This window comes from Prosopis cineraria, unplaced genomic scaffold, assembly GCF_029017545.1.
Source record: "Prosopis cineraria cultivar Desert tree isolate PC_DT_omini unplaced genomic scaffold, ASM2901754v1 PC2, whole genome shotgun sequence".
Taxonomy (NCBI): Eukaryota; Viridiplantae; Streptophyta; class Magnoliopsida; order Fabales; family Fabaceae; genus Prosopis; species Prosopis cineraria.
Window position 1 is genome coordinate 8,045,401 of NW_026555333.1, and position 72,089 is coordinate 8,117,489.

At 32.4% G+C, this 72,089-nt stretch overlaps 5 protein-coding genes and 1 long non-coding RNA gene across 10 annotated transcripts in view; 5 read left to right on the forward strand and 1 right to left on the reverse strand.

Annotated features, from left to right (window-relative positions):
• Positions 1-11,615: 11,615 nt before the first annotated feature.
• On the forward strand, positions 11,616-13,482 carry LOC129303700 (WRKY transcription factor 18-like). The gene is made up of 4 exons (XM_054943178.1): positions 11,616-11,903; positions 12,013-12,369; positions 12,806-12,922; positions 13,050-13,482. The coding sequence occupies exons 1-4, from the start codon at positions 11,832-11,834 to the stop codon at positions 13,305-13,307; spliced, it is 804 nt and encodes a 267-aa protein (XP_054799153.1). The 5' UTR covers positions 11,616-11,831; the 3' UTR covers positions 13,308-13,482.
• An 8,858-nt stretch (positions 13,483-22,340) lies between these two features.
• Positions 22,341-23,913, forward strand: LOC129304098 (probable WRKY transcription factor 60). The gene is made up of 4 exons (XM_054943745.1): positions 22,341-22,408; positions 22,574-22,828; positions 22,914-23,030; positions 23,397-23,913. Exons 1-4 carry the CDS (start codon positions 22,397-22,399, stop codon positions 23,727-23,729), a joined length of 717 nt encoding a protein of 238 aa, XP_054799720.1. The 5' UTR covers positions 22,341-22,396; the 3' UTR covers positions 23,730-23,913.
• A 122-nt stretch (positions 23,914-24,035) lies between these two features.
• LOC129302115 (formin-like protein 6) lies at positions 24,036-43,473 on the reverse strand. The gene is given in 21 exon segments (XM_054940792.1): positions 24,036-24,682; positions 24,978-25,044; positions 25,135-25,203; positions 30,229-30,272; positions 30,275-30,344; positions 30,439-30,473; positions 30,476-30,509; positions 35,473-35,567; positions 35,829-35,910; positions 35,996-36,046; positions 36,149-36,229; positions 36,725-36,766; positions 36,891-36,989; positions 38,802-38,873; positions 39,368-39,497; positions 39,588-39,742; positions 39,745-40,936; positions 40,978-41,303; positions 41,844-42,170; positions 42,271-42,492; positions 43,291-43,473. Coding segments are annotated over 21 exon segments (3,528 nt in total). The 5' UTR covers positions 43,441-43,473; the 3' UTR covers positions 24,036-24,497.
• Positions 43,474-49,829: 6,356 nt separating this feature from the next.
• On the forward strand, positions 49,830-53,094 carry LOC129303966 (protein POLAR LOCALIZATION DURING ASYMMETRIC DIVISION AND REDISTRIBUTION-like). 2 transcript variants are annotated; one of them, XM_054943566.1, is made up of 4 exons: positions 49,830-50,306; positions 50,898-51,337; positions 51,846-51,905; positions 52,241-53,094. In XM_054943566.1, the coding sequence occupies exons 1-4, from the start codon at positions 49,910-49,912 to the stop codon at positions 52,571-52,573; spliced, it is 1,230 nt and encodes a 409-aa protein (XP_054799541.1). In that variant the 5' UTR covers positions 49,830-49,909; the 3' UTR covers positions 52,574-53,094. The 2 variants fall into 2 exon arrangements, with proteins under 2 accessions (XP_054799541.1, XP_054799542.1); XM_054943567.1 differs by lacking the exon at positions 51,846-51,905 and having other exon boundaries at positions 49,831-50,306.
• Positions 53,095-53,830: 736 nt separating this feature from the next.
• Positions 53,831-56,661, forward strand: LOC129303196 (chorismate mutase 2). Of its 4 annotated transcripts, XM_054942330.1 has the most exons (7): positions 53,831-54,099; positions 54,172-54,304; positions 54,410-54,632; positions 55,263-55,349; positions 55,437-55,580; positions 55,801-55,893; positions 56,183-56,661. In XM_054942330.1, exons 3-7 carry the CDS (start codon positions 54,417-54,419, stop codon positions 56,420-56,422), a joined length of 780 nt encoding a protein of 259 aa, XP_054798305.1. In that variant the 5' UTR covers positions 53,831-54,099; positions 54,172-54,304; positions 54,410-54,416; the 3' UTR covers positions 56,423-56,661. The 4 variants fall into 4 exon arrangements, with proteins under 4 accessions (XP_054798305.1, XP_054798303.1, XP_054798301.1 ...); XM_054942328.1 differs by lacking the exon at positions 54,172-54,304 and having other exon boundaries at positions 53,834-54,099; XM_054942326.1 differs by lacking the exons at positions 53,831-54,099; positions 54,172-54,304 and having other exon boundaries at positions 54,311-54,632.
• Positions 56,662-72,073: 15,412 nt separating this feature from the next.
• The window catches only part of LOC129304220 (uncharacterized), a 1,118-nt gene continuing 1,102 nt past the window's right edge, over positions 72,074-72,089 (forward strand). Inside the window, exon 1 of the long non-coding RNA XR_008591627.1 lies at positions 72,074-72,089. This exon is cut by the window's right edge and continues 459 nt beyond it. This is a non-coding gene — a long non-coding RNA (uncharacterized LOC129304220).

The following is a 72,089-nucleotide window of genomic DNA, read 5'->3' on the forward strand; positions in this document are numbered from 1 at the left end:
GCAACAATAACATACAAGCTCAGCACAATATTAAGTTATTGTTTTTCTTCTTTGGTTGAAATATGTCAAGCTATTAACTTTTTTGAAAATAAAACAAAAAATAATGATATAAATAAAGTTATTAAATAGACAGATATAATAATAAATTATATTAATATAATTAATATATTATAAATAAAGATACAACCATGTCTTGCTTACTCTGTGTTATTAAAATTATTAATATAAAAAAATTTTAGTTTTAAATAATTAATAGCATATATTGAAATTATAATTAATCTAAGTATAAATTATATTAATAAAATTAATATATTTAATGTATATTTTTAAAATAAAAAATAATACATATGTATATATATCTGTATAATATTCAGGACAAGATAAGATGTCTCGAGAATAATTCCGTGTCCCATTCCATCCTAAACTCCTTTCTCATCTATTTTGATTATTTTTTAAGTTAAGACAAGACCTGTCTTAATATGATTAGAATAAAATTAAATTTATTAGAATAAATACAACTTGAACGCCTCTGCTTATGAATGTAGTTTTTTTATTCCTTTTGATTATTTTACTTGTTATCTTTATTTTTTTATTCAGTTATATTATAATCTTTTTCTGGTAATCAAAGGAGACCTTACATATTTATTTAATAAATGAACACTGAAAATACACGCGTCCAAACTTCTCTTTAAGTTGGGAGGGATGGGGGCCGCGTGTTCGAAAGTGGCGTCCTGACTAAAATTATCAAACTCACATGTTTCAATACATTCATAATAAGCATGCAAACTCAAATAGTAAATTCGGAGATGACTTTACTTTTATTAATATATAATTATTAAATTAAAATATAAAATATCATCGTAATTTAATTTAAAAATATTTTAAATATAAATTATTAAATTTAAATTTATTCATATTGATAGATTATAATACTCAACATAAAAAATTAAAATAAAGCAACTTATTTTTATTATTTTTTATTAATATTAATTTTTACCTTTTGAGTCTTATTTTTCTTTACATTGTGTCATATGACTTATATGAAATGGGCTTTACACAGTATATACCTAATTTACTTAACTCAATTAAAAATTGATAAGTTTAACAGATTGCATTTAGTTTGAATTTATGAGTAAGTTGACACAATTTTTTAAACTAAAAACTTAAAAACAATAAATTATGAGAGTCAACTTGCAAGTTTAATCAAGGTTCATCTAATCTAAATTTATAAATAAGTTAATATAATTTTTTAAGTTATAAACATAAAAATAATAAATTTAGAGTATCAACTCTAATACTGACGTTGATTTTCATATAAAACAACTCCACCCATCTGTTTTCATGGATGAAATGGAAAATAAAAATTAAATTCTGAATTTAAAATGTGAGTTTTTTAAAAAAATTTGTCAAACAAAATGAAAACTACATTTAATATATTAAAATGTTGATTATATTGTTAAATTTTCTATTAATTCAATGCACTAAAATACATTGCTTATATAAACAAGACTGTGATGGAAAAAAATGTTAATAAATGCTACTTCAAACTTTCAAAAAAAAAATCTACTAAAAATACTTATATTAAAAAATAGAGAGAGGCATTTTATTTTTTTGGGAAGTGAGAGATCTCTGCACTCATTTTTTGAGAAGTTAGATAATTTAATTCAAAAATTAGTTTAAATATTTAAGGAGTGTTAAATTCATTTCATTAAAATGTTTAAAGATAGTTTACTTCATTAATATAGGTTAAGTTATTTGGTTAAACATATTCAACAATTTATATATATATATATATATATATTTAATATCTATCTTCTAATTTATAGAGATTGGATTTCTTTCATCCCCATTGAGGAGGAGCTACATTAAAAAGGAAGAGTATGAATTCCCTCCTTTGCAAGTCTCACGGCAACCGTGACCACTAAAATGAGGAAACCCTTGCATATCTTTATTGAATACCTGAGTAAGTATTTCAACAATACTATTTACACATGTGGAAAGTAAAAACCACTCCAACTAAATTCTGTTAAATAACCATTGATCAGTTACAAACCAATTGTGATCCCTGTCAATGCTATCTTGATCTCAACGCGCGCTTTTGAATCCAAAAGCTCTTTTGTGCCGTATAGTATCCAAACATACTGCAAGGTTTGGCAAGTCCAAACCTCAGTTAGAGTGATAACCAAACTTGCCCAGTTCAAGTGATTGGAGACATCATTGATTTAAAAAAAGCATAAAAAAATAAAAAAGATGCAGGAGAAATCTGGCTTAGTTTTGGGCTTGAAAGAATCATCCTCAATAAACAGAATGGAAGATCGGGATAGGACCATTGATTAAATGGGCCTTTATTTCTTTGCCCAATAAAGGCCCAAATATAACGCTTGATACTTGGATCAAAATGATTAAGCAAATAGACGCGCATCATCAGTCGAAGCAGGGTTTGTATTCGGTACGGTGCAGTATTTTCCAAACAAACTTTCGTAATTAAGTCGACGTTTCAAACTGCAAGAACCTTAATCCAATGTTCGATTATGTTTTGGGAGAATGACAGAGAAATTTTAAAAGAATCAATTAATTCAATGTAGGTTTCAAGTGTTACATTTTAAGAATTTGTAAGTGTAATTCTCAATTTCACAATTTTGTTGTAAAGAATTTAGAATTTGTGTTATAAATTTTAACAAGGAAAACAATTTTATTTATTTTTTTAATCATGTTAAAATTTTAAAAATAAGTTATAAATTCGTTACAATAAAATTATAAAATTAAAAATTAAATTTATAAATTTTTGAAATTTGATAATTAGGACTTAAGGTTAAATTAATTGATCTTTTTAAAACTTTTATCTTCCTTATATTCTTATGATAAAATCGATAGTTAAAATGGGCTTTTACCAAACAAGTTTGTTCACTTAGTTTCTTATTAAAAAAAAAAAGTGTGATTGAATCTTCAACCGAACTAAATCTTGTTAATCTATTTTTTTTTTTTTGCCAGCAATAATTCTTCTTGTTAGGAAATCTAAGAAGAGAAGAATCTTGAGTTATAAACTACAATATTTCTTCAGTTAAAGATTACAAATCAAATCAACTCTTAATTTGGACGATGAAGAAACCCCAAATGTAAATACTAGTATGAGGTGAGGACTAAGTTAACATAAATACTTGCTAATCCAAAGTGGCACCTTATACATACACTATGGGGTCACTAACAAACTAAGTGGTCAATCCTACTCATACCCTAACATTCCAACACCTTCACTCTCTATTCCAGCAATATAATTAAACATGCTGTGGTGACACTGACACTGCCAATAAAAAAAAAAAACGTGACAATCGATGAGTGTGAAAGCACTGAAACGTGCAAGATAACATGAAAAATCAATGGGAAATTAAAGACCATGCCGCATTTACTGTGGAAAAGCTGAAAAACCTTCATTATCGATCATGTTTACAACATGAAGTTTCAATTTTGCTCATCTATGAATAATCTCCTTAGATTCTATATTTAATACTTATATCTCATTTTATAGATGTATCGCCTGCATCGATTGAACTTATTGTTATAAAGAAAAATAAGAAAAAAGATAGGTATAATATTATATTATATTATTTATATGCTCATTAAAAAAAACTTTATGCTCAAATGTACAGTATACATCTATATAGTATCATGTCAACAGCTTTGCAACTTGATCCCTGTAGAAGGTTTTGAACAGAAAACATGGACCGACTCAGCTAAATGAGCATGAATTTTTGTTTGGGCCCGGAAATGAAGGAGTGATTAGAATTTAGAACGGGCAAGATTTTTTCAAATGTTCGCAGCCAAGTGGGGTTGTGTCAAGTTGAATTCACAACAAACAAAAATGACATCGTGTTGCTCGTGGCTTGTTGCTGGCCTCGTGGATACTCTCACGCCCATCTAGATATAAATAATATAATGCTATGTTTCGATGTATATGAATTTAAATTTAAGTTAAATTTATTGTTTGGGTAATTACAAACATGTGGATATGATTTTACTTAAATCCAAATTCAAATCCTACGTTAATTTTTTTATAATTTCAAATCATTTCTAAACTCTTGTTATTTTAAATTTTAACAAAAGCTTTTATCTTTCTTCACGTTTGTTCGTCGATTTCACTACCTTCTCGACTTGGGCATAAATGCCTTTAGTAGACATCCATCAGAACTAGATAGCTAGTGTTGATTGGGATCGGACCATCAATGTCAAGCAAGGCTTGATGGCTGATGTTGACAGGGAACGCACTGTAGGTGCTAGCCAAGATCGAACAATCAATTGTGACCAAGATAGCACAAACAACACTAACCGGGATCAAACGGTCGGCAATGATGGGAATTGAATCGGCAGCTATGACTGGGACCAAACCATTAATGTCGATTGGTATTTGATCATTGGTAATGACTAGAATTGGATGGATGAAGATGATCAAGATTGCACGGCTAGAGCCGACTTAGACTAGACCTCTAGCGGCGATCAAGACCTGACCATCATCGTAGTTTGGGATCGATCTATGATCACCATCTTTAAGCTAACTCATGCCACCACCCTATCAATAACTTGAGTCCTCTGATAAAAATCTAACCTCCACATTATTACACAATGATAACAATCTTGATAAATTCACAGGCTATCAAGATAGCGTTGAAATCCTCCTAACTCGGGAACTTCACCCTAAAAAAAAAAAAAACTCACCAAGTCACAAACCTTAATCTAAGCCTTAATCTAATTAGCTTTTGACCGCATCCTCTCCAAATTCTTCACAAATGAATCCATGAACACTTTTCTCTCTAAAATCTTTACCACTAGAGTTTTCTTGAAGGATTTCAGAGAACGTTCTTTCTCTGATTCCTCCAATACAAAATTAGGACATTTCAAACATGACAAATTCACTTTAATTCCCTTCAATGGCTCCAAAGTATTGTCAAAACCAATACCCAAACATTCTCCTCTTAACCATAGACTCTTCATCCAACTCATCAAAATCATACCACGAATGAAAAACATTCTTCGTAACCACATCCTTGCACAACATCAGCCCCTTCTTCACCCCATTCTCCTCCATCCAAACCTATACTCATGGCATAGACGAGACATTGCTAGAGAAATCAGCACCTCCCTTATGAACCTTCTTCTGACTATGAGCCAATACCTCCTCCTCCGCCTGCGATGCTGCCACCATCAAAAACGGCGGCCCTCCAATAGAAACTCCACTCATCTCTCCAATTTAGCACTTTTGACGGTAAAAAAAAAAAAAAACTTTAATTCCTTTAAAACTGCATCAAGAGAGACTTTGTAATTAGCATTAACATTTACCAAGTAATATTTTTATTTTTTTGTCTAAAAGAGCACGCACAATAACCCCATCTCTAATCATATCATTATATTCTCAAAACACAACTGAGTATCACTTTTGACTAATCCACGTGCACGATCACTTTCACGAGCAGCCATAGTACATTTATTTTTGCACATGTTAGGTGAAGACTAATTGCACGCTTCGTGTACGAGAAATTATTTTCTAGAAAAAAAATACATTTAAAAATTCATGATATTTGTATATTTTTCATTTCTCTTTTAAAAATATTCTTTGTTACCAAACATTGCATAAGGCTATATTTATATATAGGTAGAAAAATAGAAAGAAAATATCAGAAGAAAAAACTTCCAAAAGTACTCCATCTATCCTCAATATAAAATAAAATTAATCAATCTCTTCCTTGTTAAGAAATAATAGTCATATCTTTAAAACTGTACTAATAATTATGATAAATTATTGTCCAGGAATTTAAATGAAAGTATATAAATAAGAGATAGAATAAAAAATATTAAATTATTGTCTAGGAATTTAAATGGAAGTATATAAATAAGAGATAGAATAAAAAAATATTAACTACTCTAACTTTCTATTTATTAATGACAACAAAAATTCAAACTTTATCTTATATTGAAGATTGAAGAGAGTAGTAAAAAAATTTATCTTTCCAAAAATTTTCCTTTCCCAAATATTTCCCCCATATTTTCCTCTTCAAATGAAGGGTATAGATGTTTTTTTTTTTTTGCATGTTTATCATAGGTAAGGTGCATACCCCTTTACCCCACCAACTATATCCTTTAAATATGATTTCTCATAACTAAAATCGTTATTATATGTTGATTTTTATTGATCAAAATTGCTTTTATGTGAATCGTTAATTTAATTTTCCACGACCTTTTTTTTTTTATAAATAGCCTATCACAGTTGGAAATTACTCCTATTAACAAATGATTGAAACTATATACCGTTCTCTAATTATGTCATGAAAATAATACATATATACTTGCCCTGGATTCCTATGTAGCAAATCAGACTTGATCATTGTCGAGTTAATTAAATTAATTTCTTCATCAGCATCGCTGGCATTGCGATCAGTCGAGTGATGAGTAGAAATCTCCCTAGTTTCCTTGACGTCGTCTCAGCAAATTAATTTTAGTGAAAAAAATGGCATTCTAATAATTGACTTCATTGTTCACAATATTGTTCTGAGCCTATATGCCTCTCTGCAATTGATCTGTTATACTTCAGTTGGGGTCTTTTTAAAATTTACATTAATTAGTAATAAACAATACACTTCACGATCAATAACGCGCGTGCGCGCACTTGTGCACTTTGCCTCCAGTGGTTGCTTCTCCCGATAGCCAAGAGATAAGGTATATTGACTTAAATTGACCTATTGAAAGTGGACCTTGCTGATGGCCTTCAGAGGACGAAACGGATCATTATAAACGACAAAGCATTAACAATGTAAAAAGCATACGGATCCACTGTGTTGGGTTCACCAAACGCAGGATGTGACCGGCCCGATTAGCGAGTATCACGTTGTACAGAATCTCATCAACAATTTATGCCCCTCTCTCGCTCGGTGTGTGTGGAAGAAATATCATCATCGCTAAAAACGAAAAACAAAAGAAGTATCATCATTAACAGCATCACATAAATTATGTAAGCAGAGTGACGCGGAGATAGCACCACTTATTACAAAATAAGTGGTAGTGCATGACTTGACTTACTCTCTGGAAGATTACAAAACTTTTTTGTTTTTCTTTTACATTGATTTTGTTAGATTTATAGTCTTCTTTCCCACTCACTTGCCCTATAGAAAAAAGCATGCAGATTGAGTACCTTTTAATTTTGGATTTAGACCCGACAAATTTAAATACCTATTACAATAATTAAATTTAATTGATATTTAAACTTATTGAGATATATTTTTATAAAAAATTAAAAATAATTTTCATGATCGGAACATTTTTCACATACAATGACTTCTCAAAAAATTTAAAATTTGGTGCTTTGTCAATTATTATATACGATAGAATTTTTAACAATCCTTCAATTAAATTGAATGGTTGTGCACACTAACCCAAATTTCAAACTTCATCAACTTTAATTGAGTAATATAATACTCATTGTGGTTTATCGAGTTGGGAACTTTCTTTAATTTGACATCTATGTTAATTAATATTTTTAAATTCAGACTAGACGTTGAACAAAACAAGTAAGCGGTTTTCTATTTTTATTTTTAATTAGTTCAGATCATCAAATGGACCAGTGATATGATAATTAAATAAAAATAATATTAAATATATATAAATAAATAAATATAAGAAACAAGCCTATAATATGTTACTAAAAATGAGATAATATGACCGTAAATTAAGAATATTATAAATATAATTTTATAACTTATCAAATATAAGTGAGTTTTGATTAAATTAAATATAGTTAGATTTGAAAGTATCTATATTTACATATATAATTATCAACATCTTTATAAAAAATAATTTCAAATCATACTTGAGATCATCTAAAAATTTAAATGTAAATTGTTCAAAAATAATGTTAGCTTTTAGTACGAATCTAATTTTTTATTTTTTTCTATTTTTTTTTAAATTTTTAAACTTTTTTAATGTTATATTTAAAATTGTTTGTTTTAGTTCTTCATTTAACTTTAATTTTTGGCTTAATAGCAGCTCAACTTCATTCCACTTCGGCTCAATCATTACAATGATTTTTTAGTTTAAACCGAACTATTGACGGCTACAATTGACGACCCGGTTTGATTTGGTTTTTTAAACAACGATGCTGATGACTAATAAGAAACAAGGAAGGGAAATGAGCAACACGTTATACACGTCCCACCTCCATAGTTACTTGCAAAAAAAAAAAAACTAAAAATGTAAAATTCAGGAAAATGAGAAAATGTTTCAGAAATTAACTATAACTGACCCCCGATCGGAGAATTCAGAAAGCAAGCGACAATCAAAACGACAGACAGATATTGATTAGTTGGAGGAATATTATTCTACTTTTCAAAGGCGTGTGGGAGGTGGAACGTAACTTGTGGAAAGAAAAATGGAGAAAAAACGACAATGGAGGTGACGTGAGGGTAATTAGGCCATGATGTCCTAATTAACACGAGTGGAAATTGCAGCACACGCATATTGCACGCGTACAAGTTAAACATGTATCTTTATATAATTGATGAATGATTAAGAATTGACAAGAAGTAATTCACGGGGCAACAGAAGTTATCATATAGCAATTTTGGTGGAAGTTTAATTTATCCTTGTTAAAGTTGACTTGAGCATGACTTGCATTATACAAATGACCACATGAACAAGATCAGTGTGAACGCTGATCCTCAGCTTAAGATTCCCTTTACGACAGCATCTGAAGCCCGTTTAATGGAGCTGCGAAAACACACGCTCGCGCAGGCGCACATATAAACCAAGGTATATGCATTAAAAAGATGAAAAAGATGATAATAAAATATGCCAATTATCCTAACCAAAGCTAGTTGAGTTAAGAGTAAGAGACTTCACAGAAATAGGTAATATGTGATTAAAATAAATAGATCCAGTCTCAAAACATACACCTTAATCTAATTTAATAATTTTTGAAATTTTTTATTACAATTCAGTTAAAAACTCTGAAGCGTGCGTCTGTCACCAATTAAATATCAAAATAATTTAAATTTACTAATCTACCCTCATGATCCATTTCTGAATTCCTCCGTCTCTTTTTCACGCCGCCTCCTTGCCTGACGAATGTGGAATCCCCTCGGTCACAAAACCACGAAGCTTCTCTGTCAGACTTTTCAGTTTTCATCTTTGCTTGTATTCTTCTTCTTTCTCTCTTTCTCTGTCCAAAACGGAACTTAATTTGTCCATATTCTTTCTCTGTTTTCGCTTCAATATATTTCTCATTCTACTTGGTATTGCTCACTTCTTCATCATAGATAATTAAATATTTCTAAACCCAAAAGGGGTTGATCTTGAGTATTTCAATTCATGCCATTTTCATGATCGGTTCTTTGTTCTGATGACAAAAAAGCATTAATTTCGAGTTTTGGGATAGACATGTAATCTGAATTTTATTAAATCAAACTGTTGTTCTTGTAGTTATACGAGACACTCATTTGTGAGTAGACTTAGGCCACTAACTACATCCAAATAATTTAATTACTTGTATAACATCTTTTTAATAACCCTAGTCTTAAAATAATTAGTTTTAGTAAAAAATGTTGATATTAACTTTTTAAATATTGACAAAATATTTGAGAATATTGACATATTAAGTTTAATTATTGGAAAAATTATATTTAAATTTCACACAAGAGAATTAATTACTACAAGCCCTGTTGACAACTAAACTGATAAGGCCATTGACAATACAATCTATTATTAATAGACCTTGTAGTAATTAATTTTTTTATATAAGATTTTAATGCAATTTGTCCTTAATTTTTTAAGATAACAATGATTATCACAAAAATTATCATTTGAGACCAATTCATAATGTTAAGGTTAGAGGATTGAAAAGATACTTTATAAAATTAAAAAACCAAATTAAAATTTTATACAAGTTAGATGACCAAATGTGAACATTTGCCATTTTTTTTTGTATTTATGTAATTATTTATGTGAAATTGAATTTTGAAAAAAAAAATTAAAGAATGCATGCTTGGTTCAAATATAACAAGATGAAATTTTACGTGGAGGAGGAAAAATTTGAAAAATTTACGTTTTTAGAAGATTTTTCTGGCATTGAATCATCATCAATGTACAGCAAATTCGGAGGAGTTCAAGTCAAGGTCTGTTCTGAGTCAATTTTCCTTTTAATCTTTTCAATTGCGCGTTACCATTTCTTTCCTTCCCCGCTCGGCCGCTGTACCTTCTCGAAGTGTTTTGAATTTTATTTAATTTATTTATTGCCGACTTCCTCTTCTTTCACGTTATTTGCTTGCCAGGAGTCTTTTGCTTACTTTTTTACTTATGTTCCAGTTACAAACAGGCTGCGTTTTTTTTTTTTTTAACTAATTGATAAACGGTGTTAAATTCGTAAGCTTTCCCCACATCTCTTCTTTTTCATCGGCACACACTTCCGTGATATATATTTTTCTATTTTTCTTCTTGCAAAGAAGGTTCTTGTAAGAAATCATGTACGAAATTTAAAAGAAATGAAACAAATGGAATATAGATATGAACAAAATAAAAATATTTGCTGGAGAATAGAAGTTTGATTTGAGTTTAAGTTTAAAAGCAAGAGGTAACCAATTCAAATTTTGAAAACCTAAAATACCTGTCTGTATTCGTCCAACTTACCACTAACTAGTTCTATTGAAAATGGGACCACCAGAAGTTCAAGTTGAAAAATGAATTTTCCAAGTAGGGATGATGAAGGATATAGAGTTAAAAGTAGCAGAGAGTGTATATATACGAATCTTCGGACTCAAATAGTCGAATCCAGGCTGATGACGAACCTTAGTATCAGTACTATTTAAAAGAAATTAACTGATCACACGCAGGTTAAAAACTCTGATTAATCATCAATACTGTCCAAACACAAAATTGACATAATTTAAAGTTGTATAACCTTTTGGCTGGCTATATGTCCAAGTCCAACAAAGGTTGTATAGCCTTTAATTAGTTCTAATTGAAGATTAGCACTGATCATCACTCTAGGAATTACCAAAGAGGAAGGAAGATGGTAGAATGTACGCAGATCCAAATAACGCGGAAAAAATGTGAACCAGAGATACAAGGACACGGAAAGGCAGCCACTCAGAAACGGGGATTCGGTGAGAAACCTCCAAAAGTCAATGAGATAATATTAAGAGTCAATATGGAGATCCAAAAATTAGCTCAACCTCTCGTCTTTCTATTTAATGCCATGTCCAACTTGACCTTGACATTTTCCTCACAATTCTTGTTCATCCCTCTCTCTGAATTGGATGAGCTGACATATCCTTTTGTCTCTTCCCATCACTTTTCCAATCCGCGTTACTTTATCAGAGTAGTACTCCGAAAAAGTTCGCCCTTAATTTGATTGGAACAAAAATGGGAAATAAAAGGATAATAGAAAGAGAAAATATAAAAAAAAATAGCAATTCTTTATGATTTTTGACAATTTTTTCTCATAATATTTTCTTTTTTATGTTTTTCCCTTAATTTTCTCTCAAACTAAGCATAATTACGCCAACAAAAAATTTATATAGATATATATAGACACATACAAACACCCATCCTAGAAACGACGACACAATCCAGCTCCTCAATTTCCTGCGACTTTCCTTCATCCCACCTAAATAAATGAAAATAACGATAACCGATGCCTCCCCTCTTCTGTCTATATTTTTCCTATATATATTTTTGTTCAAGAGATTTTCCTCATCTTTCACTTAAATCAACTGCTGCAAGGTTAGAAACCACTTTGTTAGGTGGCTTCAAGCCATTTCTTTCCCCTTCTTTTCCCTTGTTAACCAGAGTTTGCGATGGAACCAAGGTGCGAGAACACCTTTCTCAATCTCAACGTTAATCCTTCTCCGCATGCGGACGGTGTCCCGGTTCGTTCAAACCTAACCTCGAATATATCAATTTGTGTTCTCTGTTTGCATACAATGTTCTTCAATTTTTTTATTTGGTAAATGTTGGAAATTTAAATTGTTCGAGCAGCCTGAGGTTTTGATGATGGAAGAGTTGCATCGTTTAAATAGCGAGAAAAAGATGCTGACCGAGAAGCTTAGTCGCGTGAATAAGAGCTACAGTGCTTTGCAGAATCATTTTAACCAAGTTCTCAAGACCACGAATTCTCAATTAGATTTAAGTGTAGTACAATCAAGGAAGAGAAAGGCTGAAAACGAGAATTGTATTGCTACTAATAATATGTTTAGTTTTAGCGGCGCTTCCGAGTGCAGCACCAGCACTGAGGATTCATTCAGGAGGCCCAAGGACCCCAGTCCGATCAGCCACCCAATTTCTCCTAAGGTTTCAAAGGTTGTTGTGCGCACGCAGGCATCTGATCCCAGCTTAGTAAGTCTTTTCATCATGTGTGTGTGTGCGTGCGCGTGGACGCGCGCACTGCATCTTGTAAATATTCTATGTCTGAAGACCGTTCCGATGAGTTCTGGTTTCATCCTTTGGAGTGGTTGTAATTGAACCAAAATTGACCAAGAAAAACTAAGTTCTATCCAGTGATATATCATGAACACGAACGAATTGAGTGTGTCGATGATTCATTAATTATACCGATAGGCTTGTCATGGTCGTAGCAAACTGGTCAGCATCTGCATCATGCCAATTTCTCATCGTAAGAGTTGGTTAATTAACTGATGCCGTTAGCTTCAACAATATTAAAAAACACTTAAAAGGTTTAATGATTTATAATTTGCTGCATATATATTGTGCGGCCGATCTGCATGGGCAGTCGAGATGAATAATGATGGATCTGTTTTATTGGATATTGCAGTATGTGAGAGATGGATATCAGTGGAGGAAATATGGTCAGAAGGTCACGAGAGATAACGCCTCTCCTAGGGCTTACTTCAGGTGTTCCTTTGCCCCGAGCTGTCCGGTGAAGAAGAAGGTGGAGACCTGCTACATAACTCTCTTTTCTCTTCTCTTCTCGTGTCAATAATTACAGCTTTCATTATTTGACCATGATTGGTGAATAAATAAATAAGACATAATGATGATGATTAACACTCGATCAGGTGCAAAAAAGCGCGGAGGACCCGACGTTATTGGTGGCAACGTACGAAGGAGAGCACAACCATATTGTGCAGGGGGCTCAAAGTGAAGTCATGGATCCAATTCATCCCGCGAAATCGAGCACTGCGATTGCTGACCAGGATTTCATCCACCAGTTTTTGGCTCAGCAAATGGCTTCTTCTTTGGCAAGAGATCCCGATTTCACTTCAGCTCTTGCTGCTGCTATTTCAGGAAAAATTTTGGAGCGCACTGTTCCCTAGCTTAGCTAATGATTAGTAGTTCAGATCATCGTTTGCATTATTTATATGCACGGCGAGTTTTGGTTCTGTTGTTTTTGTATGTTCTTGGTGTAGTTAGGAATATGTATATACATGTGGCTAGTTTGCTGTTATATATATAGCCCAGACTCTATATGTATATATATAATTTGGTTTCTACGACTTCTACACAGTCATAAGAAGATATTTGAAAGCAAAGTACACATCCAGTTTAATCATAGGAGCAGGCATATACATGGACATGGTCAATGTCAACGCCTCAAAGGTTACTGTGGCAAGCTGCGTAGAATGACTGCAAATGGCCAAATAGCAGGGAGAATCGCCCTGCAAGCCCTAAAAAATAGAAAATTGCAGTTTGGGCTTAAAAAATTTTGAAAATACACTTCAGACCTAAGGGTCCTTATTGAATTTTTCTTGCTCGAAAGTATAATTTTATCTCTGTATGATTTAAAAACTCAAAACTTGCCCTAAACCCTCATCCATGAAGCATAATACAGTATTTATAAATTCTCAACACAATGTACATATGTATTTAGTTGATCTATAGGTTAATTAAAATATAAGTCATGCAATGTACATGAATATTTATGGATTCTCAACATAATATTAGAATAGTCACTCAAAGCATGTACAACATAATATTCATAGATGCATGACATAATAGTTATGGATTCTCAACGCATTATTCATAAGTATCTAGTTGATTCGTAGGTTAATTAAAATAATCACACAAAGCATGTACAATACAATATTCATGGGTGAACAACATGATGTTTATGGATTCTCAATATAATTTTCATAAATTCTTAATATAATGTCTATACATATCTAGTTGATTAATAGATTTAAAAAAATGTATATGTTATATAGACAATTTACAATATAAAGTTCATGAATATACAACATGGTGTTTATGAATTATCAACTAAATATCTATGCGTGTCAAGTTGATTAAGAGAAAAATTGTATTTTCTCCTCTAATAAAATTGCAACAAGGGCCATTAAGCCTGCAGTATATTATTGGAATTTTTTGAGCCTGCAGTATAATTTTCTCTATTTTTAGGCTTACAATGTGATTCTCCCCAAATAGGATACACATTTCAAAGCATCCTTAGTATTTCCCCTTATCACAATATTTGTTATTATTAATTAATTTATGGTTTACAGACAATGTTAGTTGAAAATTTATTTTCTTAAAAATGTTCACATCGTTTCATTTATGTCCTTAAGTTTTTCTAGTAGCTTGTGCATATGGAGCATTTAAAAATAACAAATAAAAAACATTAAGGGTATTATAAGTGGAAAAAAAACATAGAATATATCTAATGTCCTATATTTTGGATCAAGAGATGTTTCTAGAAAGCCACTTATATTGTGGTTTGGAGGGAACTTTAATCTCAAAATACCTTAGACTAATATAACTCCATTTTAATTAAACACGTTAAGAACATGAGTATAGGTGCATCTTCCGTTCTTACTATGTAGATATATTTTTTCAGTACATTCATATGAAATTTGGGACACAAGTTGTATTATATTAAGTTGAATATTCTTTGCCTTAATATTACTAGCCTTCGAAACAGCTTACCCGGTGCACTGACTATCAGAGCCAGTTCTATAAAAAAGGGAAAGGGAAGTGTTTCACTCATAGTTGTGTTTTTGAGTCGGGGTGGCCACTCCTGTAGTGTGTGGGTGGCTTAGGTCGGTTGTGAAATATCAACACAACTTAATTATATCACATCATATGTTTAAATATAAAAAAAATGATTGTGATTTATATTGAGAATATCTCCAGCCACTTATGATGAGATATTCTGAATTCAGGTTAGATTCAATTAAATCATCACGTGTAACTTTTTATATAGTTTAAACTAATTTAAACAAATATTAATCGATCTAATATAATTTAAATTAGTTAACTAGCGTCGTTAAATATTTCATCCCATCAAAGATGGACTCGAATTCCAAATAAATAGTGTGAATGATGATGTTGAAGACTCGATTTGGATATTTTAATATGTCACCGTGCTAAGCTTTTTCTCTCCAAAATATTCAATTTTTAATCCTAATCAATGAGAAGAAGCCATCGAACCCAGATAACTCCAACTGGAAGGTGGTCAGTTAGAAATTACTCCCCTAATCCTATTTATAAAATAAGGAGAGAGTGCGTTTACTTTAATCTTATTTATAGGATACCTCAATCATTAATTTATTATTATATTTATCTTTATCATTTGTCTTTATTAAAATTGAGAAGTTTATTAAATGTTACTCCTTCCATTCAAAAATATAAGCCATTTTTTGAGAATTTAGATATTAAAAAATATAATATATTTTTAGTCCATCGAGATCTAATAATTATTTTTTTAAAAAAAATGCTCATATTAATGAATGACTTTATATTTATTGTAAAGTATTTAATAGGGATAAATATAAAAAGATAGTGTTAATTTGAAAGTAAGTATCTACTTTATTGGGAGGTAAAATTCAGTTAAAATGCCTTATATTTTTAAATGAAAGGAGTATAATATTTGATTTTTAAAAGAAATATATTTAATAGGGATATAGTTAAAAACTTATTAAATTTTTAGATGAAATTAATAAGATTTAAAATTTTTTTAATTTTGATAAAAATATTAAAAACAATTTATAAACAAGATGGGATTAAGCAATTTGATAGATGAGAGAAGGGTCACGTATACATAGGAATTCAAATTAAGAATTGTGAGTAGGACGTAAGATTGATTCTTGTATGCTGTCTCTCAGTCGCAGTTACAAAGAATATGCCTACTCTGTCGTTAACATCAACACAAGTTTACAAACTCCAGTCCTGCTGGGGAAAGGATTTCTGACATCAAGACCTATTCAGAGGAAGGGAAAAATAAAAAGTAAATAGCAAGACGAGAAAATTAATAAAAAAATTAAAAACAATAATTTTTTATTATCTTTAAAAGCTTTTTTTTAGTTGTTCTTCTTTCCTTTCTTCCCCCGTGCAACTAATGATAATAATTAATGTTTTAAAAATCAAATCAAATTGATCAGTTAAATTAAAAATCAACTCTTGATCCAATTTGGTTCGCCCATCAAAACAAGACACAAGGTAACTGGTCAAAAATTAAAAAAATTAGTTGAAAGTCGGATTGATTCTCTTAAAAATAGGTCTGAATTAATTAAAATTTTAAAAAAATTAATTAAAACAAAGAACAGCAAAAAATTATTAATATTAATCATATAGTCATTAATAATATAATATTTTAACAAGCATTTATTAATATTTTTTAAAATATAAATATTCATATATTTTTTTATTTACTTATAATATATAAATTAAAAGTATATTAATTTAATATTAATCAATTGGACTACAGTTGAATTAATGAAGTATAAATCAATAGTTAGTTTGGTTAAATGATCGGATCGTTTTTTAAAATCTTGATAATAACAGTGATCGTGGCATGAAATATGTCAGTGTCAGGGGTAGCCACAGATTCACGTAAAAGGCGCCGTATGTATTGACCAAATTATTTGAAGGGTTCCACAATTATTTTTCTGCTTTCACACGATACCTACGGCTATATCATCTATGATCTGTCCCTACCATTTGTACAACAAAACAAACCGAATTAATACGTTCTTGGATCCCCAAAAGAGAACAAGAAAAACTTTCCACCGATACGTTACACGTGGATTCCACCTCTCTTCCGCTGCCAATTCTTTCTACCGCGCTTTCACTGTGCTCCCTCCGTGTTCATATATAAAATCTTTTTAATTAAATTTTACAAATCAATAAAAATATTAATTTTATTAAAATTATATAAAATTATAATTAATATTATGGTGGTGGTGGGTAAAAACACGCAACTAATATTATGATGGTAGATAAAGTATGTAATTATTTTTTAAGATTAATGTGTAATTTAAATTTTAAATTATAATTTTAGAAATAATTTAAATCCTAAACTTTTAAAAAAAGTATATTTTAAATTTTAAATAATTAAAGTTGAGGTAATTTTATTCTTACTATTAAATTTCAATAAAAGTTCATCAAATTTAATTAAAAAATTGCACTTTAAGCCTTAATTTGACAAACATTTTTTGAAAATTAACAATAAGGTAAAATTACACCAATTTTAATTGTTTAGGATTTAGAATGTATCCTTTTAAAATTTAAATTTTAAATCGTCCTTGGATCTATAATTTAAAGTCTAAATTATATTTTAACCCTTTTATATTTTTTTGAAAAATGTATTTTAATCAATAATAATTCAATAGTAATAAAAAAGTGTATTTTGAATATTATATCAATTCTTAAAATCATTTTGAAGAGTGTATAAGTTTATTGATTTGAATTGATTAATGAAAGTGAAAATTTATAAAACAGAATCAAATGTTTTTATGGTAAATAAAGAGATAGAGAAAAAATGTATGAAAAAAATTATTTTATATTTTTTCCTAACAAAAAATTATAATATTTTTTCATTGATATTATTATGAGATTCTATTATGCCAAAGAACAAATAAGAAAAAATATAAAAATGCGCTTATAGTGAAAGATTATATTATACTTTTATTGTTGTCATTAATAGCCTATCAAAACCTCACCTAGCAAGAATAAAAATAATTCACTCGATACTGTCTCATTTATACCTATCATAATCTCCACCAAAAAATTCTTTATTAATTATTACAATTTACAGCTTTCTTTTATATAGTTTCATCATCATTATTATCATTTATCTTTTTTTTATTCCTTCTTTTCATATCTTGAAAAATTTGTAATATAATCATGGGTTAATATATAATTTAAACCTTAAACTATAGGTTTAGAGGTGATTTGAGCCCTTAGTTTTTTTTAAAAAATATATTTGAACCCTAAGCAATTAAAGTTGAGGCAATTTCGCCCCTATCGTTAACTTTCAACAAATATCTATCAAATTAGGGCTTAAAGTGTAATTTTTCTCATATAAATTTGACAGATGTTTGTTGAAAGTTAACGGCAGGAAAAAAATTGCTCTAATTGTATTTGTTTAGGATTCATAATGTACCTTTTTAAAGTTTAGTATTTAAATCATCCTTGGATCTATAATTTAGGGTCTAAATTATATATTAATTTTAAAAAATAATCTTTTAAAAAACACCTTATAAATAGGGATGAAGAGAATAAGTCTTTAAATATTAATGGATAAATGTACATTTTTATCCTTAAAGTATTTTTTGAGGAGCATCTACCACCTTAAAGTTTTTGTTGGAATAATTTTGCTCTTAACGTTATCAAAATGAAGTATTTTTGCCCTTTCTGTTAAGTTTTTTAACGGTCAATGTTTGATGCCAGGATTGAAAATTTGACAAAAAGGGAAAAACTATTTTGTTTTGATAACGTTAAGGGTGAAGTTATTTTAACAAAAATATTAGGGTGTTGGGTGCTTCTCAAAAAATACTTTAGAGATAAAAATACACATTTACCCAATATTAATCATATTTTGTATTGATGATCATTCTAATAATTAATTCTGTTCATGACACATGTGGCATTTTCCCTGATCTGCTATGTGAAAACAAGATTAAATATGCCGGGGGTAAGCAACTCTTGTTATTTTGAAACCTTGGTCCAACTTGACTTGACTCAATATATTTGTATTATAACATTTTTTTCCTATTCAAATTCCATGCGAAATCTAACCTATATATATAATCAAGCAAGATTTGGCTCAAACAGCTAGCCTCAGTCAGCAGCTTAGGGAAAGAGTGCAGATCAGAGTCCGGGCATACTTCTCTTTCACGCGCTGGGAAACACAGATTAATTGTGAACTTGATTGGACTTTGAAAAACTCTGAAAAAGTTTTGGTTCATGTGGGTATCTCAGTCACTGCATAATTAATTTGGCTGTGATAATTGTTTTAAAGATAGATATACATTTTTATTTTTAAAATATTTTTTAAAAAGTACTTAGTATTATAATATTTTTATTAGAGTAATTTTATTTTTAACGTTGTCAAAACAAAATATTAAATATTTCATTTTGATGACGTTAAGAGCTAAATTACTCTAATAAAAATATGAAGATGCTAGATACCCTTTAAAAAATATTTTCAAGATAAAAATATATCTTTATTCTTATGTTAATGTACTCTTAAATTTGTAACTAAATATGTGCAGCCAATTATTGCTCAAATAAGATAATTAGCTTGAACTTTTTACGAGTTTTAACTTTTAATTTGAATGACATCGAGAGCTAATTTATTGGTTCCTGAAGTGGTCAGTTTTTTTACGGAACAATTACGTGCATGGGCTGGATTCGGCTGTTTATTGAAGTTTGGATGGCCCACTGTTACGTGTTTGACTTTCAGACTCAATTGACTTCGCCGCGGGTCCCACCCCTTCAGTCTTTAATACGAGGGGAACTCCTAATATTGATATTCATTCATAGTCGGTGAATATGAATTTTGTAAATACACAAGAAGTTCTTCTACCGGTGCTATCTTTACTAAGATATAGAAAAAATAATTATTTAATCTCTATAATTTTAACTTAATTATAATTTAATTATTATAATTTTGACTCAATTATAATTTAATTTATAAATTTTAACTTAATATAACTTAATTATTATACTTTTAAATTACCAAACTTATAAAATAGAGAAGCTATATGAGCAATTTTTTTTATTTTGGTTATAAGTATAAGATCACTGTCACTTTTGCCTCTTGTATTTATTTTTTTTTTCAAACTATCCTACCGATTATACACGTTAATGTTTGCAATCAATATAAGTAGTTTCCAGTATAAATGACATGAAAACGAGGCTCTTTTAAAAGAACTAACACAATTTCTCACAAAAGACTAATTTAATGAATTGTCTTAATCTGCGGAAATTAGTTATTTGGTTTCTACATTTAAGACGGAAGGGAATACTATTTAAACTCGTGTCCACAATTTAAGAAAACTATTAAATAGCCTAGACTGTAATAAAATTTGATGTTATTAGACTAAAATATCCTTAATAACAACAACAAATCATTATTGTTGTTGTTGAAAGAAATTGTCCAAGTAATTAAACTCGAGTGACAATATTTTAAAAAAGATGTTGTATGTATGCATTTTTGTTATACACACACACACACAATTCTTTAATGATGCAATTGGACACTAATTAAATTGGTCGTCGATCGCATCGGTCATCAACAACTCTTCCGTATCGGAGGCGTTCACATTTGGAAAAATTTGAGCATTTGCTCCATAATTGGCCTGTGGTACACGCATGGCTGTTAAATTAATGAGTAATTACCGCTTGCTTTCATTTTCCGTTTTAAACTTTGTTTCTATTTTCTCTCATGTCACAAAGCTGTTGGAAAACCTTGTTAATGTTACATTCACCTTCAAAGTCAAATTAAAATCCCCGAAAACAAAGCATCTAATCATCAATTAATTTAAAATTCAGAATCTCACCAAAATCAAGCACTGTTCATAAACATCATCACTTATCATATACGGCCCCACATTTTAGTCCTTTAGTATTTTTCTTTTTACCTATAAAAAAAAAAGAAGAGGAACTGCCTTTTTCAGTGAAAATGTTGCTGGAAGTGCAGATTCATCAATGAAAGTGCGGCATTTTGCGGTTCGTTGCGGCGCAAGTGTGTCCTGTATTTGGGTTTTTTTTTTTTTTTACTGCATGTCCAAAATCTCAATGGTTCATTTTATTTAATGATAAAAAAATTTATATCCCCACTTTCCAAATTATAAGATAATATGAGACAAAATTATACATATCAATAAAATACAATAATAATACTTTATAAAATTTTTTTTTTCAAAATTAGATTATAAACTTTCAAAAACCCTCCATACACACTTAATTATTACATTATAATATCATTTTAATTCTCCTTTTAATTAAAGAAAAATATTGGCCAAGCATAATTAATAAAAAAATTTCTCAGAGCATATTATATTGTGGAACAATAAAATTTTTTAAAAGTTGTCTTATAATTCGAGATGGAAGAAATATAAATTTACAAAATACTCTCTTTGATCTTATTTATAGAGCAGAGAGAAAATTTTTTTTGATCATATTTATAAGTCATGTCATAAATTTTTATTATAAATTTTTTTTACCCTCCATTAAATGTCAGAGAAAGAAAATATTTTATTGAAGTGTGTATATTTAATAGGGATAAAATTGAGAACTTAATTTTAAGATAGAGTTAATAAATTTTAAAATTTTTCTTGATATTGATAAAACATATTAAAAATAATTTATAAATGAGATCAAAGAAATAAAATGTTAAAATTTTAGACATTAGGAGACAGTAAAATACTGTCAAAATTTTTTAACAGTGCTACTCTTAAAAAAAAAAAGATCACTACCAACAGTTCTAGTAGAGATTACATGGTCATGAAATCGAAAGTTATACAATTTCAAGCATTACCAGGTTTAATTAGATAGTTCTCTTAAAAATATTTTTTTTTGTAATTAATAATTCATATAAATTTAAATTCGAGATTTTATATTTAAGTTATATTATATTGGACCGACATTTATTGATATATTACTATATGACACTAATACTAGTATATGCGCAACAGTATTAACTTTGTTGAATTTTCTTGCAACGGTAAAAAAATGCTGTAGCTGAGGACTTTTACGAAAGTGTCCAAGTCCATTAAATTTCTTTTCACTCCTCGGAAGACGTCGATGAATTACGATCGTCAGCTTGCGTCTTGCGATGACATCAGCCCTCCTGACGTTCGACCATGGACGCACGCGGGATTCTGTTCAAAGAAATAATTCTTATATATCCGCATAAACCTCCCTTTTCCAACACGTGGAGTTGAATCCAGAAGCCCCAGACCCTGATCAAGCTGTCTGATTCGCTCGGAAATAGTATTTCAAAAAAGTAGCCATCAAAAGAATTTCTCTCCTCTCTAGTCTCAGTCACCCCCACCTTCAACTACCCAATAATCCTATTATAAATAATCAACACCTCCTTCATTATTCCAGTCTTAATACACACTCAATACATATTCTTCTTCTTCTTCTTCTTCTTCTTCAAGCTCCCATTCAACTTCCCCCAATGGACGGAAAGGTAACTGTATATGTTTCTCTTTTCGTTTGCTTTGTTTAATCTGTTTCTGTACCTTCAATAACATCATTCCATCGGTGCTTTCATGCTCGATTCTTCTTAATTGTTATATATACTATATGGGTAGAACACTGAGAAATTCATGGGGGCATATATTTGTTTGTTCAGGAAGAAACGCTTCAATCAGGGTTGAAACGTCTGAGAGATGAGAATAACGCTCTGAGAATGATGCTTCAAGTTCTGACCAGCAAATACCAAAAGGTCCAGTGTCAACTTCAAGAAATGAGAGACACGGACTCGAATCAAAGCGTATTAGTGTCTGATTATTACGATACGAGTAATAAGAGACCAAGAATTGAGTTACCTATAGCACATAAGCCATTGCAAATCTTCGCTAGAACCCATCCCAAGGACAATAGTATGGTACGTCCGTGTAAATTATGAGTAAAAGCTCAGATTCTACCGTGGAGGTTGATATGTAATTTTGAAAATTCCTTTGGATGTATAGGTAGTAAGAGATGGATATCAGTGGAGGAAGTATGGCCAGAAGGTTACAAAAGACAATCCATCGCCTCGAGCTTACTTCAGATGTTCCATGTCTCCAAACTGCCCAGTCAAAAAGAAGGTATATATACTACACACGCATTAATCATATCAGCTCATGATCCGTTCTTCCAAATTTTATTGGTTGTTGTCACTCAAGGACATCTGGAACAAAGAACTAATCAAGAAATAAAATGCCAAAATAAGCCATTTTTCTGTTCTTTAAGGGCAACTAATTGGCTCGTGCCCATGATAAGCTCGCATGGTTCTTGCCCAGTTCATACATATCGTATGTGCTTTTTTTTTTTTTTTTTGGGTTTCTTCAACGTTGAACATCACATATATGTATATTATGAATTTGTCGGTGCGATGTGATGAAAGATTTGAAGATGAAAATGTGGTTTAATCAAGAGACTATATCCTCATGGCAATTACTCAATGAAAGTAGGTACAAAGAAGCGTAAAAGACAGGTCTATCCTTGTGGCGACTTATGAAGGAGAACACAACCATGGAACTGTTGATCCCAAAACTCCCCAAGGCTCAATTGCCGACGACAAAGAAGAGACCAAAATTAATGGTGTTGGGATTCCTAGGTGGTTTCTGACAGAAAGAAGACACACTGAAGATCTAAGCAACTTCAGAATTGATCAATTTGTGGGTTCTCTCGTTAAAGATCCCAACTTCACTGTATCGTTAGCCGAAGCAGTTGCTCGATCCATCACTACCCAACAACGCAAGCAACAAGACCTTGATCTTAATTTGAGTCTTGGTGAAGTGTAAAGAGAATGAATATTTAGAACGTAGTTAGGAAGTTGGTAGGTTCTCTTACAATTGAATTTTTAAACTTCAAGTAATCTGTATGCGATGCATATATAAACGGAAGTGTGCAATTTTCCTCTCTCTATACATGTCAATATCATTTCATGAATTGATAATAAGATAGAGACGAGAATGAAGGCGAAGGTCATTCGCAATCATAAGCAATCAACCTCTGAATCTTATTTAAGATTTTGATATCAGTCACCAAAGGGATGCCTTGGGGTAAAAATTGAAAAATTCGCGTGCTGCCCAACCTTGCACATCTACAAAGCAATTAATCGTCTTCTTCAAGGGATGGCCTTCAACTCATCAAAATTGCAAATGCTACGCTATCTACTTATCTGAATTAATTATCAACATTTACATCGCTATTACTCAGTACTCGCAAGAAACTAGCAGAGCAAAACTAAATCATATATACTTTGTACACCAAAATTGCTGACCATTATTTTACAAGTAGCTCACCAATTGAACTGAACTGCATAAATTCCTGCTTTTCTGCTGGACGAACAACGAATCAGACAGTGAAATGCATAGTAATCCGAAATTCTAGACTACCACAAACGGGTTTATGAAGAATTGCTTCTTACAATAAATCTCATCCTCAGCCATATACCACCAACGTTACAGTTCTTGCATGAGAGAATCAGTCATTCACGTCATCATCATTGTCCCCTCCAGAAGGGAATTTCATGAACTCAATGACAACTTGAGGCCTCTGATATATGATCACTTGATATCGCCACTCTCAATGGGGGAACTTATCATTTGTTCAGACTTCTTTTTAGGAGTTAACTTCAACTTCTCATTTTCCGCTTCCTTCATTGCTTTCTTTTTCTCTAATTCAAGCTGCTTGCAGTTATCTTCATGGGCTCGTTCAAACATTCTCACAAAGTTGAGTAGGGTGGATACAACTACAGAGAGAAATCCCCACTAAGAATGCTGTAGCAAGTTATTACTTCTTTTAAGGAAGGAATACAGACCATGCCTTTAGACTCCAGGTTTACAATGTCTCACTTCAGTCAGAAAGATTTAAAATGGCGTATATTTGCAACCAAAATAAGACAAATTCACAGGACATTGAGAAGCTAATGAATGGTGAATTCAAAACTTGAAGCAGTTCTTGATCCTTTTCGTATCTCTTTGTTCTGCTAAATCAACCTGGATAATACATAAACTAGCCAAAAGAAAATTACGCGTTGAGATTACCTTGTTCAAATGGGCAACGTGCAGGATCCTCCCCGAAGTATTGAGCTAATGCATCTGCGTTTCTACCCTGGTACATCCAGATTCAATCACGTGACTAGTCATTTCAGTGATTCATCGAGTAAGCTCAAAAGTATATGTTAAAGAAGTGAATCCATACCACATTTGAATAAAGTTGAGCCAAGGACCTCACTTTGGCTTCAGCGTCACTAAGAAATTCCTTTAAAATCTGAACATTATCAAGAAAATGTCTTCAAAAGGTATATCTAAGGAAAATAATATTAAGATGCATAAATGAAGAAGGCAATAATTCATTGGTTAAAAAAAAAAAGGGCTATATTCATATATGACAATTTAAAGGCAGTGAGTTGCCTGGTTTCAACTTTGCGATTGGAGAGCCAGCTTTTTCATTTTAATTCAAGGCACACTGAAATTGAATTGGACAATAGTAGATTATTCTGCCTCACAGGCTAAACAGTGTTCTAGGATATGTGTAGTGATAATACTATCGCAACCATCGATGTAATCTGAAGCTATAATCTTCAAGTTGACACTGTATCTAAAGGACAAACGACAAAAATGGCAATTTACTGATATATTAAGACAAGACGTTACTAATCACTTGGTCCTTTCAATATTAAGGTGAATCTTATGCCCTCTAAATTTAATGGATAGCCTTGGATGATATCAATAGAGGGGCATTCAGTCGTCAATGTATTAGGTAAGTTGTATTTCAAAAAAACAATCAGAGTAAATTGCTCTAACAACGCCCAAGGTTTGTTTGAATCATGCCAAATGCACCTCTCGTTTCAAAAATTCCCATATGGCTCTTTCTGACACACACATATTTGATTGTGCATAGATGTCCACTCATTAAAAGCAATTCTATTCAAGACACAATGGGACACTAAATGTAAGCACCTTTTCTAGCGAAAGTTCAGATCTTAGTTTGTTGCGTTGTAAGAAACTAATTCTTTTTGTTAAATCCAACCCTGTTAGTACACATACACATATTTGCACTAACATAAGATGGTGATGTTATTATTACAATCTATAAAGACAATTAAGTAGATGTTTAAGCTCCAAAATGAATTTATAATTTTATTCTTAAAACCATGCATTTGCATGGAGTTGAAAATAAGTCATGTTATTTATAACTTATGATCAATATTGAACAACTTACTACAGATATATTGGCATGGCACTAAAGACAACTAATCAATTCTATTTTTAGCAGATTTTTTTTTGGCCAACTATTTTTTTGGAAGAATTACATATTATGTAGAAAATAAACTTTCATTTAATAAATTAGAGGTGAGTTTGGTGTAATTTTTAAAATTCAAGGAGTATTAATTGCAATTTATCCAAACCTCAAGGGAGTTAATGTAATTTACTAAGAATATATTCACCCTTGTTGCATTGTCCTAGCCTCATCCTACCATAATTGATCAAGCTCCTGGAGTTGATAGAGGAGTGTTACAACGTTGATAGTAGTATAGTAACAAGTGTCAAAGGAGCCTGTTATAGAGGCCTGTTATGTCAGTTAAAAGCCGTAAGGGGCCATTTATAATGGCTAGTGTAAATATACGTTTGTATGTGCATTTGAGGAAAAGCAGAAACCAGAGTAGGAGTCATTTTCATTAGCAGCCATAAAAATATGATCAATGAGAGCTTCGATTATGATATAAAATTATTTTCTTATTTAATGCTGGACACTGCAGCTACAAAGGTCTTATCCAAACACGCAAGTGGGATGCCATTTCAAGTTCAAAACTTCGGCAAATATTTTGATCCATTACATTTCAGAAGAGTGTTGGAGCCTTAGAGCCCTAAATGAGGCTTAGACTATCTTCCTGTGATTGTAAATGAATATGGCATCACATATGTGGCCTAAGTATCCCATAACTCAGTCCCAGCCATAATGTTCCAATGTTTTTTACGCTACAAGCTTCTATTATAACATATCTGAACTAGAAACTTATAAAAAATTTAGGTTAGGTTAGCCCATTGAATGTTGATGAAATATAAGAATTGATATATTTTGAAGAAACCTCCTATAAGAAAAACCTAGGCTAATAGCTTATTATCATTGTATTTTGCTTGTATGAAGCCTATTTAGGAAGAAGTAAGTTACTTCTGTGTTATTTTAATACTTTTGCAAAGAAAGAAATCTAAGCATTTACTTTATCTAGCAAAGTTATTAAGGTTTTCTCGATAGGCAGGAAAGTTTAGTTTAAATAGATTAGACTTTGCTCTTGTGGCTGTTTGGATTTCAGTTGGGTATAATATATTATAAAAATAATTAATTAAATGGTAGATTTTAATTATAATTGATTATATTATAATGCAATCTATTTGGACATCCTTTTTCTAAAATTAATTTTAACAGAATTGAAGATGTTTGGATAATTTAATCAAAATCAATTTTAGCTATATAAATTATTATAAAGGGCATTGCTTTTCAAAATTAAATTATTAATATATTTGTATCTAATATTATTAAATTTGTTAAATTTTATTTAAGAAGTAAAATATATTATTTAAATTACATATCTAATTAATTGTAAAAATTTCAATTATATTAATATTAACAATTTAATTTACGTAAATAAATAACTTAATATATCTTAGTTTAAATAAATTTAATAGAAGAGAAAGATTTAATTCTTAAATACCAAACGTCAATTTTACAATAACTAATAAAAATGATTAATATATAAATTGATAATGATATTATGGATATAAGCCATATCTAACGAAGATGTTAAGTCCTGTATTAAAATTTTGACAACATAAAAAATGTAATAATGTCACAAATGATGCAAAACATCTCTCTCTCTCTCTGTGGACTTTTGCAATAATCTTTGTCATGATTCTAAATTTTAAGTTAATTTTTTTCTACTAATTAATATTTTATTTGAATTAGTTTTATAGTAAGTGTTGAGTGAAGGGTGATGATTGACAGAACTTATGCTAATAACTTTTTTGAGAATATAAATTTGAATGTTATTAAGGAAAAAAAAAAGAGAAGAGAATTTAATTTTATTTTTATTAAATTATATATTTTCTTTATAATTTTTTTGGGTCTTTCATTGTAATTTTTCCTAATATTTTTTGATAGCTTTTCTGCAAAAGCTTGGATTGGCAGCTTTTAGAAAAAATTATTTTTTCTCTCAAAAATGGATTAACCCAAAAACTTGGTGTTTAGGCAATTGAAGCAAAAACTAATTTTTTTTTCCCTCAAAAATTGATTAACATGCTTATCCAAACACACACCTTGTAATGTAGATTTGATGAATGAAATATTATGATTGAGTATTCAGATAGCTTCCCCCCTCTCTCTTTCGTCTGTCTCTCCCTTTCTTCTTCTTTCTCTGTCTGCTCTCTCCCTCTCCCTCTTTTGCTCCCCCTATTGTTCTGTTCTTCATTCTCATTTCTCCCCCTCTTTGTTTCTATTTCTCCCTACTCTCTTCCTCTGTTCAATACTGTGCAAGTGTGTGTGTTCTGGTACATCAGTTTGATATTAGAGCTAGTATTTCTACCTTCCTTGGTTGTTTCCGTTAGCTGAAAATAACAGAAAACTGGCCTAAAACCTCTAAGACCCTCTATTTCACGCTGCCTGCCCAGAAACCCCTTTCCTAACGTCAGATCGATAAACCACCACCACCATCATGTTTAATAGGAGGAACCGGTTAGAACCCAAAATCTCACCTCCTCCCTCAACTGCATGCACCTCCACGCGCCAGTGGAGCATCCTGTGCGTTGTTTTCACTCGCCTCATGTACCCGTAACAGGTGCTGCTCATGACTTCACGCATCGTCATGCAAAGTTCCAGAAATCTGATTTTTTTTTTGGCATTTTTGGGTGCTTTCAAGGAGTTTCTACAGTTTTGAGCAATTTAGGGTCCCAAATCATCATTCATAGCATTATTTAGTGAAAAAAAAATTTCATGTTTTGTGGCTTTTAAAGCTTACAAACCTATCCTATGTGCAAGAAATCATTTTTGAAATTTTAGTTTTTGTTTATTATGTCCAAAATTCTTAAAAGTGATCTTGAGAAATCTGAAAGGGTTCAAAAGAAATGAATAGTACAAAAAAGCCTTCAAAGGCATGGAGATAACTTTTTCAAGATAGGAGTATGATATTTTCAAGGCACAAGAGAATGGTAACCTTATCAAAAAGCCTTCACCTATGTTACTCATACAAAAAAAAAAAAAAAACTATCAGCACTAGTGGCCTTGAAATTGTAAGCTTAGCTTTGGAAGAATTGAAGGTAGTAACTGAGGGTAGCACAAATGTTATTAAGAAACAAGAGAATGATGCTGATTTAGAATAAATCTCCATGAAATATGAAGGCATGAGTCTTGAATTGAATCAAGGTTTCAAATTGGTGACCAAAGATCTTGTGCCATAGGCCTTAGAGATTTTTCAAATTAGGGATATTGACAAGAGGAGTGTTGAACTTTGTCAAAGTCCTACTTCCAATCATCCATGTGCTACACTATTTGTTGCAAAAGTTGTTGTGATTATGAAAGAACATATTGTTTTCCCATGTGATATCAACCTCTACAACTACTTTGTTCATTGGAAAGGTTTTCCAAGTCACTATGATCACATTACTTACTCTCCACATGGTCTTATATTCCACTACCTGTATGTTAGAAAGGATCTCCAGATTAGTTGCTACTGGGAGGAATTCCCTACATCATCTTTTAGTGGAGTTACATCAACTCTTTTTTTTTTTTTTTAACTCTCCGGAGGATGGTTTTGTCAAGCAGGGGAGAAATGATGAAATATAAGAATTGATATATTTTGAAGAAACCTCCTAAAGGAAAACCTAGGCTAGTAGCTTATTACCATTGCATTTTGCATGTAAGAAACCTATCTAGGAAGAAGTAAGTTACTTTTGTGTTATTTTAATACTTTTGTAAAGAGGAAAATCTGAACATTTACTTTGTCTAGCCAAGTTATTGAGGTTTCCTTGATAGGTAGAAAAGTTTAGTTTAAATGAATTAGGCTTTCCTCTTCTAATGTAGACCTTGGTGAATGTAATATTTGATTAAGATTTCTGATAGCTCTTCTCTCCCACTGCATTTCTGCCTCTCCCTCTCTTGCTCCCCCTACTGTTGTGTTCTTCATTCTCATTTCTCCCTCTCTTCGTTTCTATTTCTCCCTACTCTCTCCCTTTGTTCAGATCTGTGCAAGTGTGTGTGAGCGTGTTACATCACATGTAGATGCCTGCAAAAGCATTGTACCTTACAGAAATCTTCTGACACAGGCCCATCATTCTCTGACTCATCAATTCCTGAACTACTTTCTCAAGTCCTTTACTAATAGCTTGCATTTCCTCTGCCAAACATTTCAATTGTATCTGTATAGATTATAGAGTACTTATTTTACTCAGTATACACCAAATCAGAAAATAAGAAAACTACTTGATCTGATAATGCAATAGGAAGAGATACCTTGGTCGAAGCCTCCAAGCTCTCCAGGTCTTTGAGAAATCTAGAAGTTCTGGAAGCTTTTCAGCAAGCACCTGCAACTTGTCATATATCAAAATAATTACTATGTCAATTAATACACTTGAAGAATCAAAGGATATGCCCCCCTGGAAAAAAAAAAAATTGGAGCTGACTGCCACAGCAAAGCACATAGAATTGACGAACACCAACATACATCCATATTCATATATGCATAAAATGAGAGGCAATGTTGTAGATATGACATATTGCTGCAGGTCTAACGATAACCGCATCCAGTGATCTTTATTGATATCAAAATTAGTTCTAATGGTTAAATAGCAAAGGAAGAAGGATTCTAGATGGCTATTAAATTATTATAAACTAGAATAGAGCTCCTTTAACTTGAGTATATTTTTCTGTTTCTTCTCTATGTTCCAGCATGTATCAAGGGTATTCTTGTAAAGTACTCACAAGTCAAAGTTTCCTCAAATGAGAGCATTTTAAGATAATGTGTTACCATCAGGGGAATGTTTCCAAAGTTTTCCATCCTTGATATTCTTCTTTAATTTTGACGGAACATATTTTGACGTAAAGATGAAATCTGAAATGAGCACATATGCGAAAAAGTGAGGGTAGCACCTATTGAGGAAAAAATAATAGAAAATCGGTTGAGATGGTTTAGACATGTACAAAGAAGACAAGGGAGGCACCAGTGAGAAGAGTGGAACATATAACTTTGAGTCCGATTAAGAGGGGTAGAGGAAGGCCTAAGAGAACACTCTTAGAAGTTGTTGAACGCGATCTCTTAATTAATAATATTCCTAAAAGCTTGATAAATGATAGAGCACAATGGCGTCTTGCAATCCATATAGCCGACCCCACCTAGTGGGATAAAGGCTTGTTGTTGTTGTTGTTGATATTCTTCTTTAATTTTAACTGACAGCCAAAATCAAGAGGAATTTAGTAGTAATTCAAGCTTCTTGTATAGAAACTAAGCAATCAATTTCTCACTGTCTCAAGCCACTCAGTTGAATGGCCTGGAAAAAAAAAAAGCCATATTTTGCTCATCAAGCCATGCAAAGGTAGAAACTGAACAAGCATGTTTTCCATCAAAAGAACCAAGTATGCTTCTCTGCATTGAATCAGGATTTTTCCACTGAAATGGGTTCTTGTTCTACGTATTTGTTTTCATCCACATTAAAATTCTTGTGATCTGGCTACATTCTGAATCACTTTATCTTTTCCCTTATTTTTGGAGGATAAGAGCTCTTCTCATGCATAACCTTAAGAATACAAAAAGGTTGTTACAAACTAAGCAAGTCAAGCGGCATGAACTAGCTGCATAAATATCGCAAGTTTAGCAACTAAAGTTGAAGAATATCCTTCATAAAGACATTCGTATTTTGTTTCTAACTTCTCAGAACTTCTTTTCAAAGTTCTGTGGCTCATAAATAACATTTAGAACATAATAGGTCATTGAATAAGAAAAAACCAATCAAGTATAGCTTCATCAATATAACAAATTTGGCAATTAAAGCATGAACGTTCTCAAAAACATGGCACCTTTCTCTCTTCCTCTTGGGAGGGGATGGGGACATGGTCCCTTCTTTCTTACTTTTGAGGGCTTCCTTTTTCATAAAGATATGTTTCATACAGTTTGTGCTGAGTCTAATTAAGCAACAAGATGAGAATGAGATTTTCCAAAGGACAGGGTGGGAGGTTGTCAGTGTCTAAAAGTAGACAAGTATCATTTATGTTTGTCATCATACAGAACAAATTGACAGATAAACATATACCAACACAGTTTAGTTAGCTTGTGATAATTTTGACTGCATCAACTTTAACAGACTACAGATAACCAGACAGTCAAATGTTCAGAGAAGAAACTTAACAATCTATAGAGAAGCAGTTTATGTTTGACATTTATGAATACCAGGCATCCTTTGAAAGGTCCCTACAACAACAACAATCCTTATTCCACTAGGTTGAGTTGGCTACATAGATTATATGATGCCATTGTACTCTATCATTTATTAAGCTTTTAGAAATATTGTTAATTGAGAGATTTCAATTAACAACTTTCAAAAGTGTTCTCTTTGGCCTTCCTCTACCCTTCTTGACGGGGTGCCTCCTGTGATCTTCTTTGTACATGTCCAAACCACCTCAAATGATTTTCTACCATTTTTCCTTTAATAGGTGTGATGCCTATTTTTTCTCATATGCACTCATTTTTAATTTTGTCTTTACATGTATGTCCACACATCCATATCAACATTCTCATTTCTGCTACTCCAACTTGATATTTTTGTTGTCCTATCAAAGCCCAATATTCACTACCATATAATATTGCTGGTCTTATAGCAGTTTGATAAAACTTCCCTTTAAGTTTATTAGATGCCTTACAATCGTAAATAATTCCTTCACAGCTTTTCTCCAATTAAACCACTCAGCTTATTTCCTATGTGTAATATCTCCATCAATTTTCCCAAAGATATGGGAGGTTGCAAAAGTAGTTTTGGGAGAATCAAAAGGTTCTGGTCCGAGAGAGAAGGAGTCTTGGTGGTAGAATAATAGTGTACAGGACAAAATCAAGTATAAGAAGAACTGTTTTAAAGCCATACATTTGTGTAACAATGAGAAAAATTGGGAGAGGTACCGTATGGCTAAGAAGGACACTAAGAGAGCTATGGGTGAAGCTCATTCTAAAACTTTTGAAGAATTTTATAAGAGCCTTGAGACGAAAGAAGGAAAGTGAAATATTTATAAGATTGTCAAGAGTAGGGAAAGAAAATCAAAAGATCTAGAACAAGTAAGGTGTATTAAGGATGAAGAGGGAAGAACTTTAGTTACAGATGATAAATTAAAAATAGATAGGAGACTTACTTTTCTAAACTTTTCAATGATGGAGAGGGTTCATCTAGTAACTTGGAGGATTTAGTAACTGGTGAAGGAGAACAAAATTTGTCATTCTATCGAATAATATGTGATAAGGAGGTAAAGGAAGCTCTTAAGAAAATGGCAAATGATAGAGCCAACGGACTTGATTCTATATCTATCGGAGCGTGAAAATGTTTTGGTGAAGAAAGGGTGAGATGGTTAACTAAGTTATTTAATGTGATTTTACAGTCCAAGAAAATGCCTGATGAGTGGAGGAGAAGTATATTAATTCTTATTTATAAAAATAAAGGAGATATTCAGAATTGTACTAATTATAGAGGGATTAAACTCATGAGCCACACAATGAAATTGTGGGAGAAAGTAATTGAGCACAGGTTGAGATTGGAGACAAGTATTTCTGAGAATCAGTTTGGTTTTATGCCAGGTAGATCAACTACAGAGCCGATTTATCTACTAAGGGGATTAATAGAAAAGTATTGTTGTAAAGATAAAGATCTACACATGGTTTTATTGATTTGGAAAAAGCTTATGACCGTATACCAAGAGAAGTGCTTTGGAAAGTGTTAGAAAAAAAGGGAGTACAGATTACTTATATTAAAGCCATACAAGATATGTATGAGGGGGTAAAAACTAGTATAAGAACGCCTAGTGGTCAAATAAAGGATTTTCCTATAAAGATTGGACTACATCAGGAATCATCTCTGAGTCCTTATTTGTTCAACTTGATCTTAAATGTTTTGACAGAACATATTAAGGGAAAATTCCAAAATGTATGCTCTTCGCGGATGATATAGTTCTTATAGCAGAGACAAGAGAAGATGTTAATTGCAAACTTGAGTTATGGAGGAGGACATTGGAGTCGAAAGGTTTTCGTCTGAGTAGAAGTAAGACGGAATATTTATATTATAAATTTGGTAAAGGACTATTCGACAATAATTTGAAAGTAAAATTGGAAGATCAAATTATACCTCAAGTGGAAAAGTTTAGATATTTGGGAGCCATTATTCAAAATGATGGCGAAATCAGTGGAGATATTTCACATAGAATTCAAGTTGGGTGGTTTAATTGGAAAAAAGCTAAAGGAGTTATTTGCGATCATAAGGTGCCTAATAAACTTAAAGGAAAGTTTTATCGCACTGCTATCAGACCGGCAATGTTATATAGTAGTAAATGCTGGGCTCTAACGGAGACAACAAGAGCATAAAGTTGAAGTAGCAGAGATGAGAATGTTATGATGGATGTGTGGACATACACGTAAAGATAAAATTCGAAATGAGCACGTACGCGAAAAAGTGAGGGTAGCACCTATCGAGGAAAAAATGGTAGAAAATTATTGAGATGGTTTGAGCATGTACAAAGAAGACCAAGGGAGGCACCAGTGAGAAGAGTGGAACATATAATTTTGAGTCCGATTAAGAGAGGTAGAGGAAGGCCTAAGAGAACACTCTTGGAAGTTATTGAATGCGATCTCTTAATTAATAATATTCCTAAAAGCTTGATAAATGATAGAGTACAATGACGTCTTGCAACCCATGTAACCGACCCCCCTAGTGGATAAAGGCTTGTTGTTGTTGTTGTTGTTGAATAATCACTCCCAAATATCTAAACTTTGAAAGGTCCATAAAAGTGGAGAAATGAGTAACTTGGAGTGGACACACAGTATGAGAAAGTGTATGAACTTTAATTCCACAGTACATCCAACCCATTTTCTTCTGCTGTTAAATAAGTTTTTAAGTGCATTTTTTGTTCTCGCTTTTGAAGAAAATTCCTTCATTATCATTAAGGGGAAAAGTACATATCACCTTGGAAGCAAGTCAAGCAATCTTTGCATTTGTAGGTAACCAAAGCTGAATAAACCTCTATTCTTTTCCTCCATGGCATTAAAATCAATAAAATAGCAGTGACATATACTTTCCTTGTATAGCAGGCATTAAGAATAGCAAGTCTTGGTTCCCCTCATTTTCTGTCCTATCTAAAAATAGAAGGAAGTTGTATTAAAAAGGAAGAAGAAGAAGAAGAGAATGCAGTTTTCTCGTATTCTGAATCCTTTCAATGTCCTCTTCATTCAAACATAAAGGAGGGGGGTAGTTACTTTTTCTTCCCATCTTTTCTCCACATCCCATGTCAGAGAACATTTACCTTACAAAGATAATGCATGAGAGTCATTTTGTTGTTCCTGGCTCGTGTATCTGTGAGCTTGAGGAGACTATCCAATCGAAACCCAATGGCAGCGCCTACAGTAATTTTATACATGAACAACTTGGAGAAAAGCATCCAAGAATAATGTTCTGAGAAAATGTTGTTTATGTAAAACCAAAAAGTTGTTGTTCAGCAATAACAATAGAATGTACATAAATAATGTCTATAGAGTAATTTGAAAGTCCATAAATAATGTCTATAGAATAAGTTTATGCACATAAACATTAAAAAATTTCCACATTCATCTTGTCATATACTCACACTTCTTGATGGTGAATGCATAAGCTTTAACTCACCTCTTGCAGTTCCGTGGTTCAAAGCATTACCAAGAGAAAGAATAGTCTGCATAATTCTTTTCAACTTAACTGAATTCTTGATCTGAAAGGCAAAACAATAAAAATTCATTATGGAAGCATGAGTTCAGGACTACTGAGCAATGAGAAAATACAGACATATGACATGCCTCTTCAGATGCAGAGTTAACAATATTCAAGTCCCTTCTAAGCTCAGAAACCTACAAGAATATTATACAGTGAAGTTCCTTGGAGCAGCTAAATGTAAACAGTAAGACCAAAATCATTTACTAAGGAAAAGGATAAAATGGTTGTCCTCTGACCTGAGTGCCAAATTGTATCTTAAAAGAGAATACTCTTAACTTGCTTTGTACTCTTGGAACTTTCATCAATTCCAAGAAGAACTGTTACAGAGTGCAAAAGAAATAAGTATATAATGGATAAAAAATAACTCATGCAGCAATGTGGGTACTTTTAGAAAACTGCACATGGGAAGTCAGCGCCTTTGGATCCTTTGTGAACGTAGAGGATGCATTTGAAGAGGGAAAGGCATAAGAGAATGTGGTTGTATATAAGGTTCACATATCATAATTAAATGTGGGACTAATTACTCAACTTCTTTATGCATATCCTCTCTCTGAATGGTATCTATATTCATTTTGTGGATTTAGAGGATCCAAATCAAAAGCCAATTACATTAAAGAGTTCAATCTCCATGTAAATGATATATCGAACATTAATTGCTGGCCATAAATGTATAAAAATTGGTCTACAACAAAGGTTGATTACTGGCTAACATTTTCTTATTGCACTACTAATCATCATAGTCTTACTCTAGAACATTTCTTGAAATCAGGAGAAAGAAAGAATCATAGTGAAAGGATAGAAATACGGTTTACCTGTTCACACCTTCCTAAATTGTCCTTATCTCCAGTGCAGTTCTGCACGTGATGTAATGACACATTAATATAGTTCAAACTAACAGAATGTCACAAAGAGTTCATGCTCTCCCTGTGTCATGATTCAAATTAATTATAAGTGAAAGAGGGGGGAGCGATTTGATACCCTGAGTAGTTCCATCTCTTCCTTCGTTGGACAGAACTTTATGAGATTCTCAACCTGATCAGCATCCAATGCTGAATCATCCAAAGCAAGCACAGAGCTCTGAAGAACAGCGTTGTAAAGTGAAAAGAAAATAAATAGATATTCCAAGAGCCAAACTTCTTAATGACCGGACAGAGAAAATTAGAAATTTCAAATAACAGAAATCAGAAACTGGACATGTGTGTGTGTGTGATTGGACCTGAGTGATTTACAAAATCTGTCCGTTATTTTCAGTTAGATATTAAAGGAACAAAGACAGCTCAATAGTCAAGTGGGAAACTTTCAGACAACATACATAAAACATGAGCATCACAAAGTAATTTCAACAACAATTACCAAATCAATTATAGAATAATTACACCGTACTCTTCAAGCGATACCTAAATTACAAAATGCTTCCCTCTGCTTTTACAATATTCAATCCCTTCGCATGAAATTAAAATATGGCATGCACTTACCCCCCCCCCCAAATTATGCTAAGGTGTTTAATAAAATAATTAATGTTAAAGACAAAGAACATGTCCCACAAAAAATTTAGGATTAAATAATTTAAAAGTAATATTTTAATTTCAAGAATGACATTTGCACTAAATATATATTAATAAGCCATAAACATTGCAAAAGATTTAACAAAGTTTTAGGATAAATTAAATTTATGGCTTTCAGCATAAAATAAATTACAGAGATAAAATTTTAAAAAATGAAAATTTAAATTAATAAAAGAAATCAATATTATTCTTTTAGAGTATTTAGGAAGCAAGTTTATATTTTCAAAAAATAGAGGAGAAGAGTGATTAAATTGAGCATGTCTCAAGGGAGAGGAGTGATATATATATATATATATATATATATAATTGCCAATTGCTTCAGGAAAGACCATGCTAATATAATTCAGAAAAGTTACTCGCTGTTGTTAATATTTAATAATCATGTGCAGAATTATAAAATTAAATATAATGTAACTAAAACATATTGCAAGCAACTTGATGCATAAGAAAAATTGCAGCTTATGCAAGTTCTTAAACTGACGATGCACACCACTTGTTCAGGTGTATCGTAGCACTGAATTCATATTGGGCCTGGTATCTTTCAGAGAATTGAATAGCTAACAGTAACACCGAAAGCATATTAAGAATTAGATTTCTTGTTTCTGAATTAGAAGCACCTAAAGTGTGGAATAAGTTCTCTCAGTTTCCTAATCCAAACTGACCGTTCATCTGACCCAAGCCAAACCAAGGCTGTGATGATTCGTCTGGGTTAGGATTGGATATCAGATTTCGGCATCCCTTAAACATGTAATTTGGGAGGGTGGGGAGGATAGATCCCGATGTAATTAGTGGTATGTTATAATTAAATGTGCCAAGAACACAAAACAAAATGCATATCTCATTTAGGATAGTAAAATTTCTCTACTTCCTCTTTTCTAATATAAAAATATTTTAAAAATATCCTGACTCTGACAAGAAAGAATCAAAAAAATATCACAACACGTGCAGTCAATTCAGAAAGATTGGTCAGGGAATTGAGTTGCCTTGTCTACACAAGCCTCTTTTCCTTTTCAATTCTTTGTAGGTTATGGAACGATGGGGTAATCAAGTGATGTGTTAAAGTTTGCTGTTAAAGTAGATTTCTCAAGGATGCTAACTGACTGATAAGAATATCCCATGGACATACGGAAAAAAGTGTATGCTACTGAGATCAAATCACAACCACTCTGTTTCAAATTTCAGCTAGTAGTCAAACATAAAATTATGCCAAATGGTCACAAAGTTTTAAACCAGTGAACGATAATTGTTTTTCTATGGAACCTCAATTCAACTTAATGTTCATAGCAATTACTTGTGAAAGTAAACTATAAGATGTGCCTCTCACCATTAAATCTGGCAAAGGGATTTTGACTTTTGTAAGCATTATCTCACAATTATATGCTCGCCTTAGCTCAACCTGCAAAATAGAATGAATTTTCTTTTAATAAAGAATTCAAAATCTTTAAGAGGCTCCTCAGAATCAGTTTTTCACATATTAGTGTGCATGCTGATGAGAGGCACCAGATATATATATATATATATATCGCAACCAATTCACTAAGAAAGAAAAACTCGCATTCATGACTTCTTAGAATGAAAAATATCAGAAAGTCACAAATGCTTGTGTTTGTACAGTTAAATAAACAAAACAGTGCCAACATATGTTGACCAAAATAAGCAAGTTGAGAAAATAACATAGATTACAATATGTCAATTGCTTTTATTTAAATTATGCAATTAAATTTACAGTTTTTTATCATCTCATTTAACAGGCATTTAATTTAATAATGGACTTATTTTAGGAATTTTCAAGACACAAAATATGAATCTAAAACTATTTGTCCTCCTCATTAACACTAGAGAACAGTTTATATCTGGAGTGCATGGTTGAACAGAAAGTAAGAGGCATGCCAGTTGAACTTTCTCAGTTTTCGTCCCTGGGGCAAGACGATTAGATTTTCCTCCTTTGCCTCCATGATTAGAATTTGGAGTGGATGCAGAGAAAAGACTCTCAAGTTCTGACATGTCAAATTCTGGAGCCCTAGCACAAAAAAGTTGGAAATGAGAGATTTTAAAATAAGCACAATTCTCATAGACCTAAAGCAGAAAAGGTTCAGCACAGTACTCATACTTAGAAGCTTCCTCTGGTTTCTGTGTCTCAGCCCACAAACTGCCATGCATAACCCTTGTTAATTTTAACCAATGGTAAGGTTTGAGATTGCTCCTCTTAGTTTGAGTTTGAATTTTTGCATTTGGTCGTGACAAGCCACATCCCTTCACACCAAATGGAACACTAGGCGGCCCAGAACACCAGGTGGTCCAGGAGCTGGAGGTACATTTCCATTACCAGTGCCAGGGTGTAAAGTCCCGGCCTTTGACAACCCATTAGCAGAAGGGGGAGGAGGTACAAGTGGAACAATGGCAGAGTTCTTTGACAAAGTTGTGGTTAGAGAAGCAGGTGGAGGGGGGGGCGGCGGTACCGTTGATCTAAGAATAGGGCCAGACATGGTTCTAGAATACCCACGAGGTGGAGGTGGTGGTGGGGGAGGGGCAGCTTTGAGTGAATTTTCTGAAGTGATATGTGGAGATCTTACAGGAAAGGAAGAGAGTGATGGAGGGGCTGGAGCTGGTGAAGGAGAGGGTGAAAATGACATGGAAGAAGATGTAGGAAGAGGAACTGGTGCTGGGTGAGGAAGTGAGGGGTGGAGAAGGGGAGATGCAAATGAACTTTTTACAAGGGCATGTGATAGAGGAGAGGAAGAGAGTGGCGGAGGGGGTGGGTTAGGAGGAAGAAGGGTTGACAATGAACTCTTTGTGGACGAAGGTGATAGAAGAGGAGCAGCAGTTGGGTAAGGAGGTGGGGGTGGGGGAGCTTTGAAAGAATTTTTGATGGCAGAAAGTGGAGATATTTCAGGAAAAGAAGAGGATGGTGGAGAGGCAGGAGGTGGTGAAGGAAGGGCCGAAAATGAGCTCTTCAAGGAAGAAGATGGAGAAAGAGGGACTGCAGTTGGCTGAGAAGGGGTTGAAACAGAACTCTGTATAGCCTCCGGAAGAGGTGGCAGAGTTGCAGGAGGAAAAACTAATGACTTTTTGCTTTTATCATGCGTTGTATTTTCAGGCTGCTGGAAGATAAAAGGTTGCATCAATTCTGAAGAAATCTGAGGTTGATGAGGAGGTTGAAGAAGAGAAACTAATGACTTTTCACCTTTGTCGTGCACTATATTCTCAGGGTGTTGGGTGACAGCAGGTTGCATCAATCCTGAAGTAGGCTGAGATTGAGTTTGAGGTGTAGAAGGAGAAACCAATGGTTTTCTAGTTTTATCAGGCGCTATATTTTCTGGGTGCTGAGTGATAATAGGTTGCAATATTTCTGAAGTAGGCTGCAGTTGAGCAGAAGTGTTATGCGTGACAGCAGGAACGTCCATCAAAGAATTCAGTTCTAAAGATCGCAGCAATGCTGATGTTGATACTGGAGGAACACTTGTAGCACTTTTATCTACTGATTTTGGCACCTCTAAGACAGAAGGGGACAGTGTAGAAGAAGAAGGGGACACTGTAACTCCATGATTGACTTCTTTGTTGATATCCCTTCAGCACGATCCTGCAACAAAGCTGTAATTCCCAAGGCTGATGGTGCACTAGGATATCTTGATATAGGTACAGGTGAACCTTGTAAAGAACTACAACATAAAACCAGAGCAGATTGAGAAGCTTGACGCACCCGTGGAGAAATGATTTTGGATTGGGTGGGCAACTGAAGAGAAACCTGCAAATGTTGAGGTTCAATCCTCCTTTTGAGAGAATTAGGATCAACAGAAGGTTCATATGAAGGAATAGATTCTTTGGTCTGAGCGGTGGATGTGAGACTCTTGATATCATCTTCAGACAATGCCATTGTTTCTGATGTTTCTACCCTCTTTTCAACAGAAGTAGCATCAACAGAAGGCTTGCGTGAGATAGTAGATTCTTTGGCCTGAGACGTGGGTGTGAGACTGTCTGTATTGTTTACTGGCAATGCATTTGATTCTAATGGTCCGATTCCCCTTTCCATTGATTTTGCTTCCATGGATGGTTCAGTTAAAAGAACAGAATCCTTCTCTTGAACCATTGACGTAACGCATCTGGCATCTTTTTCTAAGGGAAGAGATTGATTCCCTTGAGCCATTAATGTAAGATTCTCAGCATCATTTTCCAGTGATGCCTTTGATTCCAATGATATAATCTTTTTAGTAAGATTTGAATCAGCTGAGAGTTCTAATGAGGAAATAAATTGCTTTCCCTGACCTAAGGATGTAGTAATGTTATTTTCTGACGACATCTTTGTTTCCAATGGTTCCATTTTCTTTTTGCTAGAAGGATCCACAGATGATTCATATGACGTAGAGACTTTTCCTGGAACTGTGGAAGTCATACTTGAGATACCATTTTCAGGCAGTGTTGTTGGATCAAATTTAAATCTTCCAGACAATGAATCCTTTAGCAAGTTGCTTGGTCTAGCAGAAACCCCACTGTCCAATATTTCCTGGAGCTTATTTGATGCTGTGATCTGTTGGAGCACATTCACTACCTCTATTTTTGAGTCTAGCCAATCAACGTTGCTGAAAATTTCTTGAACCTTGGCAAATGCTTCAATAGGAAGGCCTTCTTTGTCCTCAAGCCGAGGCATATCAATTGAAATAACAGAAGAAGAAGCATCCATATCTGAGAAAAGAATCTTCAACCAAAAAATATGACATAACTCAAACAAATATTAAATTGATTATCGCCCAAAAAAAAAAAAAATCAAAGAAGGAAGAAAGGGGCGAGATAAATACCTCTACTCTAAAATCTTTCAGAAATTGGTCTTTACTATTCCACAAGGTGTCAATTTCATCACGGTTAAGCATCAAAATATTTGATCGGATGAATGCTGTATTAAACATGACACGAAACATCATTTGCTCACGTTCCAAATCACTATCCAGACTAATACACTCAAGAACAACATCGCCTTGAACATGACAATGGATGTCAATCTTTACTAGTTCACAGTCAGCCTGTGACAGAAACAACACTCAAATGAATAGATTAAAGGTAAATGTGGGGTTGGGGGGGAACAGTAGGTCCCCAATTGCAAACCCATTCCAATCTACTCATTTCATAACAGCCAAATGATTGCAGCCTGTAAGACACCAAATACCCCTAGTATTTGACATGATTTTAAGCTGATTCTAAACATTATAAAACTCAATATATGCCGTAGTTCCAGTTTCTTCTCAAAAAAAAAAAAAAGACCCTACCTATTAAAACCCTACCCTATCCTCAATAACAACAACAAGCCTTATCCCACTACGTGGAGTCAGCTACATGGATTATATGATGCCATTGTGTTCTATCATTTATTAAGTTTTTAGAAATATTGTTAATTAAGAAATCTTGATCAACAATATATAAATACATGCCCACCCCACCCCATCCTCATAAAAATATTAATACATGCCCACCAATAGAAAAAAATCCATATGAAAACATCAAACTTCAATCCAGATTTTATTTTGAATTGAATAATTTTTTGTGGTTGTTAGAATAACCATTGACTTTCTGATAATTAGAGAGGCATATACCAATCTATTTGGATTTATGTTTGATTTATCCGCAAATTAAATGACAAAATTCTAGAGCATCACCTACGGTTGTAATGATGAAATTTAGCGAAAGAACATTTGAATACAAGTAGCAGGAATAAAATTGAAGGAAGATAGATTCGCTCTTCACTGTCTTGAAACAGCATGCATCAAAGTTGAAACTGCAGTAAGAAAGCATTTCATAAGAAAATAATAGGATAAAAGTGCCACCTGCTTGTAATGCCGGACAACTTTGCTCCTTTTTGGAGTGGAAAACAGAACTTTGGGAGTCCGATCAGCAGCCATAAAAGGGTCCTGTCCATATATTCTAAACATAGGACAGCAACCTCCCTCTCCATCTATATTAGGAACTAATCTCATAATAACACAATCCAACGTAAGTGCTCTGTCTAGAGGAGGCCATTGTGAACCAACATTTCTTCTTGATACATACTGAAGATACCTCAATTGTGAAGGTAAAGGATTCAATGGGGACATCAACTGCAAAAGTTCCCGAGGTGCTTGCTTATATATCATGTCTAAGGTTTTTTGCTCCCCAGTAAACTGCTTCCTATAAATCAAGAGAGCAGCCAGCATGAATGCTAAAACTGGCCACCCACCTCGTTCACAATGCATCAAGATAATATTATTTTGCCCAAGTTGAAACCAGCTTTCACCTGATCTTAAGAAGTGGTGGATCGTCTCCATAGTGAGTATTGGACAACCTTCATACTGTCGAGGATATTCCATTATAGTCATATCATAGTCACACAAAATGCTAGCAATCTGGCTTTGATGATCTCCCTCCCGAAAGTTAAACACCATGAATGAAGAATCAGGGAAGTGATCATGAAGTAGCCCAATAATTCCCAATATATAAACTTTATATTCTTCTTCCTCCAAAACATCCGTGCTAAAGCAGTAATCAAAGACTACAGCATGCACCAACAAAATAATCAAAACCACAATACAAATTAGGCAAAGATAAACTTTTTAGTGCAATGAATAAGTACCAAGTAATATGACAGGATGCAGATGCATGAAAACTAGCATAAATGGGGAATCACCAGGCCAAATATAGATTACATTTAAAAGTCACAAGGCATTTATAGCACGAGTTTCCAGGCACCAGTCTTGGGGAATTCTTCAGTACATCACATTTCATTTGTTATAGATAGTTGATGCTGATAGCAGAAAATGGCAAAGTGAAAGTTCACATAGGCTCTCTACTGGCTATTCAAAGAATAACTTTTTTGCAGTGGAAATTTTACAAAATAACATTGCTTCTCGTCTATAAATAAACATGTTTGCCTAATATGCATCACTGCATTATTTGCATACATGAACTTTTCTGTTGTGCCTTTTTTGGGCTGAGAACGAGAAAAGGGTGGAGAAGAAATTCTGTTCGACACTGTTGGTAGAAGAAGCCCTAGCAAATTTTGAATACAACCTGAACACTTCAGAACATCAACTTTATTGTTATAAACAATGAAGTTCCCTCAATACCTTTACTATAACCCATCCCACGAGCAAATGTTATACCTAATACAGAAAAATGCCATTCAGCAATGAAAAAGATGGCAAAAGCCTATTGAACAACTGGCATTAAGAACGTAACGACTACATATTTTAATCTACAAATGTTTAAAACACATATAAGTCCAGTGTCCGCCAAGAACTTACAAAATCACCCAGAAATACTGGAAAGCCAGCATTATAAATGCATAAAGATCCCTTCACTACTTGAAGAACCGATGTATATGCAAATAAGCAAATACAAAACGTACCATAAACACTTTCAGATATTTCCAGAAGTCCATCGGGTGGCTTCTTATAAAAGAACTTCCGAAACAACGCCATTGTCTTTAAGATCCGTCGCGGACACCTATAACTGCCCTAATTCACCCACATTGCATTCAACCTGAGAATCAAAGCGACTCGTACATATAGCCGGATCACAGGAATGCCACCGGACAGAAATAAAAAAAAATAACAATTATGAAGGGAGTGTGTTCATTCAGGACCAGAAGGATGGATTTTGCTGGGTCTCGAAGGAACACTTTCTGGGTATTCTGCCTGTCTCCACATGCACTTTATGCATCTGACGCAAAGAGAAAAAGAAACGGAAACTTGGCTTGCAATCAAGGGAGAGAGAGAAGAGTTCCAAGTTGGAGCTTTGAGAAAGAGGTGGTTGGGATATTCATATGATTTGCATACCAATGCTTGATTAGCAGGAAGAGTTTGATATGGTGGTGATCGTTAGACGAACAAGGTGGGATGTGAGGTTTGTCTCTATCTCAGTCTGTGTCTTCTATTTCCTCGTCCCTCTCTGTCCGTATCTCGGTCTTATTATGAGAATAAACAGATTGAGGTGATAACGACGCAGCTCTGTTCCTTCTTCGTTCCCTCACTCTTTGGCAGATTATGGAATAAAATCTGTGCTTTGTTGCGTTCACGTGGGCGATCCCATGAAGATGGACAAGCGATCACTAAATTTAATTAGCACGTATTAGTGAATAATCAGAACGCACTATTCGGGTCTTTTTTGTTTTCTCGGGAGCATGCTGCTTGCATGTGTCTAAAGTGACTTTTTTTTTTAATTAAATATGCTTGACGAGAACGTTTAAATGATATAGTATATTCAAACGTTTAAAGGATATAGTAAATTTAAACGTTTAAAGAATATCACACCTTTTAACTTATATGTACTGTACCTTCTTTAGAATAATAAATATATATATATATATATATATAACTTTTTAAAGAATACATAAATTAGCATTATGAAATTTAAAATTTTCAAGAAATTGTCAATATCATTTAGATTTGAAGTTATCCCAGCGTTGATACAAAGAAATTAATTATATATGACATGTATTTTCAAAACCATGATCATATTTTTAATATGAAATGAATGACTAACATAAAGAAACCTATTATTATTAGCCAGATAAAATGTCAAATTAAAAAAAAAGGGAAAATACAAACGGTCGTGTTAGTGGACAGTGGTGCCTTTTCACGTGCGATTCCAAAATGGGCTTTCTTGGACAAGCCCGTGTGCTTGTATTTGTTCTTGGGGCCGACGGCATTGATGTGGACAAATATGAGATGGCTTGCAGATAAATTAAAAAATGAAAAGGAAGCCCAAAAAGGCTGAACCAGAGAGGGCGAGAGGGGGAAAAAGAAGAAGAAAAGATCAGCTAAATTGTGCTGATTTTATCCTCCACCACCCCAAAAAAAAAAAAAAACTAAATCTTCATCTTCATCTTTGTCTTCGTGTATTGTAAAAGCTCTCGGGTGGAGTACAGTAGTTCTACAGTTCTCTACCCTAACATTTTTTTAAATTTTTTTTAGTATATATAGACAATTTTATAGGATTATAATTTAAAATAAAATTAAAAATGTTTTATTGTGAGCTATTTAATATTAAAATTTTAAGAAAATATTTTCTGATAATGCATTTTTATAATAACATATTGATATATTTGTACCATTGTGCATTTTGGTTCGATGGTGCATTGAAGATTCTATGTGATGCATTCGAAATATTATCAAATTATTTTAATATTGTTAATTTTAATATGTGTCAAACAATAAATTCTAGAATAATTTTTATAAGAATAAAATAAATTATTGTTTACGTTTTTAATGTATTTAGATAATTTCTTGATTTTTCGTGCATTGCACGAATAAAAAATTGTCAAAACAAAGTATTAAAAAGCGTATAAGTGAGTAGATGACACCGCTTCTCAAAAATTTAAGGACTTCTTCCCTGCCATCTACTCTCTTACACAGCTGCATTGGATGAAAAATGTTAAAAGAGACGACGCAGTTAACGCCATATCATTGTATAATGGAACTTGTATTGTCTTGATGGTCTTACTTTTCATAAAACTTGTTTGCCTTCCCTTGCCTCAGATTGGTCCATTGGCGGGTTCAGGACGCTCTAGGAAATTTTCAAGCCTGATTCCATCATCAAGTGTTGAAATAATGCTGCTCTCATGGATATCTCGACATTCCCTTCTAATTTTCAGTTCTATGATGTAATTGTCTCACATGTTGGTGTTTGGGTTAAATATAAAATGTAGCGGTTGTTTTCTCTCTCATTTTTAAGTTTTTTTTTTGGTTTTTAAACTGTATATCTGCACCTTAATCTTTTTAGTGTGTGTGCCTGCATATGCGCGCGTGTCATTTGTATTTTCCTAAAAAATCACATAATCCGGTAAGAACAGTTAGGGACATGCGATTGAATTAATTAATTATAAAGGAATTAATTAATGATAATTTAATAACCCGAACTATTGAAATGTCATGGAAGGGGGATGATGTTTATCTGTAATTGTAAATATAAATAATTGGTAAAATAACCAGTGGGATATAACTTTCAAATCAAGTAAAGTTAGTTATGAATTTACAAGTAATGTTATTTATGAATCAATGAAAAGCCAGTTATAAATAGATAAACAGTTTTATGAATTTATGCTTCATCACTTATAAATTTAAGAATGGTTACTTATGAATTTTAGGAAGATCAATAATAAATTCATAAAAATTCTGTTATAAATAAATATATAGTTTTACAAATTTATACATAACTTGAGATTTATGGATAGTCAGTTGTGAAATAAATGAAAGCTTGTGCATGTATCCAATGTAAGTTGTAAATAAATATAAATAATTTTAATTGTAAGTCAATGATTTAAGGAACTTGTTATGTTTTGTGATATTTATTTACAACTAACTTTTCATAAATTTATAGGTAAATTTTCAAAAATTAACAAATGATTTTCTTAAATTTAAAAGTGATGTTGTATATATCTATAAAATTATCTATTCATTTACAACTAATTTTTTATATATTACAAAAATTTTCCTGAAATTCATAATTAACTTTTTTTTTAATTCATGAACCAACTTCTACTCGTTATTTTAATAATTAAAAAATTTAAATTGCAAAAAATTAGAAGTCTCCACAGGCACCGCATTGAGAAAATTAATCATGGCCGCAGAAAATGATAAATGAAAGTCACGAGAATATCACAACAGGTAATGAATTGGCACAGTAATTATGACGCAGCCACTGTCTTCACCAGCCACCACTCTGTCACACATACACCAAATAAATGCAACAGCGGCAAAGAATGCCCAACCAGACGAAACTCCTGTTTCTGTTACTAATCAATCCATGCTCTATTGCTCATTAAAGATCTCGATAAGAGCATTTTGTTATGCTCTCATGTACTGCAGGCCGGTTTAGGTTTTAAACTTTTAACATTTGACTGGACATTTGAGGATGTTTGGAAGTCAAAATTATTTAATTCTTTTTTATTTTAAGTTTAATTCAAAAATTCATTCAGAAAGTTATCAAAAATCTCTTTTCTCGACATGATGCAGTGAAGTTTTTAAAATGAGTTTTTGAGATATGACTTCACCTAATTTTTTATATGATCACATTATTCATTGTTTTTATAAAAAAAAATTCTAGGCAAGTTTTTGATATATCAAATTAATAATAATTTGATTTCGATAAATTTTTTAAAAAAACAAGTTGTGATAAGACATTATAAGTTGAACAATTAATTATATTAATTTTTAATCTTAATATATATTGAACTATAAACTGTTTATATAATTTTTGTCCAATATATTAAACTTTATAATTTTTATCTTTATTATTTAACATGTCAAATTTTATGTCATTTAAATTTTTTATTGTATATATTTTTCAAATGTTTCTAATATGAAGTATTGTATAAGAGAAATTACAAATCATAAAAATCAATATCTTTTTTCATATAATTATATAGTAAAAAAATTTCATTATACATAATCTAAATAATTTTTAACTTATCAAACTGATTTTTTAAACAACATATCCAAATTCAAATTATGTTATAATAATTAATTTTTACTAAATTGCCTATTAATGAGTCAATTTTTAACATATAGACTTTTGACTAATAGAAAACCATATATTCATTATCTTTTTATAAAATTTAAAAAATTAGTTAAAAGTAGAAAATGTCAACAAATTCTAGCAATTTTTCAAAACAAAATGGTTTAAAGTTAATTAGTTTTTTAATGAAAAAAGAATATTTTATATGATTTGTTTTTTAAGGGCGACTTACTCCATCAGTTGGGGGATGCGTGTCCTGATGTTTTACCTCCTTAACTTATAGTAAGTGTTGAAATTCTGTCCTCTTCCCTAAATTGTAGTGGTAAGTGACTAGAGTTCTTTTTGTTTTTTTTTTTTTTTTACTGGCTTGAAACTGTACGCATGTCTCCTACTTTTGCGTGTGGATTGGTTTGGCAGGTGGGAAGAATTTTGTCTATTCTATTTTTTTAAAAAAAAAGGTTAGACAGAATTTAAAAAATAATATACTAACATATACGAATGTTTCATTTATACTTATACTAGTTTAAAACTAAACGAAGAAGTTGAGGGCCTCAAACAATTTTATATCCCACAGTTCAACATCACACAAGACAAGGCTTCACACTATATGACATGCCGACAGTACCCATGCTCGACTCAACTTTTGAAAAAAGAAATTGTATGAGAATATTGCCGAAAACAATAAAAAAATATTAATTATTATAAAATTTATTAACAACTCAACTAACACCTTACTATATATTATTACTAGTCTTAAATTAGTTATCAATAGACATCTTTGAACGAGACCTTAATTCTTTAAAAAGACAACGTAGGAATTTGGGGGAAAAGTAACTTCCTGACTCAAAATATACGCAATCAGGATTAGAATGTGGCTCCACCTCACCTTCCCTCCAATTTGGCGCTCTATCCAGGGTTTAAAAAACCCTGCACTGTTCCTCTTCGCCCAATTTAATGCGCACTGTGTTCACCGGATTGATCCATATGAGCGAATGCGTCTATAAATCCGTCAATCTTTCTCCCTCCAATCACTCCAACCATCGCCGTCTGCGCGTGGCCGATATTCTTCTCGATCGTGCGGACGACGCCCGCAGCTGCGGCTGTGATCGCACAGGGCAAACCAGCATGGATGGCGCAGGGGAAAGACTGCAAAAAAAACATGATTCTGCACCTATTCATTACTATTCGCCTTGTCGGATCGTTGATCGGTTGTTGGCGATGCTGAGACGGGGCAAAAAGCCAAGGGTTTCGCAGCAGAGGCAGAAGATGCATACAGAGCGGAGAGAATTCAAACGTAAGTCTTTGTCCGAAAGCCGTTCGATGAATGGATTAAACGGCAATGAGGAATCAGGTTAGAAGCTAATTCTCTGCAATAGGGTTCATCTCAATATTTGAGGGTATATTCACTGATTTAGAGGATAACCTCAGCGAAGTGGTAGCCTTAATTGAGCTGCTTATGCTGAGAAATCAAAGTTGACAATGCGCATTCTGATTGGTACTTGCTTTTTGACGGTGAAAGTATCTAACGAATGACTCATTCTTATACTCTTTTTGCCGAACGATAGACTGATTTTCTCCCCAGCATTTCTTAATTAGTTGAACTTATATGGCTGTAATGGCATTCAAAGATTTCGTGAGAATATAACTATTGATATTCATATTAACTTTGGTTACATCCCTCTGCTCTTCAATTACTTCGTTGGATAATCTGATTTTTTCAATAGTTATCACTTTCTAGGTTTAAGTCTATATCTTTAATAGATTTTGTAATGGGAATCTTAAATACTTACAAAAATATCAAGCTTAAATACTTCATTTACCCCTTTGCGATGAAAGCCAGCTCTATTTATTTCGTTCTGTCCTTACTACCACGCGCCCTCTTTTCCTCCATTCTGTTTGTAAGATTTTTCCTGTCTTTATGGTTAAACTTGATGTACTGCAGGACAACATAGAAATGATACATCTTTCAAGTTGGGAGTTACCTGGGGCTTGCTGTATATGATTGCCGCAAGTAAGCATGAGTTTAGCAGGATGGTTGAGTTGCGGAAAGAAATGGAAATGCTTCTCCGACGCACGGAAGAGGAACTCCCCAGGAGAGAGACTATTTTTAAGCCATTTAAACCGACTGACGCACTGTCCTGTTCCATCACTGATATGCGAGACGTTTCAAGCTCTAATAGCCATATTTTTGTTCCATCACGATCAGGTCCAGAAAAAAATACGGCTCATAATCATGTTCAAGAGTGTAAGTTAAGTAAACAAGATGAATATGTAGAAGGAATACATGGACTTGAGGCAGAACTTAAAGTTGAGTTAGAAAGGTTGGAGCTATATTTGGATGAAGAAACTGCTTTCGAAGATACTCAAGAAGAAAGGGTCAAGGTAGATAATCTTATATTTTGATTTATGACTACTTTGTTTCTTATATTTGACTGAATACTGCATATGCGGATGAAAATATCATCTAATGACTTGTGGCTTTGAGAGATATATCAATCAATTCCATTGTAATATAAACTCAGTAAAACCATCCTGTGGTTAGTCAAATCTAGCATGAGTGGCGACAATTAATAGTTTGTGTAGATGTGATCAAATTGTTATTGTGTAAGTTTTTTCTCTTTTCTTCTATATCAGCTGCGCAAGCTCATTTTGCCAATATTCATGAATTTTTTTCACGCAGACACAATCCATGTCCAAACCCGCTATTCATAAAGATTTCCATAAAATAGGCCCATTTTTTAATTAAAACAAAAGCCATTCCTCACGTCCTTCTGTGAGTATGCCTGCATTGGAATACCTGTAATTCCGGTGAAACAAGTATTACATTTCCTTTATTATTTTCATTACACTTGTGAGTTCATCAGCTGTTTTCTTTTTGACATGTTATTAGTTTTGTCGCCTTGATGCGTGGACAAATGGCGGTGCAGAAAGTCAAATATTAGCATTACGAGTAAATATGCTCTCATTTTTCTAACTTTGACATTATTGCCATGTCATCAAATATTATTGAATTTGAAAATTACTCTTTTCGATTGATGAGAGGCACAATCAGATGTAGCCTGACTGCAATGTCGTTTGATACCAAGAGGTGTTTATGTAAGAGTTTACTTTTGATGATTATATCTCACATATTCTGCCAATCAGCCATAGGAGTTTATTCATTTTCTTCTGGTTGCCTAGCATAGGTCTAGCAAAATGACATGCACGTCTCCTCGTGTATCTGTGCTTGCTCTCTGTTATTGGTCTTCAATACTGTTCCTGAGTCTTTGAAAATGGAATTGACAGGTGGAACATATGGATTTGAGCACGAGAAGCAACTGTACTAGTTATGGTGAAATAATTGAGGCTCAAGAAGCAAGTACTGATGTATCTTTTGGAGTTCATCCGATTGAACTAGAAAGAAGGCTACATGAACTACTTGAAGCGAGGCTTCAAGAACAGATAACAGACCTGGAGTATGCTTTAGAATGCACTAGGCAGAAGGTTATTGAGAAAGAAACAGAGGTTACTTGGTGGAAGGACACTGTGCGACTCATCTCACAGCATGTTCCAGAAGCCTCACGATTTACTTTTCGGCTTGATCCCAAGGCTGCACTTAAATTGAAGGCTGAGTTTTGAGCTGTTGGATACCTTGAGAAAGCATGATGTTGATCAAGCAAGTGAGATTGGGTAACTTCTTGTCTGCTGTTTAATGGCCTCCTTCAATTTTTATTGAAGTTCTGGTTTGTCTGCTGAAGAAAGTGGTGTGGAATGTGACCTGCAGAGGCTTTTGCGATGACAAATGAGACAAGGAATGGCCAAAAAGAAGCTAAAATGATTTTTTTACCACTTATAGGTGTGCTACTCAAGATATCTCAAATATCCCTGTATATTTCCTTCAAGTTAGGGATTAATTCATGTGACTGTAAGCAGTGGAATGTAATTGTTTGGGTGAAAATGTTTAAAATGTTGTACTTGCTGAGTTTCTTGTAGAGAGCTGTGTGCTTCGATTTCCAATGGACTCACTCTCTCAAATCTCTTGACACTGGCTCTTGCCCCAGCTCTTGGCGGCTTAGTTCTTTAGGATTCGTTATCGTGTTCAGACCAGATGGATGCATTGTAATTTTCTTCTACACTTGAGATTATTGTTGTCGTTTTTATTATCAGGATGAAAGTTTTTGATTGGGCATGTTACAATCATGTTCTGGCCTTGTTTTTCGTTTCCCGACCTCTCTCTCTCACTTAGTACATGGGAATGGCTCAAGCCATGGACAACAACCAAAATGGTCAGTAACTCGTGCTTACATGCCCTTTAACTAAATCATTCAACATAATTATTTCACACCCTACTGGTGGTTCCAACATAATCATAGTGTCCATGTCCATGTCAAAAACATGATATGCGAGTCAGTCACTGTAAGTGTTGCGTCTACTGGCTAATCTCTCTTTTTTTTCCTTTTAAATAATAGTCTATCGACTACTCTAAACACATGTTTGTATATACTATCTCTCAATCTCACATGGTTCCGAAGAATCACACCCATCAAACAAGGCCATCGCTGTTAGCCTTTGTCAAATCTTGTGCACCAAGCCCTTGAAAGGTTGTATTTATTCTTTAACCAAAGTAAAGTGACTGAATGAGAAAAGTTATTTGACCATTGTCATTTATTTTTCTCTTTTCAGATTTATTATATGTCGATTAAACGAATCTCACGTAACTTAGCATTGGAGTAGACGAGAATTTCTGTTTTTTTTTTTTTCCTTTATTTGGTGAAACGAGAATTTCTCTTTTGGTTGATTCCACTCCACGGCATAAAAAATGGAATAACGATAACGGCCGAACTCGGGTTGGTAGCCCCGCTCAACGGTACGATATAAAATGCGCGTTGATGATGGACCCACCCACTCGACGACCTTGCTTGTCGTGCAATGAAGCGAAGACAAGTGCCGTCTACACCGCCGCACGCAAGAGTTAAAAGATTCTCCGGCGTGCGCACTACGCACCCACGTCCTTCCCACTAGGGGGCGAGGCACCACCATCTTTCTGTTTCGATCTCGTCTCATTTTCATTTGGATTGTTTGGGCTGGAATAACAAGAGAGTTTCATTGCCTCGTCTGAGTGACTCTTTCTCAGCTTCAAGAGCTTCGTGAATCCTGATAAGAAGGTTTTTTTTTTTTTTTGGTCCATAATTTGACAGTTCCTTTTCGATTTTCAATATTATTTCAACAAATTGCAGGCAAACAGATATTGTACGACTGGCGTGAAACCGATCTTAGCTTTTTTATGATATATTTGCTTTCCCGGTCCAAGGCATGCCGGCACCACTTTCTTCACTATTTTCTAGCTAATTTTCTCACCCACCAAACATGGTTGCTCCTTCGTATTGACACTTATCTTGCTTTTCCTTGCCTGGTAATCAACATGTGGTTTCGATTTCGAATGATGATTCTTGTATTTGCAATTTCTACTGGCAGATATAGAATGGCTCTAGCAGATTCAAATACTGACTCGGGGAATAAGTACGCGCTTGATTCAGTGAGGGAGGCGTTGATTAGACAAGAAGATACCATCATTTTTAGTCTCATAGAGAGAGCCAAATTTCCAATCAATTGTCCCACTTACGATAAAAGTTACGCATCCAATTTTAATTCATTGGTTGAGTTCATTGTTAAGAATACAGAGTCGATTCAAGCTAAGGTAGCGATACCCTCACTTCTCTTGGTCTCTCTATGGTTCCGTTCGGTAGCTAGTTTGTTACCCTATCTTGTTTGGTTTTTGTCAAACTATATAGTTATTGAGTTTGCCAAGTACGTTAAGAAAGGTCGTAAGCATTGCCTAAGAAATTCACAGAACATGCGAGTGATTCATTCTTTATTATTTGAGCACCAACATGGCCTAAGTGAGTACTGAACATTGATGCAAATGAGGCCCGTGGTATGTGCTCTATTTACAATAGATAAGTGAGATTATACTGAAAAATTATCAACTTTTAAAAAAATAATTTAGATTCAGATTTAGAAGAAAGCGACCTATGCTTCTGAGTTGAACAGATATTAATTCAATGCCTTTGTCCATAATTAGTTCTCAATCTGAGGATTCCAATATGAGCAGTATATTCAACAGGGTGCCATTTCTAAATTGGTTTTCAGTGACTTATTTTCTAGTTCTTTTGCAATTCAAATTTCGTGGGGATATATGGACTTTAATGGGATGAGGCACGATAAGCATGGTAAATATAAATCTATTGGAACCTGCAGTCTTTTGTTTGCTAATTGAAATTATGCTATTACATTATAGAGTACATGTAATGATACTAGTGTTTTACAGGCTGGTAGGTACAAAAATCCAGAAGAAAATCCATTCTTCCCGGAAGATTTACCGTCCTCAGTGGCGCCAAATTACCCATTCCCACAGGTAATTTATCATAATTCCGATGTCTTTTTCCACTGTCCATTTTACTCGGAAGAAAGATGTTTTCGATGTTATCAATTCCATCTTTAGATTTTGCACCCTGCAGCAGCTTTGATTAACATAAACAAGTCAATTTGGAAAATGTACTTTGATGAGTTGCTTCCAAAACTTGTTGCCTCGGGTGATGATGGCAACTATGCACAAACCGCAGCTTGTGATCTTTCCTCGTTGCAGGTGAGGTTTTATTAGAAGTTGTTATTTTATGATTAGTTTTGTTGGATGAAGTTATTATGCAGAGCCATCTTTGTTTCCACCTACTATCAACGAGAGTATGAGACTTTCAACCTGCTGATGTACTTTGGTCTATCTCTTACTTTTGAATCATCCGAGTGCTTTCAACAGTGACCTAAAGCAGCATTGGTCTTGAACATTTTATTTCATAAACAATCTGTAGGCAATTTCTAGGAGGATTCACTATGGAAAGTATGTAGCTGAGGTGAAGTTCAGGGGATCTCCCCAAGACTACGAGCCTCTAATTCGTGCTCAGGTAATAGTGCTTCATCCGCAGCCACTACGGTGATTAGTGAATGAAGAGTTTTCTATTTAACGTGCCTTATCCTTTGGGAACAAGGAGGGAGGCTTCTGACTGTGAGCATCGTCCTTATTTGCAAGTGAAAGTATATACTGCCAATAACTAGTTTTACAAGATTGTGCTGCTTACTAGTTAATTTTATAGAGCATCGTCCCCAGACTTTTCCTACTTATATTCTATTGTCATTTCCCCTGAAGGAAAAACATGCTGGGCTATTTTTCCAAATGAAACAATGGAAGCTTAGTTTTTGCAGGACAGAGAAGCATTGATGAATTTGTTGACATTCGAGACAGTGGAAGAGACGGTGAGAAAGAGGGTTGAAAAGAAGGCCAGGGTGTTTGGGCAAGAAGTAGGCCCTGATCATGAGGAGAACCAAGGAAAATACAAGGTCGATCCATCCGTGGTTTCTCTTCTGTACGAGAAATGGGTAATACCCCTCACCAAGCTTGTTCAGGTCGAATACCTCCTACGCCGCCTGGATTGAGCCAAATTCAATGCAAAACGTACATGATGTTGTTCCTGAAAACATTAGTCTCTTTTTATGACGATTTTATTCCTTGTGTTGTGGTTCTTTCTTTCTTTCTTTTTTTTTAATATCTTTTTGCCCAATTGTGATTTTAAACCCGTAAGACTAACATTTCTATTTTTTAGCTCTAGTTTCAGAAAAACAACTTCACCTGATTTTTAGTCTGACAATGGTAGAACAATTTTGTTCCCGCGAAAGTTCAAATAGTGTAGTTGTTTGGTTTGTCTGTAAGTTACTCTTTCCGTTCAAAAATATAAGGTATTTTTAACTAAATCGCACCTTTTAATAAAGTGGTTACCTATTTTTTAACTAACCCTATCTTTTCATATTTATTTCTATTAAATATTCTACAATGAATATAAAGTCATTATTAGTAGGAGCATTTTTGAAAAAAAAGGCAATGATTACATCTCAAAATATTAAAAATGCTTTACATTTTTGAATATTCAACTTATTAAAAAATCTCTTATATTTTTGAATGGAAAGAGTAATTAATTAATGTACAATCTAATAAAATATACATGACATGAAATAAAATATACATTTTATAGTCACACGTTGTTAATAGTCTAGTAGTATGTGATGTAGCTCAAAGTTTATTTACTTCACTGGATGTATAAATCCCCAAGTTAGATGCATGTAATGTATACAGATCCATAGTAAACATAATACAGCGATCAAAGTTTAGTTATCATCCCTCTCTTTCGGCTCCATTTTGTTGTAATCTTTCGGTACTTCATGTATGTTCAGATTTAACATAATATATTTGGCTATTTGAGGGATTTTGCTGTTCAGATTTGAAATTTGCTTAAATGAAAGTTTTAGACATGAAAGCTTCATCAATTCCTCTCTTTATTGCTGTGGTTGTGTAAAATCTATATCTTTCAGATTTGGATATTTATATATTTTGCTATATTTCTTGGATATTAAGATGTCATAAGCTTGTAGTTGATTAATTAGAGGTTTGAGGGGGAATTAGAGGAGGAGATTGATAAATATTCTCGCGGATGATATAGTTCTTATAGCAGAGACAAGAGAAGAGGTTAATTGCAAACTTGAGTTATGGAGGAGGACATTGGAGTCGAAAGGTTTTCGTCTGAGTAGAAGTAAGACGGAATATTTATATTGTAAATTTGATAAAGGACTATTCGAAAATAATTTGGAAGTGAAATTGGGAGATCAAATTATACCTCAAGTGGAAAAGTTTAGATATTTGGGAGCCATTATCCAAAATGATGGCGAAATCAGTGGAGATATTTCACATAGAATTCAAGCTGGGTGGTTTAATTGGAGAAAAGCTAAAGGAGTTATTTGTGACCGTAAGGTGCCTAATAAACTCAAAGGAAAGTTTTATCGTACTGCTATCAGACCGGCAATGTTATATAGTAGTGAATGCTGGGCTCTAACGGGACAGCAAGAGCATAAAGTTGGAGTAGCAGAGATGAGAATGTTACGATGGATGTGCGGACATACACGTAAAGATAAAATTCGAAATGAGCACATACGTGAAAAAGTGAGGGTGGCACCTATTGAGGAAAAAATGGTAGAAAATCGGTTGAGATGGTTTGGGCATGTACAAAGAAGACCAAGGGAGGCACCAGTGAGAAGAGTGGAACATATAACTTTGAGTCCGATTAAGAGAGGTAGAGGAAGGCCTAAGAGAACACTCTTGGAAGTTGTTGAACGTGATCTCTTAATTAATAATATTTCTAAAAGCTTAATAAATGATAGAGCACAATGGCGTCTTGCAATCCATATAGCCGACCCCACCTAGTGGGATAAAGGCTTGTTGTTGTTGTTTTCTAATTACTTAGTTATAGTAAAAAATGTGACTTTATTAAATATATACAAGTCCATGATAAACAATGTATTAAAACAAATTATTATTAATTTCTTAGTAGTTTGTTACAAATAAGTAATACAAATATAAATTTTATTAATTAGAGAATAGAAAAGAAGCAAATTGGCCAAGGACTTCTAGATTTAATGGCATCCCACACTCATTTGAGAAAAAGTTGTGGTTTCTATTCCTATGTGGTTAAGGGGCAAGTGTGTGTTACTCTTTCTTTTGGAGTAAGGGTCACTCTTCTCCAAGAACGAATTCAGAACATAAGTTAAGGGGAGTCAAAACTTTTTTTTTTTTTTTTCATTTTTTCCAAGGTAAAAATGAAGAAAAATCATAAAAAATTTGTACCATGGGTGCTTGCCCCCCTCAAATCTATCGCTGCTCTTCTCTATAAGGGAAAGGGTAAATATGTAGGTATATGTGAGGCATGTTTGTATTAATCCATTTCAAAGAAGTAAAAAGAAAAGAAGCAAATTTATGAGTCAAGTGAATAGATCAATTAAACTAAGCCAAAGTTAGCTAACTTTAAATGTGTAGCAGCTTCTACAATTCAGGTCCATTTTTAATGGATCAAGAGAATGACATCAGTCACCCTTAAAAGTCTAATTTTTTATATTTATTAATACAAATTAGCTTGATGGCAAACAAATAGCTTGCTTATCTCACAAAATAAAGAAGATAAATTGAGATACAAGAGCGATATACAAACCAAAAGAAATATAGTGGACAAAAAATGGAGAAAAGTTCGTATTTCTTTTTTTTTTTTTAATTCTATCTTATCTAACACTTCTCCTAAGAAAAGGGTTCCACACACACTTTTTATCTTATCTTCTTTTAATCATATGGACGATGCATCTTGCAATATTTTGTTTCAAGAGATGAGAGGATGTCACTTGATTTTTAAAGTCTCAGACAAATTCTTGTTCTTTTTTATTTCGATGTAAGTTGAATGTTATGAACAATATGCCCATCCATAGGCCTTTGATCATTAAGGATGTTTTAAGGGATACAATGAATCGACATTTTTTTTTTTACCTGAACAATTTATCAATGTAGAACGTATATTATCAAGAATTCATGCTCAACAGGTGAAATGTCTTCAACTTATTGTCCTGGATACGCAAAGGTAGGATGAAAAGTACATGGACGAGTATAAAAATCACAATTAAAAACTCTGATCTCAAAAGTTTAAGATTTATGAATATTTTATAAAATATGATAGTGTTTATAACAGTTCATCTCTAATTAAGGTATTGACTACTTAAACGTGAAAGCATACTTCATGTACTCTGTGACTGTCCCCTTGCTGCTAGTTATTGGTGCAAAGTAGTCAACACAAGAAAACAACTTGCTTTCTTTGGGCTAGATCAGGATCAATGGTTGAAATGGAATTCAGGGATGCTAGATCAAGAAAGGAGTGGGGCTGAGCAGCAGAGTTCATGATTAGCTGTTGGGCTATATGGAAAGGAACGAACGAACGTATTTTTTATGGTAGGAATATTTTTACTACATCACTCTAAGTTAAACTCAATTAACTAAATTTAAAGAGAGTAATTAAATAAATTAATATGATGTGTGGTTAGAGGGGTCTAAATTGTATAATTGATTATGATTTTAGTCCTAAATGTGGGTTCAAAATGAAGTCAAGTTCCGGGGGGATCAAAAGTTAAGGAAAAAGTGAAGAAAGGTCTTCTATACCACATGTCGCGTGAAACATTTAGAAAAAATTTAAAATTATTAAAATAATACATATAATTATATAAATAAATTATAAGTTTAAAATTTAATTTTTTAGTAATTAACTTCTTATTTTAAATTATGCATCGCTCTTATACTTATAAATTTTGTAATATAATTATGTGTCTTTCATGGTTTGTTTGAAGTTAAGTAGATATATTTATTCAAAGAGAATTGGATAATAGAATATTTTAATAAAAATTAATAATACTAAAATAGATATGATATTTTTATGTATTTCTCAGTAATCAATAATAATAATAATTAAGTTTTAATAATAATAATAATAATAATAATAATAATAATAATATAAATATAAATAAATTTGTATGAATCATCATAAAAGAGGATATTTTCTTTAAGGAAAAGCCATCATTTGACACAGGTAACACAATAGCAGTTTCTTTTAAGAGAAGCCAAACCCAGTTAAATGAATTTTGATAAAATTACACCTATGATGACTTATTCTTTAAAAATTTTTAACCCCTTTATCAAGCCAACAACACTATATACCCCTCACTCTTGCAGTATAAGCATATAGATAGAAATGAATGGGAGGCAAGAGAGAGAGGTGGAGAGAAAGAACATCAAAGAGAGATTAGATGATGGAGAAGAAGGGAGAAAGTAAGAAGAAAATGGCAAAAAAGATGATACTAAGAGATAAAATATAGATAAAATGTATGGGAATGGATAAAAAGAGAGGATAGAAATTGAGAGAAAAACATGCTAGAAACAAACCCAAAAAAATAAAGAAAGAAAGCTCAAATAAATATTAAAAAAGTTCAATATCATCAAATAAAAAAGTTGGTATAAAGTAAGATTCTTGTCTTACTAAGATTTACATTTTTTTCTTTAAATATAAATATTTTCTCCTATTTTTGATTTCTAGCTAATTTATTTTAAAGATATTATATTACTAAGTTTTATTTCTAGCTAATTATAAATGTTTTATGATTATTTATGGACATCTCTAAATGCAATCTTTTATATAAAATCATTAATAGTTTTAATTTTATAGATGACATGATTTTGGGATTTATCTAATTTTGATAATCCAATACTTTTGTATTTTGTGGTCTAGTCTTCTAATCAAAAAATTTATTTCATTATAATCCCTTTGAACTTACAATTTCACACATAAACAAGTTACTTGTATTATGTAGATTTCTATTCATATTATTTATTTAGATTTATGATGTTTCAACATATAACTCAAGTATGCTTTGAACTATCATATTTATTTAGATTTATAATCTTTCAACATATAATCCAAGGATGTTTCAAATGAGAAGTATTGTTCCAAATGTTTGGAATTTCTTTATAAGTATTTATATCCAAAAGATTCTAGTTTAATAAATTATGTGGAAATATGCAAAAGAAAATTATATTGTTGTATGTTAGTATCCTTAAGATAACCTTGATCTAAGTGAAAATGGGGTGAAATTTATTTATGTAGATCCATATCGAGGGACACCCTGGTTATGCTTAGTGCTATATTTAGATGGTTTGATTATCAAGTGAAGATGGTTTGATTATCAAGGGAAGATGGTTTGATTTACCAAAATATTGTAAGATCTTTTATTAATTTTTATAAATGCCTATTACGAGTACTTGTATATTTTTATGTGAATTTCAATATAGACAAGAGTGAGAAAATTGTTTTTCGCACACGAGGTGATTGGACTATTATTAGCTCAAACTTGTTATATCTTATTAAGAATTTTGTAATTCTCACTCTGTTTTTCTATGATAATGTGTCTGGAGGTTAATTACCTAGTCAATAACATAACTTGTTAAGAAGTAGTACAAGTCATGCTTGGATTCAAGATCTGTTGGACCATGGATATATCATACAAGGATAGTTACATCAGGAGTTCCATTATATTATTGAAGAAAGCAATTGTAAAATTTTTATGAAATTTAGTGACCATATATATGTAATATTTAATAAGACTTTTTCTTCTTATTTTTGGTAATATTCATGAAATGAAAAGACAAGCTGTGACTCTCTCTCTCTCTCTCTCTCTTTTCAACATTAAATTTTTAATTTTCATTTATCTAACTTAATTAAATACTAATTATCATATTTAAAATTAAGGTATTACATTGCAGCGCACAAAGGCCACCAACATAAACTGGGCCTCTCTATGCCATGCGTCGTGGTGAGAGGTTGTGCGTGCCGTGACACATGGCCAAAATTCTAGTTAAATCAGTTTATGTTTATTCAAAAAATCAAAAGAGAAGAGAGAAAGAAAATGAAAGGCACACTCATTACTCTACCGGGGCATGTACTTGAAGACTATTGGTGATATTTCAAAACTTTCCAACAACCAAGGTAAGTACATTATGCCTTTCTCATCCCTTTTCTTCCATTTTTTATGAAGAGTTAAGCTAACGTTTGAGTTGGGAGAGTAATTTTTGATCCATATGAGTTATAGGTTATTAGTTAAAATAGGTATAATGAGAGTGATTTAGAGTATTTAAATACTATTAATGATTTTATGAGTTGTTTATGGTTAGGGACCATTAATACACAAAAATAGTAATAAATAAGGTTGTTGAAAATATTTGATGACCATTAATAGTGGTTTAATGGCTCATTAATGACAATCTAGGTCATTGGAACCTAGAAAACCCATTAGGTATAATGGGTAGTAAATTTATGACTTTGATGAAAAGGAGAATGTGGAGTTGTAATGTTAAAAATTGCCCCAAAATGGGGTGATAATGATATCCTTGTAATTGATTGTAGATTATCTAATTCTGACACCATTCAAGCATATTTGAAAGTTTTAAAAGTTGATATTATAAGGGATAAACCTTTAATCTCTTAAAGATTTGATATAACTGAGAAAAAATTTATTTGTGTAATTGTATATTAATTAGTTATTTAATTAGAATAAATGATTTGAAACTTATTTGGTATGTGAAAACTATTGATGTAAATGTTGGCAATATGATTATTATGTGTGTGGAATTGTTTTGGATTATGGAGAACCTTGTGCATGTTGCATATATGTGATTGGTGATGATGATTGAGTGTATATCAATGTAAAAATGATAAATATATGGTATTTGACTCGTGAAGTGCGATGAATATGTGAGTGAAGATATGTGATGAATTGTGTTAAAATGACAATCAAGTGTCAAGATGTGCATGGCTCATTGGTGAGAGTTCGCCCAGGGAGAGGAGTAGATTGGTAAGTCCAAATGGTACTGGCAGCTTACCATTGGAATCAAAAGCTTACCTCAACATCGACCATTAGAATCGAGAGGTAGCCATTGTCTCATAGTTAATTCAAGACTATCCCACTTATTTTTTGAGATACTCAAATCTAATTAGTCTCCACCAATTCATGAAGAGGTTGTATTAGGGGTACGATACCCTATGGTTCTTAGTATTGGAGAAAACCACAGTATATAAGTAAGTGAGTTAATTCTAACCCCGTAGCTCCCCACAAGTAAAAGACTGAGTTAGTCCAATAGACATAGCCACTTAATAGCCATCAATTTCATGTCAAAGGTAACAAGAGAGTATAGGGTTAGCATTGATCATGCATTTAGTTCCAGCCACATGGTTGTTATTATTGTAGTCCAGTGTATTTTAAGGGCTCATAGTTGTTATTTTTTGTGATCTCATGATGTGCATAATTGATATATATGTATGTATGTATATGTATATGATATGTGTTGTATGCCCAGTCTTATGGTTGTTATTGTCGTGGCCAAGGCTATAATTGATTCATGTCCATGATATTCATGGATTTTTGGCCATTTGCATCCATTCTAATTGTTATGCAACTGTATAGATTAAGTAGACCTTGGTTATTGAATAATTATATTTACCCCTCATTTTTTAATATTTTTAAGGCCTAGTTCATCAAATCTAAATCAGGGAAATTGATCAAAGGCATAAGATTCTGAGTAATAGGCCTCTTAAATTTATTTTGATGTGTATTTAAGTTGTTAACTTGTCAATTAGGATTCATTCCATTATTTTTGACTACTTGCATTATCATTATGAAAATCATGTGTATATTGTGCCTTGAATTAGTGTGATGTGGTTGTAAAGTTTGTATAAGGGTAATATACTAGTGTAGTAGAATGAAGTGTATTTTGGTTGATTTAGGATGAATATTGATGATTTATGCAAAAATTCTCCTCCCCCTCATGTTTTTATAAATTAAGGGGTTAAGGGTTGAAAATTAAAATTATGATATGTGTGCATTTAAACAAGCATGGTGTATTGCATGAATCCAAAATGGTTTATTGAGTATGATCTAAAGGTTAGTATAGACTTTTGACACTTTTGTGATAATTTAGGCACCCTAGTTGTGTGTATTTGTAAAAAAGAAGCAAAATTAGTTTTGGGTGTCTAACTTTTAATAGAAAATGTGTTTGGTTATGAAACTCGTGCCATTAGCTAAAGTTAGGAGAGAACTCTCTATAAACACTAAAATCACTTCAATTGGATGTCAGATGAAGATTTAGAATGCGTTGAAAGTTCATTCCTTATGCTATCAAAATCATGTAATGCGCTATGGCGCATAGCACCTCACGATGCGACGCATGGCACAGAGGTAACACATCACGACGCACTTGCATTTAGTTGTAGAGCACGTGCTATTTTCTGCACAGTTCACAGTTTTAAGATTTTATTCAAATGTTTTTATTCTTTATTGATTTCTATGTTTTCACAAACATGTTAAACTCTAATTTGAAATTATTCAAAGTATATGGGATCATTTTAGTTGTGAAAACTTAGTAATCTTTATTGAGTTTAGACCCTTAATTACATTGTTTATGGAGTTGATTGTGTTTATTCAAGGGCAACCTTAGATCTTTGCTCAAGTGAATGCTATACAATCGAGTATGAAGGTTATTCAATCAGGGTTAGCAGAAACCAATCTCAGAGAGAGAATAGAGTCTCAGAGTCATTCAAGATATAGATCTCCACTAGAGGGTTGGGTTATTTTAAATGTTGACAGTGCCCCATTGCAACTGTTATGGCGAGGAGGTTGTTGAGGCATGCTTAGGGATCACACAAGGATGTTATTGGAAGGTTTTATATATGGTTTGAAGGGCTTGATAGTTTGACAACTGAGCTATGAGCAATTCTAATAAGACTTAAGATCACTTAGGACTCGGGCCATAGATAAATAATTCTAGAGTTAGATTCCTTTGAAGTTATTGTGTAATGACCCATATTATAATTATAAAGCTAGATCAAATAATAAGATAAATTTATTGTATTTTTATTAATTATTGGGAAAAGATTAATTACATGCATTGGTGGTTTAATGGAATTTCTATTAGTACTTATTATTAAGTCTTGTGTTCGAGTCCTCATTATGTACTAAGGGAGATTTTTTTTTGCCATTGTGTTATGAAATTACCATTCTCCCCCGAAATAAATAATAATAAAATGAAATTAGAAATGCCACTCATGTCCTGCAAACTTTTCTCACCTTCTTCGATCATTTTGAGCTCTGAATTAAGTTAGAAAGAGAGCATCGCCTGAAACTCTCACCCTTTATCCATTAATCTCTGCCTTCATCCTCCTCAGCGTCACTGGTGATAGTGAGAATTCACTGCTATTATCTTAATCATCTCCATTTTTTCTCCTCTAACTTCTCTAGAATTTGTCAAGATAGATAGGGTTAATTGATTCTTTAATCTACCTTTGTTTTTCTCATGTCTTGTGTAAAGGGTGTTCTAAATTAGAACTTAATTATCGAACTAACTATAGTAAATCAAGGACTAACCCAAAAGGATTATCCTATAAGAGTTTAACCTAAAGAAATTCTTAACATGTATTTTTATAAACGTTTCAACACAAAGGGATCTCAAGTCTTTAAAATATTTCAAGAACTTATATCATTCAATTAGACATATGCAGAAGCATGATAAAGGAATAAATCAACATGGGAGAAAAGCTTCCCCCTTTATTTTCTCTCTATACCTTTCTCCACGATACATATATACATATTTACAACATAACACTTGGCCACTCAAATTCTTCTATAATCGACAGTGAGGGGTTAAGGTCTCAATCACATTTATCACAATGACTATTACCTAGTCATCATATTCTATATATCATCTATTCATCGATAACCCATCATATGCATGAATTTTTCTTTTCATTCACATATAATTAATATCAACTGCTCACCCTTTGACATCAAAAATACAAGGGAAGACCACAACAACATTCAAGTTTTCAAATTAAGTAGATAATAACTATGTTCACTTGTACAAATATTTTCGCCCGTTAATGTAGCACAAGCATCAAACTACATTCCTAAGGGCCTAAAATACATTTCCCCTAACACAAAACCGATAATGTAAGTGGATCAAAAATATATTATCCTAGTTGGCAATATCATAAACTAAATACACATATCAAAATAAAAAGAGAAAGGCATACAGAAGTGATTACTATCACTTAGCCTAATGCTCATTTCCTCTGTTCTTCTGAAATGAGTTAGCTCCTGTAATATGTTAAAAGAGAGGGGTGAGTACAACCACTCAGTAACCAAAGTACATCTAAATTATACAAATGTATGATAATTCTTCATGAATGCAAGTGGCTAATAAATTTATTAAGGTGACCATGCAAATAATCAAATTAATAATATGTTAATCACATTAATATTTAACTCGTGTGAATAATTTCAAGAATAAAGTTAAGTACAAAATTTATACAAATGGCCACATATATATTATTCGCATAATTACTACATGTTCTCATTTCTACAATTATAATCATATTCTTAACATAGCCATCAATCACTTAAATGGCATGATAATAATATTAGCATGATCAATCTCTTCCTTATATCTTCCCTTATTTTCTCTGACATAAAATTCGTAGGCCAACAACCGAAAGGGATTGGTCATGTGATGAGACTACCTAAGGCCTTAATCATATCATGAGGGGCTACCAGGTCAGGGTTACCTTACTCACTTATAAACATGATTTCCCCCAAATCACACATTATGGGGTGTCATACCTAAAACTAGCTCTACCCAAAACTCCAAGCAGACCAGTTGGGTCAAGTCCCTTAATAGGAACAATGTTACAGTATATTACAAGGTAAGTAGCGGTTATAACCCTTAGGATTATTGGTTAATAGCTAAGTATCATATGAATTTTGTATAACCACTAACTCCTTTACCAAGGCGAACTCCCTCCATATGATCATGCTCATGAGAAAATATATTTCAAAAGCTCGTATATATAATTCACAATTATCCCACATGCTCATCAACTTTCTTGCTTAACAAACATCAAGAATCATCATATTTCAATCATACCTCTTACATCAATTTTTATATTATCATATAAAACCACATTAGCGTAATATAAAACTCAACATGCTCATATACAATTCATCACTATGCATAATCTATAATTTATAATCAAGGATGTACATATCATAATCAACCATCAATTTCATTACTCACACCAAGTTACAATTAACTTGGTCACAAATCATAAAGTCTCAATCAAGCCACATGTATTACAAACAACCATTTCAAAATTTATATTTATATATATATATATATATATTCTTTTGTTTCACCAACATAATTAATTAAGTAACATATAAATGCATAAAATAGATTTTTCTCGGTTACCTCAACCTTTGAGAGGTCAAAGGTTACCCCTCAAGTTACAACACTTTTAAAATTTTTCAAAGGTTAAATGGTGTCAAAAGAAAATTAATCTACAATTGATCATATCTCAATGTGTCAATAATATTATTAACATAATTTTACTCATACTCTAACACCTAAGTATTTATTTTATTTTATTTCATTTTTTTAAGACCTAAGTCTTAGCCTCTTGAGTTTTAAAATTTAATTTCATGTATTTGAATCTATCTACTTGGTTCAATAGTCTCCTTCACAATAATTTCATTCAAATAATTTTCTAATATCAAAATTTTCCTTTTTATTCCAAAAATTTGCACATAAAAATATTTAAAAATTGCAAACTTGATTTCAAGCCTAGAATCATTATTCTATAGCCATAATAATTTATTTCTCATCTCAAATAATTATCTAAATATTAACAAATCAATTTATATTTTCAAATTTAACCAAAAATCTACCCATAGAGATATAAGGATAAACTCAAATGCCTCAAATTTCAATTCTATTAATAAAATAATACTCTATAATATTTATTATACTACCAACAACCTTAACAACCAGATTTACTCATCAAAAATTCATCCCTCTTTCAAACCCTAGATTTTTTAAAATCTTAAAATCTGTAGTTTAAAGGGAAAAACGACTAAGAAAAAATATTTAAAATACTTATCTAGTCTTAGAATACTTAAAATCTCATCTGAAGTATCCTATTATGAAGCATCACCTTCTAAATCAGCTCCCATTAACGACACGCACTTGCTCTATATCCATTTTCTTTGTCATGCGCGAAGAGAAATGAGGAAAGGAAAGAGAAAATGAAATCAGAAGGGTGATTATGTTGTTTTGAATAAAAAGAAGGTGTGGGTCCGATATAATAATTCACACCCTACTTTCTCTTCTTTGCTTTCTTTAATGCACACACGTGAACAAAATTCATCTGCCTCCCTTTTCTCATTTTTTTTATTTAACGTTCCTTCCTTCTTCTTCTTTCTTTCTTCTTTTTTTAATATTATCATTACTATTTCTATTTAATATAAAATCATAACTTAGGATTTTAATCTAAATTAAATTCAATAATAATCTTCTAACTAAAATTATTTATATCCAAATATTCCTTCAAAATTATTCATTTGTTCTAAATTAACTTAATTAACCTTAAGTTAATTTTTAGAATGTTACATCTTGTCGCTATTTTCTTCTCCGTTCACAAAGATCACCAGCGCCAGTATCTGTAGCTATTTCGTCCACCACTACTTTGTCAAGTTGGTGCCTTCTTTGTCTGCCCTCCATGCTTGCCGAGGACTTGCTATTGTTAAGTTCCAAGTCATGAGTTTGTTTTCCATTTTTGATGTTGATTCTTTCCATTCTTTATTTGTGGTATAGCGTGGGTGGTAGACATTTCTCTTATTCTCCTTCTCTACCCCTACCATTATTGTTTGAGGTGTGAAGCTTCAAGCTCATCTTCTTGATAATCCTATAGGCATTATATGTGATTTATGAGTTTAAGTTGTAAGTTTTTCTCTCGTGCCGCTACTGTCTGTAGCTATGTAGGTAAGGAGAAGTTGAATTAAAGATGAAAATTTGTATTGAAAACATGATGATATGAATGTGACTAAGATTTTGACTTAATTTATTTTCTTCCAAATTGGTTGATGTTAGAGAGAATGGCTGGAATGAGATTTGGATAAAAGAGTCTAGACTTATGATTTAAAGATTTGTACTATAACATGTTTGAGGAAATGTTTGCTACAAGAAGTTGCTTGATTTTGAATTTTTAGAAATTCATTAAATCTCTTAAGAGACATAATTGACTTTGATGCTACTATTTTGTGAATTACGCTTGCCATTGTGTTGAAATTGGTGTGTGAAACCTGTTGTAAACTATTTGAATTCTTGAAAATTGTATGATTATTGATAAATTATTAGGTGGAGATGGAGGTTAGAAAATTTACATCAAATGGTTGAAAATAATATGCTAAAGGTGTTCGACTCAAAGCCCAAGAGGGAATTATATCTCAAGTGAATAGGTTGGCATGTCTAAAGAAATATGATAAAAATTAGTGATATACATGATAATACTTGCACAAATTCTAAAGCATGAATTTTGGTCTTGGCACTTTAAATGATGGTAGTTGATTGAGATTGTGTTGAGAATGGAAAGAAGTCTTTGTAATTTATAGAAAATTTATTAAAATTTCATTTGTTCATATCTTTATAGGATGTATGAAAGAAAAAAGCCTTGATATGAATTGAAGGAACAAAATATTTAAAAGTTGGAAATTCAACAGGTAAGTGAAAAGCATTCCATTTAATTTATTTTAATAGTATTTTACTCAAACATTTTACTCTTGTGAATTATATTAGTTTTGGAAATGATAGAATATTGATGAAGAATAGTTAAATTATGATATGTGCATTTATTTTTCCTCAAGAAATATATTTTCAAAATTGATAAAAGTATTTTTGTTTATTAAACTTTGGAATTCTTGGTTACTCAATTAATGCAAGCCTGTACATTAGCTATGAATTATTATTTTGGCAAATTTTGAGATTTGAAACAATTCATGCAAGTTTAGTATTGAGAATGAAAATTTTATTGCAGAAATAATTATTTTTCTCGCATGTTTGAAATATGATTTTCAAGAGGACTCTAAATTAAACACCGCTGCTGACGACAGTTCTATTAGCCTGTAACATGCTATGGTTAATAACTAGCTAATTTGTTTAGTGGGCTTTGTTCTCCCGTTTGTTATTCGTGGCCTTTGTACCCTCATTTAATTTTGTGGCTTTAAATCACGTTTGGTTAACATTACCCTAGCGGACTATGTATCCATACTTGTTTTGTGGCTTTAGCTGTATTTGGTTACTTAACCTTGTAAACTATGTATCCACATTTATTTTTGTGACATAAGCTGCGTTTGGTTATTTACTCTTGTGCGTTTGGTTATTTACTCTTGTGGACTGTGTGTCCATGCTTGTTGTCTGTTCTGTTAAGTCTTTAAAATTTTTAAATTTTAATTGACTCGTTCATTTAAAATTTCAATAGTTTCAATTACCAAGTGTAGTATTTTGATTTATGTGTGAGTAATTTATTTTCTTTAAGCCTGATAGAATGAAGTGCTTACAATTCACTCTCATTTTATTGTTATGATTATGATTTATAGATTTTTTAAGTTATTATGTTAAATTATTATCTTTTCAATTATTTTATATGATTATTTGAGTTTAGTATTTTAATTCTTTTAAATTCTATTTTGGGGATGCCATTCACCGAAAAATATTTTGGTCTCAAATTTATTAACTTATGTTGAATCTTCTGTGAATCATTGAAGAGTTTATCATTAATTAAGAATTGGAGGAATTGTAGATTAAATTCTAGAAGCTCCACATAGGTTATAGCTATGGTCCTTATTTCAATATATATTCTACCTGTTGGTTGGAATGAGCTAAGGTCTTAGTTGTTATGATATTTATTTGAGAATTTGTGTTGTAGAACTTCAGGAGATCTTACGTGTACGGGAGATTTTTCTAGAATTTTTATAAAAATATTAAGGTTTTATTTTAAATGAAAAAAATATTATTTAGAAGAAGAAGAAGATTTCTTGAATTAGTCTTAAGGGAGGTGTGTTTAGAGGCATATCCTACATTGATCATTCCCATGTTTTGGGGCATGACATATTAACTGCATTACCATAGAGATGTCATCGAGGAGATATAGCTAATGCTCAAACGTGATTGTGAAGTCTAGGTGCAAGATTTGTGTAGAGACAAAAATCATGTTGCGGATCACCTCGCCAAATAAGCTCTGAATGGATGACCTGATCTTTTTAGATTTCATTTTGCTTCTTTGGCTGTTACTAGACTTATGACTTTGGATATTAATAATTTACTCAGCACTTAGGCTGAGTCCTCTTTCTTTATCAAAAAATAAAAAAAACAAAGAAAAAGAAATCAAACTGGCCTTTATTTTATCATTTTAAAAATATAAATTTTTAATGCTTAAGGCTTTAATTTAAAAAATTAAGAAATGTAATTATTGTGTTAAAATAGTAACCGCATTATATAACTTGTCCATAATTAATATATTAAATAAATTAAAGTTATTAGAGTAAATAAGAATGTAATAAAAAATATTAACAAATACTATTTTAAAGTTTTAAAAACATAAATGAAAAAAAAATTGTCAAAACAAAAACTTAAATTTTAAAATGAAAAGAGGGCTTATTAAAATTTAAAAAATTAAAAGATAAAATTATACTAAAATATTTAAAAAAATCTTATATTTTAAACTTTTATTTAGAATAATTACATTCAGTCATTCACATGACATTTTTAGAAGAAATTAAAAAGAGAGAGAGAGAGAGAGAGAGAGAGAGAGAG

What these genes read in the sequence shown, in the direction of transcription:
- LOC129304098 (XM_054943745.1), top strand. An exon ending in ATCCCAAGGACAATAGTATG is followed by an intron (nt 22,829 to 22,913) that starts GTACGTCCGTGT and finishes TTGGATGTATAG; the next exon opens with GTAGTAAGAGATGGATATCA. An exon ending in ACTGCCCAGTCAAAAAGAAG is followed by an intron (nt 23,031 to 23,396) that starts GTATATATACTA and finishes CAATGAAAGTAG; the next exon opens with GTACAAAGAAGCGTAAAAGA.
- LOC129303966 (XM_054943566.1), top strand. Translation starts at nt 49,910, where the DNA reads ATGCGCACTGTGTTCACCGGATTGATCCATATGAGCGAATGCGTCTAT. An exon ending in AAACGGCAATGAGGAATCAG is followed by an intron (nt 50,307 to 50,897) that starts GTTAGAAGCTAA and finishes GATGTACTGCAG; the next exon opens with GACAACATAGAAATGATACA. An exon ending in CTCAAGAAGAAAGGGTCAAG is followed by an intron (nt 51,338 to 51,845) that starts GTAGATAATCTT and finishes ACATGTTATTAG; the next exon opens with TTTTGTCGCCTTGATGCGTG.
- LOC129303700 (XM_054943178.1), top strand. Translation starts at nt 11,832, where the DNA reads ATGGAACCAAGGTGCGAGAACACCTTTCTCAATCTCAACGTTAATCCT. An exon ending in CGCATGCGGACGGTGTCCCG is followed by an intron (nt 11,904 to 12,012) that starts GTTCGTTCAAAC and finishes TTGTTCGAGCAG; the next exon opens with CCTGAGGTTTTGATGATGGA. An exon ending in GCTGTCCGGTGAAGAAGAAG is followed by an intron (nt 12,923 to 13,049) that starts GTGGAGACCTGC and finishes ACACTCGATCAG; the next exon opens with GTGCAAAAAAGCGCGGAGGA.
- LOC129303196 (XM_054942326.1), top strand. Translation starts at nt 54,357, where the DNA reads ATGTGGTTTCGATTTCGAATGATGATTCTTGTATTTGCAATTTCTACT. An exon ending in CAAATTACCCATTCCCACAG is followed by an intron (nt 55,350 to 55,436) that starts GTAATTTATCAT and finishes TTCCATCTTTAG; the next exon opens with ATTTTGCACCCTGCAGCAGC. An exon ending in AGCCTCTAATTCGTGCTCAG is followed by an intron (nt 55,894 to 56,182) that starts GTAATAGTGCTT and finishes ATGGAAGCTTAG; the next exon opens with TTTTTGCAGGACAGAGAAGC.